Genomic DNA, 72,089 nt, shown 5'->3' on the forward strand with positions numbered 1-72,089 from the left:
CTCAAGCTATTTGTGAACAGACAGTATAGAGAGGAGAAGCTTTGGAGATATTTGCTTCCATTAAAAGTATTACTGCTTTAATTTTAGCAGATAGATTAGTAGGAAAAGATTTTGGGGAAAGATTTCCTTTCCATGTATTCTAAGAGAGCACCATTTGGTAAATCTCACTCTTGTTGCCTGGTGAACTAATACCTTTTAAAATTGGTAATAGCCTACATTTATTGAGAATTTACTATACTCCAAATATTTTATATTTTGGATTTTGTCATTTCATCCTCAAAATAACTCTATAAGGAAGACACCATTATCAGTCCCTTTTTACCATAAAGGGTCCTTATCCTTAGATTGTCACTAACTTAAATTACAATGCTATTAAATAGCAGAGTCAAGATTCAAACCCAGAATCTAGAGAGTCTAACCCAGAATCTAGAGAGTCTATTTTGAGAAGCGTTGCCTGTTCTTAAATACTACCACTATCCAGCCTCAAATTTTTGGAGAAATTTCCCAGTTTGTCCTATAACTTCTGTTTTATTTGCACCTGCAATTCTTCATTGCACATATCTGTTTACTAGTTGACTGTAAGCTCCTTGAGGGCAGGTTGGTGCCCCGTTCATTGTCATAAGTCTACCATTTAACACAGTGCCAGGCACTTCATAGGTACTCAGGAAACATTTATTGGATACGTAGTGTGAGTCAAAACGCTTAGAAGTGAGACACAACATGATAATTTGTGACGTTATTCTTTTTTTAAATTTTTAAAATTGAAGTATAGTCAATTTACAATGTTGTGTTAGTTTCAAGTGTATAGCAAAGTGATTCATTTATACATATATATATTCTTTTTCAGATTATTTTCCATTATACGTTATTACAAGATACTGAGTATAGTCCCCTGTGCTATACAGTAGGTCCTTGTTTTTTACCTATTTTATATATAGTAGTATGTATGTGTTAATCCCCAAATCCTAATTTATGTCTCCCCGACTTCCTGCTATCCCCTCTGGTAACCATAAGTTTGTTTTCTACTCTTTTAAACGTTTTCCAGAGTAGATGGTCTTGTTCATATGAGTGCAATTTAAAATAATCACCCAAAAGGAGGAACTGAATTGTTCAGTAATGTGAGAACTTTTAGCTACTAAAATGACATTTAGGGTACTCTGGGTTATATTTGGCCTGTAACACAGAGCAAAAATTTATCCAATACTCTTTCAAAGATTCCCTAACTGTTGTAAACTGAAAGCCTATTTTTTTTAAACAAGTCTAAATTGATGTGTAATAACTTAGTTAGAAGTCATGTGAAGTTTCACGGTTTCAATTGTTTTACTTTGATTTTCCTGCAAAGTGCAGCTCAGTGGGTGTGAACCCATACAAACCAAAACAGAAAGAAGGGGGTTTGCACAGAAACGGAGATGCATGGTACTCACAGCTTTATTCAGCAACTTAAGGGGGACAGCATGTCCAGCATTGCAATCTATCGCATTAACAAAAATGATGACTCCTCAGGGAGGTGGAATAAAATGTTTAATAACGAAATGGTGAGGAAACCATTTAACGACTCTTGTGTGTGTTTATGACTTCTGTGTTTACAACTTCTGTGTGGTTTTTTTTAACAAGGATGGATGTGTTCTTTGTAAAGAAAAGAAGTTGTGTAAAACCCCAAATGCTCAGGGTAAGACCCAAGGATGAGAAAGATGTCTTCCTCACAGAGCATTCTTACATTTAAAAAAATGATTTTGAGTACAATGACTGAGAAACAAGTTTCCACTTGTCTAGATAATGCAGTTTTGGATGGAATGATACATCTTTAGCAGAGTGTCTATTTCACTCTTGTTATTTGTTTAATATTTTTAAAAGGGCCACTTTGGAGGTTTTGTATACATTGTGTTTGATTTTATGTCTGTTTCAGGGACAATAAAATTTGCCCTATTATTTGCACTTAGTACGTTTCATTTACACATGCAACCTGGCTGCACCCAAGTAAAGAAACATTTATTGAATTAGGGGTATGGTTAGGGTTAGGAACTTTGTATGTATGTATTATAGAAGCACATTTTATATACATATATGTATATTCTTTATATATGTTTATGCATATATGTGTTATGTATGCCTGTATCTCTATCTCTATATCTTTAGTGTACTTAAAAGCATACTTATGAAAATTTTCTGAATCCTCTCCATGTAGAACTTCCCCCATCTTCTGTCATAACTCCACTGCATCCTATACCTCCTGTTTTCAGAAGTATACTGATACTATCTTCATAGTATACTTAGACAAAGAATACTTTTTTTTCTCATACCATTTTTCATGGACTGTTGATATGCTAGCAATAAGAGAAATCAGCTTTTGTAGAAATATGAAGTATTTTTCTAATCATTCATCATAGGAATGCTCCACAATGACATAATTTGAATGCTTGGGGTAGTTTAATGAGGTGTCTGTGCAGAGATGGGGAATGTATGGGGTCAGTCCTAGATAAAAGGTGAATGGCCAGCAGATACAATTTGTGCCTAAGTAGCAACATTCAGGAAAAAAAAGTGACAACTGATATCACAAGTTCACGAAATGGCACCAAGAAGATGTTCTAAAAATTGTAGTTCCATGACAAATTGAAACTGAAAGACAAAATCTTGGTTGAATATTAGGGAACTGGCTTCAGATACCCCATGAATTTTTTTCTTAAAGACTTTCTGTTGTTATTGCACTGTTTTTATCCAGATTTCACTACTTTGATTGGTTTGACTGTACACACATGTTACAATTGGGTCTCAGGGTAAAATCTCTCCAAATATACTGTGAATTTAAGGTCTAGCTTGGCACCGTGAGAAGTCTAGTTTAATTCACCTCAGGGTAGTGTGGGGTCAGGAGCCTGGTTTTTAATGGAGAGCAGGATCCCACCCTGATGCAGGGTGTGTGCTGTAGGTGAGGTGGGGATAGGACACTAGGAGAGCAAAATCCAAGATGGAAAACCATGGACAGTAACAACAGTGGAGCAAATGGTTTCTAGGTATCTTTGTTCTTCTGGGATAGACAGATGAACCAGAGATAATTCCATCATCAGACTTGGTATTCCCCCTGAGGAGGTATTGCTTATAGATAGTAAATATTTCACCAGAATTCATCTGCTGAAGTAGAGTCAGGAAGGTCAACTGGAGCTTCAAGCAATGCTAGACCAGACCTAACGTTTCTTGAAGTGCCCCCAGGGTATCTCTAGCAAGGGGTGCATTGGGGCAGGAGGATAAGAACCCAGAGGAAGTGCTCTGCATCCTGCATCCCTTCTTCAACTAGAGGAACTCCACATAATATTGCACTTGAATAAAAGGCTTTACCATTAAAAGTACTCTAAGGACTTCTGCTTTAGATACCTATTTATGTGGACATGGAAGCAGTGCCACATCCCTTACTGATAATAAAACCCGTCATTGCTGATTACTGCTTTGAGATTTCACAGGTCTGTTGTAGAAGAATTGTATGCTGGTTATTAAGAATGATCAGCATCTCCTCTGGTTGTCAGCAGAACTGTCCCTGTGCAACACAAATCTTGTTGGACCCTGATATCATCTTTGTGAGCAACTGTGACTCAGTCAAGGTTAAAATGAAATGACAGTGCAGGTTGTTAAAAGAGGCGGTAGTGGGCTTCCCTGGTGGCGCAGTGGTTGCGAGTCCGCCTGCCGGTGCGGGGGGCGCGGGTTCGTGCCCCGGTCCGGGAGGATCCTACGTGCCGCGGAGCGGCTGCGCCCATGAGCCGTGGCCGCTGAGCCTGCACGTCCGGAGTCTGTGCTCCGTAACCGGAGAGGCCACAGCGGTGAGAAGCCCGCGTACCGCAAAAAAAAAAAAAGAGGCGGTAGTCACTGAGGATTGCAGTTGTTAAGGGGGTACAGGTATTGAAAAGCATGCAGTGAAGCCGAACTATAATCCAAGCAAGTTGGGTGGTGCTGCACTTTCATATTCCAGGAAGCTTTAACCATTTTATAACATTGAACTAAGTAGAAGATATCTGGATTTCTACAGCACAGTGATGTGCTCTAGGATATTGATTTAGCCCAAACTCAAATTCCTCAAGCTGCTTACATTTGAAAGTTTTGGTACTGCTTCCCTGAATGAATTGGTAGTTTGAGGCTGGGTTAAAAAAATAGGCCCAGATATTATGTAGGAATATTTTCTCCAGTCAGAAATAAAGAAAACTCTATTCTAGTACTTCTGGAAGAGAATGGGATAGTGGCATCACAGGATACTAGTATTACGTCTGTTATATCAACTTATACTCACGTAGTAAGTTTGTGGGTCTTGAGTCATTCAGGGGATACCTAGTCCTTGAGTGCTGGATCATCAACTTAATGTGAAACTGTGCTTCTCAGAGGCTAATCAGACTAATTGGGTCAGAGTTTCTCGTTGCCATACCCCAGCAGCATAAGTTCGCCTTGAATAGGGTGATGGGTGCCGTGGTAGAGTGGTCAAAAAAAGCCCAAATCATTGGACCAAATCTTGGTTTAGATTTCAGAAGGCTGATCATTTTATACATTACTGCTAAGTATATAGTGAAAAGCATGGGAAAGTATTCTATATTGCTGATGGGTAATTTTAGTGTTCATAATTCTATTTTCCAAAATGTTTTGCAGTGACTTTGGATTACCTCTGTGATCAGAAGCATAATAAAATAAAAGTGTTAAGCTCTCCTCTTGGCTCAGGTTTTAAACAGAACCTGGGTCTCTTCTAAGTGATACAAGAATACAAGGACGCTCCATTGGCAACTTACTGAATGAGAAAACTGAATGAGAAGTTTTGGACAATTCTCGTAAAACTTCTCTGGTTACCCCAGGAAAACCAGCAAAGACGTGGATCAGCTGTTACGATGAACTTATCCTCCTGAGTCAGGAGCTGTATCTGTTTGCTCTAGTCCAGATTATTGGCCAAAAGGAGCAATTTTTTTGTAAGCAGATCAAAAGCATAGTGAACTAGCTGGGAAGGGGAAGGTTTGGGTAGTCAGAAATATGGTGGCATGCTTCGTCAGCACCACATAATTCAGCAATAATGTTAGGGACACTGTCAGTAATCTCTCACCAGCAGTAAACAGATACATTTTGTGATCTGAAAAAACAGAACTAGACAGAAAATGGGAAGTGAGTACTGAACCTACTGAAATCTAATGCAAAGAAAGCATTGAGGTCAATGAAAGGACTGTGTATTCATGGTCATCATCAAAAAATCTACAAACCGTAAATGCTGGAGAGGGTGTGGAGAAAAGGGAACCCTCTTGTCCTGTTGGTGGGAATGTAATTGATACAGCCACTATGGAGGTTCCTTAAAAAACTAAAAATAGAACTACCATATGACCCAGCAATCCCACTACTGGGCATATACCCTGAGAAAACCGTAATTCAAAAAGACACATGCACCCCAAAGTTCACTGCAGCACTATTTACAATAGCCAGGACATGGAAGCAACCTAAGTGTCCATTGACAGATGAATGGATAAAGAAGATGTGGGGGAAGGCGGAAGATGGCGGAAGAGTAAGACGCGGAGATCACCTTCCTCCCCACAGATACACCAGAAATACATCTACACGTGGAACAACTCCTACAGAACACCTACTGAACGCTGGCAGAAGACCTCAGACCTCCCAAAAGGCAAGAAACTCCCCACGTACCTGGGTAGGGCAAAAGAAAAAACAGAGACAAAAGAATAGGGACGGCACCTGCACCAGTGGGAGGGAGCTGTGAAGGAGGAAAAGTTTCCACACACTAGGAAGCCCCTTCGCGGGCGGAGACTGCGGGGGGCGGAGGGGGGAGCTTCGGAGCCGTGGAGGAGTGCACAGGAACGGGTGCGGAGGGCAAAGCGGGGAGATTCCCGCACAGAGGATCGGTGCCAACCGGCACTCACCAGCCCGAGTGGCTTGTCTGCTCACCCGCCGGGGCGGGCGGGGCTGCGAGCTGAGGCTTTGAGGCTCCGGTTTCGGTTTCCGACGGAGCGCAGGGAGAGGACTGGGGTTGGCGGCTTGAACATAGCCTGAAGGGGTTAGTGCACCACAGCTAGCCGGGAGGGAGTCCGGGGAAAAGTCTGCACCTACCGAAGAGGCAGGAGACTTTTCCTTCCCTCTTTGTTTCCTGGGGCGTGAGGAGAGGGGTTTAAGAACGCTGCTTAAAGGAACTCCAGAGACGGGTGCGAGCCGCGGCTGAAAGCGCGGACCCCAGAGACGGGCGCGAGCCGCGGCTGAAAGGGCGGACCCCAGAGACGGGCGCGAGCCGCGGCTGAAAGCGCGGAATCCAGAGACGGGCGCAAGCCGCGGCTAAAAGCGCGGACCCCAGAGGCGGGCGGGAGACGTTAAGGCTGCTGCTGCCGCTACCAAGGGGCCTGTGTGCGAGCACAGGTCACTCTCCACACCCCTCTTCCGCGGAGCCTGTGCAGCCTGCCACTGCCAGGTTCCCGGGATCCAGGGACAACTACCCCGGGAGAACGCACAGCGCGCCTCAGGCTGGTGCAAAGTCACGCCGGCCTTTGCCACCGCATGCCCGCCCCGCACTCCGTGCCCCTCCCTCCCCGCCGGCCTGAGTGCGCCAGAGCCCCCGAATCAGTGGCTCTTTTAATCCCATCCTGTCTGAGCAAAAAACAGACGCCCTCCAGCGACCTACACGCAGTGGCGGGGCCAAATCCAAAGCTGAGCCCTGGGAGCTGTGAGAACAAAGAGAAAGGGAAATCTCTCCCAGCAGCCTCAGGAGAAGCGGATTAAAGCTCCACAATCAACTTGATGTACCCTGCATCTGTGGAATACCTGAGTAGACAACCAATCATCCCAAATTAAGGAAGTGGACTTTAGGAGCAAGATCTATGATTTTTTCCCTTTTCATCTTTTTGTGAATGGGTATGTGTATGCTTCTGTGTGAGATCTTGTCTGTATAGTCTTGCTTCCACCATTTGTCCTAGGGTTCTATCCGTCCATGTTTTTTTTTTAAATTTTCTTTTCTTAATAATTAATTTTAATAACGTTATTATACTTTACCTTCGTTCTTTCTTTCTTTCTTTCCTTCCTTCCTTCCCTCCTTTAGACAACGAATCATCCCAAATTGAGGAGGTGGTCTCTGACAGCAAGATTTATGATTTTTCCCCCTTTACCTCTTTTAGTGAGGGTGTATGTGTATGCTTCTGTGTAAGATTTTGTCTGTATAGCTTTGCTTCCAACATTTGTCCTAAGGTTCTATCCGTCCCTTTTTTTTTTTTCTAAATAAGAATTTTTTAATTCAATAACTTTATTATACTTTATTTTATTTTTACTGTATCTTCTTTCTTTCTGTCTTTTTTCCTTCTTTCCCTCCTTCCTTCCTTCCTCCCTCCCTTTCTTTGCTTCTTGCCTTCTTTGCTTTCTTTCTTTCTTCCTTCCTTCCTACCCTCCTTTCCTTCTTTCTTTCCTCATACTTCTACTAATGCCCTCTACTTTTTCTCCCTTTCATCCTGAGCCATGTGGATGAAAAGCTCTTGGTGCTCCAGCCAGGAGGCAGGGCTCTGCCTCTGAGGTAGGAGAGCCAACTTCAGGACACTGGTCAACAAGAGACCTCCCAGCTCCACATAATATCAAACGGCAAAAATCTCCCAGAGACCTCCATCTTAACACCAGCACCCAGCTTCACTCAACGACCAGCAAGCCACAGTGCTGGAAAACCTATGCCAAAAAACTAGCACAACAGGAACACAACCCCACCCATTAGCAGAGAGGCTGCCTAAAATCATAATAAGGCCACAGACACCCCAGAACACACCACCAGACGTGAACCTGCCCACTAGAGAGACAAGATCCAGCCTCATCCACCACAACACAGGCACTAGTCCCCTCCACCAGGAAGCCTACACAACCCACTGAACCAACCTTAGCCACTGGAGACAGACATCAAAAACAGGAGGAACTACGAACCTGCAGCCTGCAAAAAGGAGACCCCAAACACAGTAAGATAAGCAAAATGAGAAGACAGAAAAACACACAGCAGATAAAGGAGCAAGATAAAAAAGCACCAGACCTAACAAATGAAAAGGAAATAGGCAGTCTACCTGAAAAAGAATTCAGAATAATGATAGTAAGGTTGATCCGAAATCTTGGAGATAGAATGGACAATAGAATGGACGAAATGCAAGAATCAGTTAACAAGGACCTATAAGAACTAAAGATGAAACAAGCAACAATGAACAACACAATAAATGAAATTAAAAGTACTCTAGATGGGATCAATAGCAGAATAACTGAGGCAGAAGAACGGATAAGTGACCTGGAAGATAAAATAGTGGAAATAACTACTGCAGAGCAGAATAAAGAAAAAAGAATGAAAAGAACTGAGGACAGTCTCAGAGACCTCTGGGACAACATTAAACGCACCAACATTCGAATTATAGGGGTTCCAGAAGAAGAAGAGAAAAAGAAAGGGACTGAGAAAATATTTGAAGAGATTATAGTTGAAAACTTCCCTAATATGGGAAAGGAAATAGTTACTCAAGTCCAGGAAGCACAGAGAGTCCCATACAGGATAAATCCAAGGAGCAATACGCCAAGACACATATTAATCAAACTGTCAAAAATTAAATACAAAGAAAGCATACTAAAAGCAGCAAGGGAAAAACAACAAATAACACATAAGGGAATCCCCATAAGGTTAACAGCTGATCTCTCAGCAGAAACCCTACAGGCCAGAAGGGAGTGGCAGGACATACTGAAAGTGATGAAGGAGAAAAACCTGCAGCCAAGACTACTCTACCCAGCAAGGGTCTCATTCAGATTTGATGGAGAAATTAAAACCTTTACAGACAAGCAAAAGCTGAGAGAGTTCAGCACCACCAAACCAGCTTTACAACAAATGCTAAAGGATCTTCTCTAGGCAAGAAACACAAGAGAAGGAAAAGACCTATAATAACGAACCCAAAACAATTTAGAAAATGGGAATAGGAACATACATATCGATAATTACCTTAAATGTAAATGGACTAAATGCTCCCACCAAAAGACACAGATTAGCTGAATGGATACAAAAACAAGACCCTTATATATGCTGTCTACAACAGACCCACTTCAGACCTAGAGACACATACAGACTGAAAGTAAGGGGATGGAAAAGATATTCCATGCAAATGGAAACCAAAAGAAAGCTGGAGTAGCAATTCTCATATCAGACAAAATAGACTTTAAAATAAGGACTATTAAAAGAGACAAAGAAGGACACTACATAATGATCAAGGGATCGATCCAAGAAGAAGATATAACAATTGTAAATATTTATGCACCCAACATAGGAGCACCTCAATACATAAGGCAAATACTAACAGCCATAAAAGGGGAAATCGACAGGAACACATTCATAGTAGGGGACTTAAACACCCCACTTTCACCCATGGACAGATCATCCAAGATGAAAATAAATAAGGAAACACAAGCTTTAAATGATACATTAAACAAGATGGACTTAATTGATATTTATAGGACACTCCATCCAAAAACAACAGAATACACATTTTTCTCAAGTGCTCATGGAACATTCTCCAGGATAGATCATATCTTGGGTCACAAATCAAGCCTTGGCAAATTTAAGAAAATTGAAATTGTATCAAGTATCTTTTCTGACCACAACGCCATGAGACTAGATATCAATTACAGGAAAAGATCTGTAAAAAATACAAACACATGGAGGCTAAACAATACACTACTTAATAATGAAGTGATCACTGAAGAAATCAAAGAGGATATCAAAAAATACCTAGAAACAAATGACAATGGAGACACAACGACCCAAAACCTGTGGGATGCAGCAAAAGCAGTTCTAAGGGGGAAGTTTATAGCAATACAAGCCCACCTTAAGAAGCAGGAAACATCTCGAATAAACAACCTAACCTTGCACCTCAAGCAATTAGAGAAAGAAGAACAAAAATACCCCAAAGCTAGCAGAAGGAAAGAAATCATAAAAATCAGATCAGAAATAAATGAAAAAGAAATGAAGGAAACAATAGCAAAGATCAATAAAACTAAAAGCTGGTTCTTTGAGAAGATAAACAAAATTGATAAACCACTAGCCAGACTCATCAAGAAAAAAAGGGAGAAGACTCAAATCCACAGAATTAGAAATGAAAAAGGAGACGTAACAACTGACACTGCAGAAATAAAAGAGATCATGAGAGATTACTACAAGCAACTCTATGCCAATAAAATGGACAATCTGGAAGAAATGGACAAATTCTTAGAAATGCACAACCTGCCAAGACTGAATCAGGAAGAAATAGAAAATATGAACAGACCAATCACAAGCACTGAAATTGAAACTGTGATTAAAAATCTTCCAACAAAGAAAAGCCCAGGACCGGATGGCTTCACAGGCGAATTCTATCAAACATTTAGAGAAGAGCTAACACCTATCCTTCTCAAACTCTTCCAAAATATAGCAGAGGGAGGAACACTCCCAAACTCCTTCTATGAGCCCACCATCACCTTGATACCAAAACCAGACAAGGATGTCACAAAGAAAGAAAACTACAGGCCAATATCACTGATGAACATAGATGCAAAAATCCTCAACAAAATACTAGCAAACAGAATCCAACAGCACATTAAAAGGATCATACACCATGATCAAGTGGGGTTTATTCCAGGAATGCAAGGATTCTTCAATATACGCAAATCTATCAATGTGATAAACCATATTAACAAATTGAAGGAGAAAAACCATATGATCATCTCAATAGATGCAGAGAAAGCTTTTGACAAAATTCAACACCCATTTATGATAAAAACCCTGCAGAAAGTAGGCATAGAGGGAACTTTCCTCAACATAATAAAGGCCATATATGACAAGCCCACAGCAAACATCATCCTCAATGGTGAAAAACTGAAAGCATTTCCACTAAGATCAGGAACAAGAGTTGCCCAGTCTCACCACTCTTATTCAACATAGTTTTGGAAGTTTTAGCCACAGCAATCAGAGAAGAAAAGGAAATAAAAGGAATCCAAATCGGAAAAGAAGAAGTCAAGCTGTCACTGTTTGCAGATGACATGATCCTATACATAGAGAACCCTAAAGATGCTACCAGAAAACTACTAGAGCTAATCAATGAATTTGGTAAAGTGGCAGGATACAAAATTAATGCACAGAAATCTCTGGCATTCCTATATACTAATGAGGAAAAATCTGAAAGTGAAATCAAGAAAACACTCCCATTTACCATTGCAACAAAAAGAATAAAATATCTAGGAATAAACCTACCTAAGGAGACAAAAGACCTGTATGCAGAAAATTATAAGACACTGATGAAAGAAATTAAAGATGATACAAATAGATGGAGAGATATACCATGTTCTTGGATTGGAAGAATCAACATTGTGAAAATGACTCTACTACCCAAAGCAATCTACAGATTCAATGCAATCCCTATCAAACTACCACTGGCATTTTTCACAGAACTAGAACAAAAAATTTTGCAATTTGTATGGAAACACAAAAGACCCCGAATAGCCAAAGCAATCTTGAGAACGAAAGAAGAAACTGGAGGAATCAGGCTCCCTGACTTCAGACTATACTACAAAGCTACAGTTATCAAGACGGTATGGTACTGGCACAAAAACAGAAAGATAGATCAATGGAACAGGATAGAAAGCCCAGAGATAAACCCAAGCACATATGGACACCTTATCTTTGATAAAGGTGGCAGTAATGTACAGTGGAGAAAGGACAGCCTCTTCAATAAGTGGTGCTGGGAAAACTGGACAGGTACATGTAAAAGTATGAGATTAGATCACTCCCTAACACCATACACAAAAATAAACTCAAAATGGATTAAAGACCTAAATGTAAGGCCAGAAACTATCAAACTCTTAGAGGAAAACATAGGCAGAACACTCTATGACATAAATCACAGCAAGATCCTTTCTGATCCACCTCCTAGAGTAATGGAAATAAAAACAAAAATAAACAAATGGGACCTAATGAAACTTCAAAGCTTTTGCACAGCAAAGGAAACCATAAACAAGACCAAAAGACAACCCTCAGAATGGGAGAAAATATTTGCAAATGAAGCAACCGACAAAGGATTAATCTCCAAAATTTACAAGCAGCTCATGCAGCTCAATAAAAAGAAAACAAACAACCCAGTCCAAAAATGGGCAGAAGACCTAAATAGACATTTCTCCAAAGAAGATATACAGACTGCCAACAAACACATGAAAGAATGCTCAACATTATTAATCATTAGAGAAATGCAAATCAAAACTACAATGAGATATCATCTCACACCAGTCAGAATGGCCATCATCAAAAAATCTAGAAACAATAAATGCTGGAGAGGGTGTGGAGAAAAGGGAACACTCTTGCACTGCTGGTGGGAATGTGAATTGGTTCAGCCACTATGGAGAACAGTATGGAGGTTCCTTAAAAAACTACAAATAGAACTACCATATGACCCAGCAATCCCACTACTGGGCATATACCCTGAGAAAACCAAAATTCAAAAAGAGTCACGTACCAAAATGTTCATTGCAGCTCTATTTACAATAGCCCGGAGATGGAAACAACCTAAGTGCCCATCATCGGATGAATGGATAAAGAAGATGTGGCACATATATACAATGGAATATTACTCAGCCATAAAAAGAAACGAAATTGAGCTATTTGTAATGAGGTGGATAGACCTAGAGTCTGTCATACAGAGTGAAGTAAGTCAGAAAGAAAAAGACAAATACCGTATGCTAACACATATATATGGAATTTAAGGAAAAAAATGTCATGAAGAACCTAGGGGTAAAGCAGGAATAAAGACGCAGACCTCCTAGAGAACGGACTTGAGGTTTGGGGAGGGGGAAGGGTGAGCGGTGACAGGGCGAGAGAGAGTCATGGGCATATACACACTAACAAACGTAGTAAGGTAGATAGCTAGTGGGAAGCAGCCGCATGGCACAGGGATATTGGCTCGGTGCTTTGTCACAGCCTGGAGGGGTGGGATAGGGAGGGTGGGAGGGAGGGAGACGCAAGAGGGAAGAGATATGGGAACATATGTATATGTATAACTGATTCACTTTGTTATAAAGCAGAAACTAACACACCATTGTAAAGCAATTACACCCCAATAAAGATGTTAAAAAAAAAAAACTGTAAAAAAAAACAAGAGGGAAGACATATGGGAACATATGTTTATGTATGACTGATTCACTTTGTTATAAAGCAGAAACTAACACACCATTGTAAAGCAATTATACCCCAATAAAGATGTTAAGAAAAAAAAAAAAAAAAAAAAAGATGTGGTACGTATATACAATGGAATATTACTGAGCCGTAAAACGGAACGAAATTGGGTCATTTGTAGAGATGTGGATGGACCTAGAGTCTGTCATACAGAGTGAAGTAAGTCAGAAAGAGAAAAACAAATATGTTTATTAACTCCTATATGTAGAATTTAGAAAAATGGTACAGATCAACCCATTTGCAGGGCAGAAATAGAGATGCAGGCATAGAGAATGGATGGGTGGACACAGAGGGGAAAGGGAAGGGTGGGATGAATTGGGAGATTAGGATTGACATAAATACACTATCATGTGTAAAATAGTTAGTTAGTGGGAACCTGCTGTATAGCACAGGGAGCTCAGCTCAGTGCTCTGTGATGACCTAGATGGGTGGGAGGGAGGTCAAAGACAGAGGGGATATATGTATACATATAGCTGATTCACTTTGTTGTACAGCAGAAACTAACATAACATTGTAAAGGAATTATATTCCAATTAAAAAAAAGGATGGAAGCATGAGTTCTTTACAGAAACATCTCAGCAAATTCTGCCACGTTACTTTCTGCTTCCATGGGATTATCATTATTCGATTTCTCTCATGCACAGAAAACTTTTGTCCCATGGCATTGCTTTTGTCCCCAAACACTCCTTAACCTCAGACACCTATAATCATACATGTCCCAGGATCACCAAATTAAGGGATTTTGATGCAGTCACAGTGAATACAGCCATGCTCAAATATGTCCTATCATGTATGTTTATAAATACTGTTGTATATTTCCTGTCACTCTCAGAGTCCCAAAGGCTTTTATATCTTTTTTTCCTTTATATCATATTACAAAAGAATTGCCTCTCAAATACTATCATAATTATTGACTTCCCTAATGGCCACTTTAATTGAAATCATTTGGGATTTCCCAGTGGTATTCATTCAAGTGCCATATAAAAAAATGACCTATTAGCAGGTTTAGAATGCTACCCATTATTAACAAGGGGAATTCCCCTTTCATCCATCTTCTATCCTAAGGATTATATCATTTCAACAAGAACAGATCTGTTTCCCATCAGGATTCCATCAATTAACACCTACTACACACTGTATTAATACACACCTCATGCCAGGGTTCTTATTAATTCAGAGAGTTTGTGAGCTTGGTTATTATTCACAATAAGAAGATTAATTATTCTTAGAATAGGAGATTGTTAATGAGCCCTAAAATTCTTATCTAAATCCCTTACTTCACACATAACCCGATGAATTGGCAAGCATTGTGATCCTAAGTGTGATGTTATAAAAACATTCTTTCTTCGGTAGGGAGGATTTAGAGCTAATTACCTTAAAATACCATTAGCTAGAAGTTTACTAACAAGGATAATAATTAACTGCTTTTGTATTCAATTTATATGGAGAAGCAATACTTAATAATGCATTCATTCTCTCAACATATTTATCAAAAAAGTTTTTTTTTATGTAAAGTACTGTTCTAGATCCTAAGATCAGGACAATTTTTATAAAGAAATAATTTCAATATATGTCCTAGTATTTGGTACACATCTATTTATATCCTCTCTCTCACTAAGTGAAGATATTAAGCTGATTTATATTTAGAAAGAATTTCAGTGACAATATTGAAACAGAAAGTGATTACTCTGAATTAAAAACAGCAACAACAAAAATAACCAGAATTCCTGATGACCAAAGTGTTCCATCTTGGATTGTGATTTTACTTTATTTGGTACCATAAGACCTAAAATTATCTGTGGACTAATTGCAAGACTTACAGTAGCTAAGTAAAATGAAAGAGATGACACTGGAGTTGGTAGATACTGAAGTAAGCTACTCAAACCTCCAGAGATATCGGAATTGTTATAATATAAAATACATTACTCATTATTCAATTCACGGATCTTCTACTCATCAAGTTCTTCAGTGCTAGAATGTCTTCATATGCACAATTCCTACTGCTCAATATATTGCTAAAATAAGCCTTTCTAGAGCTTAGGTGAGGTTTTAAACTGCATAACATGAATGAACAAAGTGTCTTTTAGACATTTACTGTGTGATATATTATTTAGGACCCTATTTAACAATTCAGGAATTTATTTTATTTTTGAGTATGTGTTCAGCTGAATTGGCCACTCAATCACAAGGGGCTTATACACAATGTATATTTGTCACCACCACTCTCTATACAATAAATAATTTGCGAAGTCGAACCAAGTTGACCAATGTCTTCAAAATAGTGCATACGTGCTCCTAAATATTTACGTCTACTAAATCGTCTATTACTCAAAGATCTTAAAGTTTCAGACATGTTTACCAGACAGAAAACCATAAAAAACTTGAACTCTAAATTTTCCAAGATTTATCAGCATAAACTCACTTTGTGACACTATTTCAATTTAATTTTCTGAATGTAATATGTATTAGTTTTACCCACTTGAGACTGGAACTATATTCCTTGATCCATTGTGAGTATATTTTTTAAAACAGTAACAGATAAAAACTCTCACCAAATAAGAAGGAGAAGCTTTAAACCTATATTAGTTTATTGTACTGTTATTTTGTGTTTACCTCTCATTAGCTCTTGCTATTCCTATGGTTGTTGATTATTCTTTTCAAGTAGCACAGACTTATGCTTAAGTTTCTGGCAGTGTTAACAATGAGGGAAGGAATTACCTCCAAATGATCATTTGTAGCGGGTTGCGCAAAACATTACATTCATGTTAACAATATATATGCCCAAGCTTTACACATTTCCTGTAGCTCTAATATTGATTCTGACTTTATGCAGGGGACGGGGAGAATGATAGAATAATTTTTTAAAATATAAAATATGAGTCTTCCTAAAGACCTTCTTAGAAGAAATAAGCAAACATTACACAAGCCCATATATAATCTTCCTTTGCAGACTGGGTCAGGAAATGTGTGTTTCATTTCAAAAAGGAACACTTAAATTTGGAGAGAAGGATGAATATGCAAAAATTAACACAAAGCTTCTTTCAAAATGTTTTGATTATGTGCCAGAAGAGAACAGTATTAGAAGTTTCAATTGAATAAAAGGGAGTAAAATGTACTTTTTACATCAAATGCCAAATTTAAAAGCACATTCTAGGCAAAGCATCCAATTCAAATCAAAAGAGTTTTCTTAGAAAAAACGGTGGCAGCCTGAATCTGTGGCTCTCTACACATCCTCCCTCCAAAATGAGTAAGATAAACAGGAGTACAAATCAGACAACACAGGACCCATACTTTCAGCATTATTACTAGGAAACTGAGAATATTATGAACTTTGCATAGAATAGAAAAAGTGTGTGACCCTTAGAAATATGGCAGTGAAGAGACAGAATAAAGTAGGAGGAAAATTAAAGACCCTGATGATAAGACAGAGAACCTTAAGATATGACAAACTTTCCCTTTCTCCCTAACCAACAAAAACATCCATTTAAAAATTGCATTTTTTCATACTGACAGAAGAGGGAGCTTTTGAATGAGGGCCCCTGTCCAACTACCTAGAAATAGGAACCAACTTTATACAAAGCTATGTTAAGATGAAAAACAAAAACTAAGAATTGGGATATTTCAGAAGATGAAAATTTCACCTTCTAAAATCATGAAGCAAGGGAGACCTACTGTAACACAATACTCCCAACTTAATTAAATATTCTCAAACATGCAGTTGGAGATATATATGTAAATAATACATGGGAAAGAAATTAAACAAAATAATCTTAGCATCATAAAAATGAAGAATGAATTACAAGGTAATCAAGGGAGAAGAGATTCAAATAAAAATCATGTAATAGACATTGAAGAATAGCAGAAAAGTTATGAAGAGAATGAAAATAACATGAAGTAAAAAAGGTCATCGAAAAAGTGCTTGAAATGGAGGACAAAAAGAAAAAATAACATCTGTATAATTGAATCCTGGAGAAAGAAAAACAAAACAATGGCACAAAAATAATTAAAGTATAATCTCCCCAATAAGAAAGCAGACGTGCATATTAAAAGGACCCACCATGCATGTGGGAAAACCCATCTGATGTGATCAACTCTAAGACATATCCTGGTAAAACTGCTAGAATTTAAAGACAGAAAAAAATATCCTCAGGGTCTTCAGGACAAAGAAAAAATTATTTAAAACTTTAAACAGTTAGGCTGATTTCAGATTTCTCAAGAGTAGCATACAAACATCACAGCAATGGAGCAGCATGTAAGACATTCAAATAAAGAAATTCATATCAAGGATTTTATATACTGCTAAGCTGTCTTTCAAGTACCAATATTATAGAAAAAAGAAGTTTTAAACATGTAAGAATGGGGTAATAATTTACCCATAAACTCTTCCTAAAGAATCTGCTGGAGTTAGATCTTTATCTGACCAAGAAAAGACTGGGCAAGCTTAGGTAAAAGGACAAATGGTGATTATTTAATATACACAATTATAGATGCAACCATAAAATAAGAGTGGGAACATCTCTGGAATAAGAGCATGTAAATGTTATATGCTCTAAAAATAGAAAGAATGCAAATTTAAAATGTGAAGAAAAGGGAGAAAGAAAGAGGAAAGTAGAATAAGGTCATTAATTATCCTTTATGGAAAATAAGTGGAGTCAGAGGAAACAATTTAAAACTGAGAAACTATTTAGAAAAGGGTTAAGATGGGGGGTTAAAGGCACTGTAAAAGGTACAAATACAAAAGTAACCAATAGAAGAAAATTAAATCCTTTCTTAATGACAAAAGAAATAAAAAGGAAAAGAAGAAGAGAAAAAATTAATACCACATAGAGAAAAAAACCCACAATAAATATAATAATATGCACAGTAATTATGACACAAAATAGTATGACAAAGTTTAAATAAAACATAAAAGTCATATAAAGAAAGAGAATGGGTTGTATTAGCCCACTAAAAGGAAAAGACATACAAGTTGGTTCATAAGGCAAAACCTAACTCTATGCTGACACAAACCTAAATAGAATGATTCAAAAAGGAGGGGAAAAAAAGCAAAAAAGTGTAACTGGCAAAGGAAACAAGAAGAAAGCAGGGGTTGTAATCCTGACATCAGATAAAGAGAAATCATATAAAGAGAATCAGGCCAAAAAACATGAAACATGACATCTTTGTAGTCCAAAAGCTGTAATTCATAATGTAGATTTGACACTTATGAGTATCTCTGAATCAAACAAAAATAGAAACATTGATAATAGAATATCCTGACACACCATCCTTATTGTAAAACAGGTCAACTGGATTAAAAAATAAGTAAGAATATAACATAAGTAAGCAAAGTAATCAATAAGAAGATCTTAACGGATTTGTATCAAACACTACACTCTGATAATGGAAAATGTACCCTGTTGTCAACTGCACACAAAAATCGATCATAAAGCATAGGGAAGTGTCTTTATATAATTTAGGTTTAGGGGAAAGCTTCAGAACTATGATTCAAAAATCCAGCAATAAAAGATTAAAAATAATTAAAACATTTGTATGCATCTGTCTAAAGACAAGTGACACATTCAGAAACAATACTGCAAGACATATTTTAGCTAAAGGGCTAATGTTTTACTATACAAAGAACGTTTTAATTTTCTTTTTGCCTGCACCTTGTGGCTTGTGGGATCTTACACCCCCAACCAGGGATTGAACCTGCGGCCACGACAGTGAAAGCACCGAGTCCTAACCACTGGACCACCAGGGAATTCCCCAAAGAATATTTTAAGAATGAAACGTCCATTGACGGATGGATAAAGAAGATGTGGTACATATATACAATGAAATAATACTCATAAAAAAAGAAATAATGTCATTTGCAGCAACATGGATGGACCTAGAGTTTATCATTCTAAGTGCAGTAAGTCGGAAAGAGAAAGACAAATATCATATGATATCACTTATATGTGGAATCTAAAATATGATACAAACAAACTTATTTACAAAACAGAAACAGATTCACAGACATAGAAAATAAACTTATGGTTACCAAAGGGCAAAGGGGGGGAGGATAAATTAGGAGTTTGGGATTAACAGATACACACTACTATATATAAAATAGATAACCAACAAGGACCTACTGTACAACACAGGGAACAATACTTAATATTTTGTAATAACTTATAGGGAAAAGAATCTCAAGAAGAATAAATATATATTCAGTTATGCATATGACTGAATCACTTTGCAGTATACCTGAAACTAACAAAACATTGTAAATCAACTACATTTCAATAAAAAGAAAGAATGAGGGAAAAAATTCAAGATGAGCAAAGCGCCTAAGCAATTTTTTTTTAAAAAAAGACATTAAAATGGCCCTCAAATCTATTAAAAGATGCTTAACTTCTTTCATAAAAGGAAAATACAAATTTAAAACTACACAGAGTACTATTTTTACCTGGTTAGATAGGCACCAATTTAAAAGGTTGACAATATACTGTTGGAAAACAGCCTTTCTCATTCACCACTGGTGGCAATGCAAAATGGGACAACCCTTTGAAAGGGGGATCTGACAGTATCTAACAAATTTACAAATGTCTTAGACCCTCAAATCCCAGTTTTAGGAATTTAGCCTGAAGATACACTTCTAACAAGCACCAATCGTAATTATAAACTACTGACAATTCTAAATTGCCTAAGAAGACTGATTGAATAAACTATGGTACATCCACACAGCAGAGTACAATACAACTCTAAAAAAGGATGAAGACAATCTCTATGAACTGATAGAGACTTATTTGAATATATATTAAGGGGAGAAAAGCAAAGTGCAAAGAAGTTTCTATAGCATGCTACTCTTATGTAGGAAAGGAGAAATAAGAAAACATACTTATTTTTGTTAAAAGAAACATAGGAAAGGATAAAACAGAAATTTATGGGACTGATTTCTTATGGGAGAAAGTAATTTTCTCTGAGTAGATTTTTTTGTATAATTTTGACGTTTGGAATCAAGTAAATATTCTGCATATTCAAAAGAAATAAAATAACATGAAACTAAGAGTAGGGGATAAATCCCTAAAACTGAATGCAAGGAGAAATTTTAAAATTCAACTTCTGTTTTTAAAAACAGCTACACCTGGGGGCTTACCTGGTGGCGCAGTGGTTGAGAGTCTGCCTGCCGATGCAGGGGACGTGGGTTCATGCCTCGGTCTGGGAGGATCCCACATGCCGCGGAGCGGCTGGGCCCGTGGGTCATGGCCGCTGAGCCTGCACGTCCGGAGCTTGTGCTCTGCAACGGGAGAGGCCACAACAGTGAGAGGCCCGCGTACCGCAAAAAAACAAAAACAAAAACAAAACAGCTACACTTAAGGGGGAAAGAACTAATGTAGGTAACTTTTGAATGTAGTACTTTGACTATACACCCTTAGTCTCAATAAAAAAGAAAAAAAATTAAAAAAAACAACCCTGCAGACAAATCTTGAACTCTTGTAATACGAAAGTTTGCTGCAGAGGTACCTTAGCCAAGGAATCAAATTAACATCATTGATAAAGGGCACCCAGCCATCATATCCCTCCTGATAGAATAATCTGGATGGAAACATTGCTTATGTAGTATTCCAGCTAAAACTCACAAGAAGGACACATCAGGAAAACCCAAATAATGAGATTTTCTGTAAAACATTCTGTATTTTTAAAGTATTTTTAATGTCAAAGGCATAAAAGACAGAAAAAGTCTGATGGACTATTCTAGATTAAAAGATACTAAAGAGAGGGCTTCCCTGGTGGCGCAGTGGTTGAGAGTCCGCCTGCCGATGCAGGGGACGCGGGTTCGTGCCCCGGTCCGGGAGGATCCCACATGCCGCGGAGCGGCTGGGCCTGTGAGCCATGGCCGCTGAGCCTGCGCGTCCAGAGCCTGTTGCTCCGCAACGGGAGAGGCCGCAGCAGTAAGAGGCCCGCGTACCGCAAAAAAAAAAAAAAAAAAAAAAAAAAAAAAGATACTAAAGAGATCCTGGATTGCATCCTGTACTGGGAAAGATTGATATAAAGGACATTACTGGGACAATTCAAGAAATTGAAATATAGACTGTATATTAGATAACAGCATTATATCAGTATGAAAATTTCTGGATTCAAAACTTGTTTTGAGGAAACAAACACTAACAGATTAGGGGTTAAAGGGCATGATGTATGCAGCTACTCCCATATAGTTCAGAAAAAATTAGGATATATTACAGAGAGAATGATAAAGCAATGTGGCAAAGTGTTAAACCTTGGAAAATCTGGATGAGAACATTCAGAAGTTCTTTAAACTATTCTTAGAATTTTTCTGTGAGTTTGAAATTAATTTGAAGAAAAAGTTTAAAAAAACAGCAGAGAAAATAAACTGTGTGTGCATCCTTCACTCAGGCAATATTTTCTGTAGTATTGTTACTGATAGTAAAGATTAATATTTGGATGGAGAGAACTATAAAGTTTTCAAAGTCATCCTAAAAATTGTTGCTTCTACTGTGATTTGGGTGTTTCAAAACAGTTGACCTAAACATGATCCTTTACTGTCCTCCCACCTTAATGTGAATAGTCCACTCATGACTAATATTGAGGATTTCTTTTATAAATTTCCACATGCATAGCATTAAATTGTGAAACAATTTGAAAGGTATTTTAAAAGATTATACATGTAGGTATCCCTCCAATTTTAGAAGTAAAATATACTTTCTTAGAAAACTTGGAAACACAGGGTTGTGGCTCAGTGGTTAAGGTAATGGACTAAAAAACCTGAAAAATGTAGAAAAGTATATACAATAGAAAGGAAAAATCACTGAGTAATGATTTCATGAGGAAGAGAGTTTAAAAATGTTTTGCATATTGTTTAAAAAAGGGTCACAGGCCTTTGCAAAAAAAGACATATAGGAAAGATCAGAGTAGATGAAACATTGGTTTCTTAATGAAAATAAATCCACTGCATTCCAAAAATAGGAAATTTGCACTTGAATTCACTAAATTTTCCTTCCAGAAAGTGATCTCCCTTATAAAAAATGAAAAAGAAATTGCTGATATTCAGTTTCATTAGGTAGAGAAATCAATAACTGCATAAAGCCTGAGTAGCTTGTTGGCACAAACTTGCGTGACCTTATTTTCACTTAAATGTATCAAGATTTGTTCTGGCATTTAAAAAGAAACACTTTTAAGTTGTCAACAACAAAAAATCTATACAAACAAGTGAATAATTGAATTATTCACTTTCTTATGCATATAATGATAAAAGAGGGGGCATAAAAGAGAGAAAGAAATCGATGAGAATTTTCCAGGGAGCTGGTCAAAGCTGAAGACGACGGCAACTGGGAAACAACACAGCACTGTGTCAAGATCTAAAAACGTGCCTCATCTTAAATCAGGCCTACGGCCAACTGCGGATTTAAGTGTAGAGGACAACCAGGTCACTTTCCCTTGAGCTCCTTTCCTGTCAGACCCTTTCCCTGGTGTTCACGCTTTTACTGCCATGGGGTGAATTGGAAAAGGGGCCAGGACTTCCCTGCCCAGGGCCTCCTAAGAAGTACATCTGTCATGGATCATGTTATAGAACAGAAATGTTTGGTTTTGATCCTATTCATTTCAACTGGCAGGCGGTTATTATTAGAATGAAAAATTAAGCCATTATGCTGTCGAAGCCTTGCTGGCTCTAAAAAATTTATGGAGTTAATACAACAAAATTATCTTTTATAGCTGATAAAACAGCTGTATGTAGACGGCTGGGCTTTTCTTAAATAGGAAGAAACACAAAATGGCAGTCTTGTTGGGATGGACCACACCAAGACGGAGGTGTCAGTGATATTTGCTGGTCTGGCAACACATGAAAAGGTACACCATGAATGATGGCAGTCTATCCCAAGAGAGGGTTTTATTTTTATTAGTCTTCCTGTAGGAAGGAACCAAAAACCATACCTTCATGTTTTCTAAAAATAAGCCCCTGCAGTCCTTAAAGTAGCATTGTTATTTATAGGCCTGCTATTTTTCTGTTATTTAGTGAATGTTTCAATTAATATTTCTGCTACGCAGATATTCATGTAGCAATTACAATTTTTCCGAAACCAATGAATTGCAAGTATAGCTACTTCCTATTTATAAAGCACTCTTCTAATATCTTTAGAAGCTGCTCATCTCTGGTAAAAGATTTGAGTCATAAAAAATGCAAAGCACAGTAAGCACTGATGGGGTGCTTTTCATTCCAAGAGCTTTATAGTGATGACTTATTCAGGCCACCTCTGTAAAGGTCACATTGATGATGGTACACACTAGACCAGAACAGTATTGCATCCTTTGGGGGAGCGGGGGCAGGTCTCTGGGGCACGCTTGACTGAACCAGCACATTAACACCTGGGTATTTTTCAAACCAAATTCTTGAATCTTTTCTTACCACATGTAATAATACCCAAATGCCAACAAGAGCAATATTTTAACCTTATCCTAAAGACTTAGGTTAAATGTGTCATAGAGTCTCTTAATATCTGTGTGTGTGTATTATATATGAATGTCTATTGTTTTATTATTTGTTGAATTTTTTGAGTTGTTTCTTTTCCAGGTTCCATTAAAATGATTTTATTGAAACACAGCTTTCCTTGGTTGTCAGAAACTTGCTTAGCTTTTTGGAGAGAGGACCTAAGTTCTGTTTTGTCCAGATTGTGTATATGAATGGCCATTTTTGGCCTTTCCACTGAGGTTAGAATTAAAAGGTAAGTACATTGACGCAATTACTAAGTCCTGATGCAAATCTAACTGGCCTACCCTTTCTTTCTTCTTAAAGATGTAATAGATTTGGCTAATTGAGAATAACAGTCTTAAAGTACAGGGCCATGAAGTAGGAGGGAGGATCTTTTGCATGTATGCTTTTTTTTTCCTTCAAAGATGAACTTACCACCAGAAAAGGAGCAAAGGTGCTAGTCCTAGAGGCAGTGGAAAGGCTTTTTTAATAACAAAAATAGGTAGTGGTTTTAGAATTGTCTTCTGTGCTATACTTCATTCTTCATATTCCATACACATCACTTCATTTCAGTGTTTCATGCCCATGCACAGGTAAGGAAACTGAGGCACTCATTAAAAGTACTTGCAAATGTCATGCAGATAATAAGTGATGGATTGAAATTCAGATCCAAGCAGCCTGGCTCCAGACACCTTATCCGTAAACACTATGAAACTGCGTTCCCAGGACCAGGGAACCTGTTGAAAGGAGCCCTCACTTCGAGGTGGCCAGTTGGCAGGCCAAGGTCTTAGCCAGGGCAATGTGCTGGTCTCTCATAAGAGGACCGGCTCCATAAGCTCCACCTTTATTCCTTCCCTTGCCCCTCTGCTTCTTCCATCAATCTTGGGCCTGTGTTGCCCTGTGGCACTATGGGAACATTTCTGCAGTGGCTCTTGTTCCAGTTGGAGCATGTCACTGTAGCAGCTTCTCTGCCTGGAGGTCCCCCCTGATCCAACACTTTATTGATTAATTTCACCGATGCATCATTTCACTCCCCATGGGCTTACAAACCTAGTAAATGTAGAAGTGCTAAGGTCAGTAAATGAATAAAGAAGTGATCATATCAAAAGCATTCTTCTGATCAGAAATTGTTTATGATTACTCTTGATATGGTAAAGAGATCTGTGGAAGCCATTTTATATGTATGGTGTTTAAAAGATTTTAAGGCTGATTGATTTTTTAATCTTAATTAGAGATTTGAATTCTGGTTATGCCACTTTCTAGTTGCATGACTTTAGGAAACTTATTTTAACTTTTCTAAGCCTCAATTGTATCATCTGTGAAAAGGGGATGATAAGAATTGCATGGAGTTGTTAAATCTGTTCTGATGTTAGGTAAAGATTAATTCTCTCCCCTCAGATAATCCTCAAATGAATACAGATGTTTAGGTAGAACATAGACAAGAGAAGGAAAATATTAAAAAATACTAAATTAAATTAAAAATATTAAATCTAGACTTAAATTCTTGGGGATCGTGTATTTTTTAAAAATTTTGTTGACATATAGTTGATTTATGATGCTGTGTTAGTTTCAGGTATACAGTAAAGTGATTCAATTATATATATACATATATATATTGTGTATTATTTTTACATACAGGGTAAACATTAGGATTGCTGACAAGAGTAATGTTTAAAATTTGAGCTGAGCGTTCCATCCAACAATTGATTTGTCTTATGAATTAAAAAGGATTTCCCCATTCAGTCTTGGAAGACATTACGGAAGAAGCAGGAATTGGGGAGTCATTTAAATGACTCTCTGGAACTTTTATTCAGGCTAGAAAATTCCAATTGAGTCTCAATCCTGGTTTTAAAAATATGAGTTTTAAAAAGCTGATATATATCGTCAGGTAGGATAATCCTTACCTGTTTCTCCTTTTGGAGAACAGAATGGAATATGATGATTGGAGCACGGATGATTTTGTGATTAACGGCTGTGCGTAATCAGGCTTTGCAACATCCTGATTGCTCCTCTCTGATTCTTAAAAAAAAAAAAAAAAAAAAAGCTGATATAGCATCACCTATTAAAGGTAATTATTTTTACTTCCAATGAGGCACGGTATGATTAAACTTAACATTTTTTTCCCAATGAGTGTTGACTGGGTATAAATGAGAACATGATGTCCCAGCAAATGATAACTTTACATTTAAAATGGGTACAGCATCTTCACACTGTATATAATGGATAATGGTAACAAACAGTGGTGAGCAATTACTCTATTTTTAAATAAAATATAGAAGCAGTTGAAATGAAAAGTGGCATTACTATACTTAACTAACATTCTCTGTGTTCCTAAAAGATACACTAAATCTATGGAAATAATATATAATCTAGAAAAAACATGGTTTCTGTTTTCAGGCAATTAATACATACACACACAGACACAGAGACTGCATATCTCCATGAACTGGAAATTAGGTCAGTCCCCACAGCAACAACAAAATTCAAGAACTTAGGTGTATATAAAAATAGGTTGGAAAAACTCAGAACTTAAACACTAAAGGACATTGTACAAAATGGTTCTGTTTTCAAAGACAAAATCAACTCTCTGCATTCAATATGAGAATCAATTTCATTTAAAAAGCCACACTTTGATTATTTATATCCTGCCAAGAGCTGGTATGAACAAACTTTGTACTTGTCAACCTTATTTTGTATTTGTTAGGTACAAATATGTGTATATTCATAATATATATGTCCATGTATGTGTGTGTATATATATATATATCTGACTATACACATACACACATGGGCACGTGTAAGCAGAGCCACTGTTTTAGTCTATACATCCATACCATCCAGGGTAAACGATAATCCTTGCTAATACCAAGTGTCAACAGAAAGTGATTTAAGAAGGGGGCTAACATGAGAAAAGCTTGCTTTTACAGTAAAATTTTAACAACACAACTCTTTGGTCGCACCGTGGAAATATGTGGCTTTGTTTCCATGCACACTGTACTGAGAGATTCCATCTGGTCAGCAACGCTCATGTGTATACTTTGGAAGTTTTGTTCAAGTTTCATAAATCTTGTCATATATCAGGTTATCCTCAGTACCAGCCAAAGTAAATAATCTACAGCCAGAAGAGTGAAAGATCATTTATGCCCTAATTACGGATCAACGTTCTTCCTCAGCCAATGCCACGGCTCTCCTTTCATTAATCAGGCTTTTGGTGACTAACATCAATTGATGTTAGAAGGAGTATTCTGCGAACAAGTTTCAGAACATAAACTCTTCTGGAATTACAATATTTAATTGTTTGAGTGACAGTCAAAATAACCCTTGTGTGGCTATTTCTTTTTAATAATTGCAATATTGAGAAATGAGGGAAACCTAAGAAACTTCTGAAAGAAATGTCAATCTCGGGATCTTGGGAATGCTTGTAAATCCTCTTGCCCCCGTTACCCCTGGCTAAACACGATCCAGCTTCATGCTCGAGTTTGATGGGCCCCCCCACCTGCCATTTTCAACTATTAATCTCATTGTGCTTCTCTGTCTTGACACTAAACCACTCAAAACTTAACATTACTCAGACTCTAGAAACACAGATTCTTTGTGTTTTTGTGTGAAAGCTGCTTTAATCTAGACATTTCCTTTACAAGCCTGTAAAACTGAGATGGAATTATGACCTCCTATAGGATGGCTTTAGGGCTCTGATGTGTTCAGTGACTCCCGTAGGGTCCATCTACACACTGGTTTGGCATTTCAACTGCATCTACTTCTTGTACCTGGGATGTGTTTAGTGGTACTCACATCCCAGGTTTTGCTTCTATGGCCGTTTCTTTCTCATTACCCTCATCCAGGAAATGTGTCCGAGGCCAGCACGTGTGTCCCTCTTTGGCTAGTTCCTGTTTCTTGAATTCCCGGGGAGAAGAGCTTGCTTGTTCCTCATGGCCTGTATCACCTTGTTTGAACAAAATTCACTTTTTTTTTTCTTGCGGTACGTGAGCCTCTCTCTGTTGTGGCCTCTCCCGTTGCGGAGCACAGGCTCCGGACGCGCAGGCTCAGTGGCCATGGCTCACGGGCCCAGCCGCTCTGCGGCATGTGGGATCCTCCCGGACCGGGGCACGAACCCGTGTCCCCTGCATCGGCAGGCGGACTCCCAACCACTGCGCCACCAGGGAAGCCCCAGAACAAAATTCACTTTAAGCGATATGATAATGAGAGTAAACAAGCCTGATGTAAACAGACTTGAGGTTTTATACAAATTCATTCATTCATTCAGTAAATATATATTGGGTCCCTACCACCTGCCAGCCTTAATGCAGTGGTGACTGAGACAGTGTGCTTGTTCTCCTGGAAATTATATTCCAGTGGGGAATGATAGGTAATAGACACATCTATACATAACATAGTTTCTGATATTGGTGAGTACCATGGAGAGAATAAAACAGAGTGTGTTTATTGAGAGAAAGGGTTTGGAGAGCGACAGTTTAATACGAGGTAGAATGATTGGGGAAGACCACTCTGGGAATATGACATTTGAATTGAGTGATAAGAAAGATCTAGGTGTGTGAGGGTGTGGGGACATTGTAACCACAGGGAACAGCAAGTACAAAGGCCTGGCATCAGGAAATTGGGGTATTAAAGAAAACTCTATAAAAGCCAGTGTGGATTTTGCACTGTAAACATAAACTCGCTGGATAGCAGCTTTGGCATTTCCACTAGTGGAGACCTTTGATGCGGAGCGTGTGGGCACACCAGTGTTTTGAAGGCAACATCTAGACCCTGTGACATCCAATTCTGACTCTCAGAGTAGCCAGGGTCCAGCTAGCCAGGTACTTAGCTATTGGCTTTCTCTGATTACTTCCCCTGCATCTCACCCAGGACCCAATCATCAAGAAAGCTAAAATCAAAACTGAGCTTCTCCCAGATACAATCTATGAGTCAGAAGTCAATGGCTCATTTATCTCCTATAGCAAAAGACCAATATATGGTGGAAAGAAAGGAGCTGGTTTCCTGGTAGCAGTTTTTCTTCCAATCCTTTCCATCCCAACCCTTCCCCCAGCTCCCTGCCTTCTAATAATTTGTCTTTTTGTCATAATTTGGTACTTTCTTTCCCTGTCAATGCTGTTCTTTGTGCTTTTAAAAAATATTGTCTACTGGTATAAAATGATTGAATTAATACAATAATAGAGTTATTTTCCATTGACGTCTCTAACACTCCTAGTTTGTGTCTCTAATTTGGGAACACAAGGACTACTCCTGTTGATCCAATCTTTGACTAAAATTGACAGAGAATTGTGCCTTTAAAAAAAATTAACATTGCATTACTCATCCTTTCATTGGGGCTGCCAAAGTTTCAGTTCCTGGGCTACATGAAGAGGGATGAACCCACTGTGGTCCTTACCATCATGGCTCTCATGACATACAGGGGACAGACACACAGAAAGTGACTGCATGGTAGTGTAAAGAGGTATGTGTGAAATCTTAGGACAGCTAAAAGTCAAGTCATCAACCCTGGAGAAATGGGAAGGCAAGCTAGAGAGTAGAATTAGAGAGCAGCTAGAGTAGCTGACTAGCTTCCAGCCCCTCAGACACTTCTGGTTCTGGCTCACTACCAGGAGTTCATTATTAGATCCAACCTAACCTTGCAAGCTTATGGGAAGATGCCACATTCTTTGGTATTTACATTAATTCCGTATCAGTCACATAATTGATGCCCTTGCTTTCTTGAACCACTGAATGATCTATGGCTGCAGTTACTCAATTATTATTTTCAACACAACTGATAACACTACTTTATAATTTCGTAGTCCTTCAACATGAAGCCTGGCTCCGGGTTATGACACAAATTGATGTCACAAGTTTTATTATCTTTGCTTTCTGACTAAGCCGTCAAGGACAGGTGAAGAAAGACTCCTAAAGATTTAGTTGATGTTTATGATGGGCAGCTGAAACATGAATGCTGGAAAACGAAAAGGCAATTACAGACAAGGTTTCTAGGGGTCCGATGTGGAAAAGAAGCCAGAAATTTGTTTAAATCCTTCTCACTCAATACCTGTTTTCACCTAAGGGGTTCATTTGAAGAATGAGAGGAGGTTTCATCTGGTTAGTACAGACTTTGTTCGTAGTCTCTAAATATCACAGTGTTAATTTTGAACCAAGAAAATAAAAAGATGATATCAATACATTTAGGGCCTGTAATTTTGCCAACCCACGACAACAACAGAAAAAGCAGCTAAAAAAAGCCATTTGTAAAGCTTTTTTCAAAACATTTAATTGCATTCAGCATGTTAGTAGCTAGTATAAGTAGTGAATAACAAAATCCACTTCTGTGTGTAGATGCAACCATGGGAAGTAAACAACATCACAGAACATTTGTAGAAAAATAGTAAGCTAAAAGGTATGTATTTGTAGTGCATATCCTTTAATCTAAGCATTCCACTTATGAAAACATATCCCTCAGCAGGGGAAGGTGGAAGTGTGTGGGACAGATTTAGCTATAAGAAGGTTTAGGGAAGCAATATTAGTAACGGGAAAAAAATGAAAATCTAAATGTCCAATAAGAAAGGATCAGTTAATAAATTCCACATAATGGAAAATTATGCAGATATTATAGCAATTTATTATGGAAATATATGCATGATATATTTTTAAAAGGAAAAGAAACAGACTGAAATATAGGATGTATGGATTGTACCCTATGAAATTCTTGTTTTTGTAGTTTAAGGTGGTTGAATATAAGTAATCTGTTATCAAACTAAAATATGATCCCATTTTCGTAAATAATAAAAATAAAACTATTGAATATATGTGTATGCATGCACGTAATTCTGAAAATATATTTGCCAAGGTTTACAATAGTTATCTTCAGGATAATAGGCTTAATAGGTTTATTATAATTATTAATTTTTATTATAATTATTATAATCTTTACTCTTTCATTTTTTTCAGACCTTTCTTTAAAAGGAATAGTCTTTTATAATAAGAAAAAAACAACGAAATACACTCCAATTTGAAAAAATTGACAAAGGAAGAATTTGCTGCCACAAATTTGTATCCTTTTCATTCAGTGATAACTCCTTCTGCTATTATCTTTCATTCAGCCTTGATTGCTCTTCATTTTACGATAGTAAAAGGACACATCCTTCATCCTAGTGAAGGTATTCTAAAAAATAGCCAGCCAGCAAAATGTGAACAAAGAAGAAAGAATGCATGGTCTGAAGCCAGTTAGCTGACTTGTACCTTCAGTGAACCAAAATATTCTCTTCCCAAGCAATATCAAGAATTTGGTTAACACACACACACACACAGCACCCACACATTGGTCAAGTGCATGTTCTGAGTTATTTTTAGATAATTGCTAGTTGGTATAGTGTATAGAAGTGCTGGGTGTCTTCTAGGAACAAGGACAAAAAATAATCTATTTATATTCCAAATTAGTGGGAAACTGGGTTCAGCTCCCAAGTGCCATGGCATCCTTGCTCTCACCTTTTCTTCCACCTCGTTCTATGACTTGACAGCTTTGGGGCTTGCATATCTTGGCAGAAGCTCCGTGTAGCCCCATCCACATACTCTATGGTTGTGGAAATTCAGACTGCAGCTCAAATCAACTCTTTTGATACCTACTATTACCTCCCTGAAGCCATTTGCTCTCTAAGAATACTACAGACTTCAATTTACATTTAGCCCAATTCCTAGTGTACTTACACCTACTGTTATGACCACTGACAAATGTAAAATGATGATCACAATTATGGCCTCAAGAAAGTGCAAGATCTTCAATCAGCGAGGAAGAATTAGATTATCTTCACTTGACTGTTCGTCCTACCAAAATAGTAGGTTCATATTAGAGAAAATTTGTTTAAAACATGAACCAAAATATTTTTTGTAATTCTGATGACAATTTCCTTTTGACCACATGGGCTGATTGTCTGGGTACCATAAAAATTAGTCAGCAGAACTCAATTATTTCACTGATTTCCACAAGAAACCCTTGCCCATCTAGCATTTCATAATTTGAGTCAACTTTATTGAAGATATTGATATAGTCACATTGTTCCAGTGTACCTATTTCTTTTCTCAAATTCCCACCTGACATCTCTGTTTTTCTGATTCTAGTAGTTATCAAACGTTTTTTTAAAGTATAGTAATCACCTGTGAAGTTTGTCGAAAATGAAAATTGGAAGATTCATGTCTTGAGATGTTGGTCCAATAGGTCTGGGGTAAGTTGAATAACTTGCATTTTGATCAGGCACCCCAGAGATTTTGATGCCTTGTCAAACTGGGAAAAGAATGCTTACAGTCCTTCCTCTACCAAATGGCCCAATGACATTTTCTGCCCTCTCTCACCCTGCCTCCAAGTTACCAACCCTTCTGGACCCTTTAGGACACTAGATATCCCTCCATATCCCCCAATATTAATTCTTATTCCTTTCATTATGAAGGGCAAGTTCACAATCACCTTGGTTTTCTGAGAGTTTTCTTAGCCACTGTCCCAAGAACTTTAAGGGGCAAACCCTTTCCAAGGGAGTGTTTCGGTTCCTTACATGAAGTTACAAGCTCCCTTAATCAGATAATTAACAGATATTCTAATTCAATAAGTAATGGATGTACTGGGATTTTTAACCTCAAAGGCTAATTTCAGTGATGTTCACTAATATCTGTGACTATATCCTTAGAAACCAAGAATTAGTTTCATCAGTTTTGTATTCAGTGTATTTTTTGTCAGTATTTACTCCAAGACATAAACAGGTAATATCAGGAATCTAAACTCTCTGCTTAAGATTTTTTATGCACTTAGAAAATAATAGCTGTGGCAATTCCCTCCACCCCCTACTGCTTAATGAAGAATTTGGCTCTATGAGTAAAAAAATGCAGAACATGGAGTCCACCTGCTTCCACCTCTCAGCCAGAGAACTTTCCCTCTATTAAAGTTGAACTACAGAGTTCTCTGTTTCCCAGGATTCAGAGATCACTGGCCCAGCTGTGATATGCAGTCTCAAAACACAAAACATCTGGAGAGAAGATATGAATAGTTCATCTTTACTTATTTATGTTTGAAAGCTGAGGCAATGTTTATGGAATAAAGAATTTGTTTAAATGAATGTCCGAACATTATGAATTCCTTGTCACACTTTATCTGGCTTCACAACTGATGTAGTGAGCCAGAACCTCTCTATACATACACTCATAGATATATGCATATACATAGGCATATAGCCATAGAGCTATATAGCCATGTATGCATGTATATATCAAGAGAGAGACTGATTTTCCTCTGTTATATACTTAGGGAAATCTCTGAACACATTAAGGTCACTGTATTCATTTTTCTCAAATCTAAGGGTAGACTGGAAGAATGGAATATGAGTACAACATGAAAGTAATACTTTTACAACATCATGGCTATTAAGAACCTCACATTCTTTGAGTGGAATGTACAATTTGAAATTAAAGTCTTAGAACTGAATAATCTTCTTACAAGAAAAAATGTTCTCATAACTTTGTTACCCAAAATGCTTTTGACATTCTGTGTAAATAAATTTGGTGCCTTTAATTTTAAAAATTCTTTGGAGGAAAATTATTGTTCTCTAAACAAATTTCAAGCTTAACTTTTAAACTTATTCTGTATTCACATCTTAAGTATCTAGAATAATTTTAATTATGGTTGAGTAAATACATAAATTTTAGACCAATAATTAGAATGTAACTATAAATAACTAGGCCTATCTGTTTAGACTTATATTAATTTATTGTCTAATTAGCTTAAGTAACAACCAATAACCTTTCAATAAATATTTATTAGACACAAAAAATGCTTTTGAAAGACAATTCACCATTTTTTGTTCAACTTAAAATCATAATTGCGAGGGAAGCTCTGTGCAGAGCAGTTTGGGATACATATTGATGAAAATATAGAGAACTGTGTTATGTTCCTGGAAAATTGTGGGCAAACAGCTTTGACCAAATTATTGTCTTGACCTCTCTCAATCTGGTTTATCAAAATAACTGAACATTCTTTGTAAACTGTATTCCTAGCCTCGGAATTAATCATGACTTGTTCAGAGAAATAATCTGCAATCCTGACTGTGTCCTGACTGAAATTTGGACCATCAGAAGCCTCAGAGCTTCAGTGCATTTGGTTCCTGGTAGTCTTTGATGTACCTTCCCTCCACGCAACGTTTGGGTGGTGGGGAGGTTCACTTATTGACCAGCCATTGACTGACTTTGGGCCAGTGAAGTACACAGATGCAAGGGTGGTCTGCAGAGGACCAAATCCTCAGCTCTCAAAGCCATTCATCAGTGTCAATAGATTATTTCTTGAGAGTCGTATCAAATTTATTTGTATTTCTTTTCATCCAATTAAAAAAATAATTGAAATAGTCTTGAGATATGTGTCTTAAAACTTTGATTTTAAAAATGCTAAACTCTCTATTCCTAAGTTTCACAGATATTTACTTCAGTATCTCATGTGACATCAAGAGATCCAGTAACCAGTTCCTTCTGTGACTCCTATTTGTGTATCTTTGTTCTCCTGTTTAACTCTAAGTTAACATATTTATGAGTATCTGTGTATATGCATGTGTGCACACGTTTGTGTGAGTTCACAGTGATTACTTTGATGAATGTTAATTTATATCAATTGAGGTGAAATAAAATGAGAAAAATCACATTTTGTTTTCCCATTTAAAGTTTTATTTTTGGTACTAACTACTGCATATGTTTGTGCATTAATTTATTCCAGGTTTCTGAGTTTTATTTGAGTGATCTTCGCTACCTTAGGGTTTAGAACAACATTGCAGGCATTAAACATGTTATATAAAGAAATTTTATATAAAGAAATTAATTAGTCAAAAAATGAAAGCTATACCTTATAAGATTATTTGCATCTTACAAGTCTAATGTTATATAAAGAAATTAATTAGTCAAAAAATGAAAGCTATACCTTATAAGATTATTTGCATCTTACAAGTCTAATTTTGCTCAAGGACATTCAAGTTAGGGCAACAATTTGATTTGATTGGATTTATTAATGGCTCTATATCTACAAATAACAAAAGTTTGCCTTGACAACTAAAGTGCAAGGAATATTTTAACCTTATATATTCTTTGGCATTTAAGTGCCTTTAACATTATTAAGATACACAGTGTTTTTATATACATATCTCTACCCCAATTAATTATAACTTTTTAGAATTAGCCCTTAAAAATCTACATGAATAGGAACAAAGTCTTCTATCATTTTATAACTCTCACATTGCTTTAGATAATGCCTTACACACAGTTTTTATTAAACGAGTGTGTGTCGAACTTCTCCAGCCATGGTTGGAAAGATCAGTCAATGATTTAGAGATTATAGCAAGAGTTCGGTAGATGGTAAAATGCATAATGAAGATAAAAAATTCATTGCACAATAACAATTTCTGCTTCCAGCAATGGTGGACTAGTTCATCTTAGTCCAAAACTGCTTATGGCAATAAAAATGCTGGAAAAAAAATACTAAAAAAATCTAGCTGAAGACATCAGAGAGATACCAAGGCAGGATAGACTTGCTAACATGCAGGAAAGAGTGAATCTCTGAGTTTTTTATGGCTGGGAAGGAACCCTGATTTAAGACTCAAATTTCTGACTATGATAGAGTAACAGAGACTAGATTTATCTATCCACCTAAAGCAATCAAAAACTATGAAAATATATAGTACAGTGATTTTCAAGACACTGGATACAGGCAAAAATATCAGTAATCCCTGAGTGATGAGAAACAGACAAGGTGAACTCTACAAGTGCCCAACTTTCTGCCTTGAGAAAATTTCCAGTCTGTGGGACAGGAAGGAGAAACAGGCAAATCCTGGTGGACTCCCTGAGTTGGGGAAATAGAGCTGAGAGTGTAGGGAGACCAAGGCAGCTAGATTTCAGAGAATAATGGAGAGAAGAAACATGCATAAAGACAGAGCCATAAATAAATAAAAATGCATCCCATGTTCTTGAATTGGAAGATTTAATATTGTTAAGATGTCAGTAGTACCCCAAATGATCTACAGACTCAGTGCAATCTCTATCAAAATCCCAACGATGCTTTATGGAGAAATAGCAAATCCATCCTACAATTCATATGGAGTCTCAAGGAATAGCCAAAATAATCTTGAAAAAGAACATAAAACTGGAACTCACACTTTCTCATTTCAAAACTTACTACAAAGCTACAGCAATCAAAACAATGTGGTACTGACATAAAGATAGACATATAGACACACAGAATAGAATAGACAGCCCAGAATTAAGTCCTCACAAATAAAAAACCACAGTGAGATAACACTACACACCTAGTATAACTGCAAAAAAGAAAAGAAAAACATGCAATACCAAGTGCTGATGAAGTTGTAAAGCCAGGGGGAATTTCACACGTAGCTGGTGGAAATATAATATGTATAGGAAAAATGTTCACTATGTACAAAAGTACAGTATAAAGTGTACTATGGACAAATGTGGCAACTTTTGAAATGAAGTTAGACATGCATTTATAATTTTACCCAGAATTTTCACTCATAGTTCATTACCTTGGAGAAAAAAATAACTTAGGTTCACAAAAGTACCTGAATGTGAATGCTTAGCTGTAATTGCCAAGAAACTACTCAGATGTCTTTCAACTGGCGAACGGAAAAAAGCACTGTGGTGCATCCAAACAACTGAATCCTAACTACTTAGCAATAAAATGGAACAAAATGTTGATTCACACAACAGTGGATGAACCTCAAATTCACTTTGTTTAGTGAAAGAATTGAGGGCCAAAAGGTTACATATTATGTAATTTGATTTGTTTGGCATTCTGGAAAAGGCAAAACTATAGTGAAATTACAAAGCAGTGGTTGCTAGGAGTTAGATGTTGCATAAAAGTTGATTACAAAGGAGTAGTTGGAAAAAAGTTAGGGAATAATAAAACTGTTCTATATCATTATGGTGGTGGATAAAACTTTATGCAATTATCAAACCCACAGAACTATCACACTGTTTTCCAAATGACTGCACCATTTTATGTTCCTACGAGCAGTCTATGAAGTTTCTGATTTCTCCATATCCTGATCAACACTGGTTATTATCTGATTTCTTTATTATAGCCATCCTAAGGAATATAAAGTTGTACCTCACTGTGGCTTTGATTTGTATTTTCTTGATAACTAACGATGTTGGAAATTTTTTATGTGCTTATTGCCAATTGTACATACATACGAGAGATATGTGTATTTGAGCGACTAATAATAAAACTTATTCTCTTTCCCATAAATATACTGTACCAACTTCCTATCATGATATTAAAGATCTAGTAAGAAAGAACTAAATATTTATTCTGATCATCACACTCTTCCAAGGCATTGTTGGAAGACATTTCAAGATTAAAGGATATATAGGGGGAAAACTATACATAAAAGCTTCTAATCACACTAAAGTCTTTACGTGAAAGCATAGGGAATGGAGAAAACAATATTGTCAATACTCAGAACTTGTTACATTAAGACACAAACTGGAAGATACAAACAAATTCAACAATATGGAAAGTATTTCTATTACTGAAGACACTTTATTCAAATGTTGATCAGTCCCCCTTGAAATAGTATTTATTTACTTAGTTTATCAGCGTATGTGAAGTGGTTGGGATCTCGATTTTTGTTGAAGTTTGAATAGAATTATTATGCAGACAAAGGTTCACAGAAGTGTGCTTTATGTTGGCTAAAAGCTTATTTGCATATTATGCATTTTCTAACAATGTCTCCTATTGAAAATAGATTCTTGTTTTCTCAAGGCAATATTTAGAAGTCATATCTTCAGCTTTTAATACAAAATCATTAAGCCACTCAAATAATTTAATATTTTCAGTCCTCCCATTTCAGACCAAAGGATGGGAGGAGAAACAAATAACACTGAGAAGGGTTATGATCAAATTCTTTTTTCCCCTCAATGTAAATAAAAAGTCCAAGTCACACAGAGGGAAGTTCTGGTAGAGACATTCTAATATGTCACTCTTTTGACTGCCAAAAGGAACAACTAATTCTTCTGATAAATGAAGGTCGGCTTTAAAAAGATTATTTATAACTAAATAAAGACTTAAAACATATACTAAGTGTCTCATGGGATCAATTTTTTTTTTTTTTTTTTTTTTTGCAGTACGCGGGCCTCTCACTGTTGTGGCCTCTCCCATTGCGGAGCACAGGCTCCGGATGCGCAGCCTCAGCGGCCATGGCTCACGGGGCCCAGCCGCTCCGCGGCATGTGGGGTCTTCCCGGACCGGGGCACGAACCCGTGTCCCCTGCATCGGCAGGGCTACTCTCAACCACTGCGCAACCAAGGAAGCCCCGGGATCAATTTTTTTTTAAAGGAAAAACAGGTAGAAGATCTTTTTGAAGGTTACAAGTAAAGCAGTAGGATGTTTCCAGGAACCGCCATAACAAACGCTTAAAATCACTATTTGGAGTTAGAAGAAACATACCCTAAAAAGTTACACAATGCCTTATGGCTATCTTTGGGTTGGAAACTTTTATGTTTCTGAGTGTATATTGCAGGCAAAGAATTAAGTCCAAGGTCCCTTTCAGCTTCCTCCAAAGTTCAAGCAGGCTTACCTTGTGCTAGTATTAGCCTTCCATTATTCACAAATATCTCAATGGAAATTAATAGACAGAGACTTCCTGGTGGTCCAGGGGTTCGGACTCCATGCTTTCACTGACAAGGGCTCGGGTTCAATCCCTGGCCAGGGAACTGAGATCCCACAAGCTGCGTGGCACAGCCAAAAAAAAAAATCGATAGACGTCCAACAAAATGAGGATAATGGTGAGATGTTTACTGCCGAATGATCTTTGGATAGCAAATAGCCAAGATTTCTCTAATTTGTTTTAAAACCTATCTGTTCTATATAACTTTTGGTAAATGATCTAATGTACATCTAAAGTATAAACCAGCTGAAATAGTTCTCTTAAGGACAAATATAGAATTTCTTTCAAGAAGGAAAACAAACAAAACCTCATTCAGTAAATAAATAAAAACATTTCTCTCAAAGTAATAAATACTTTTTGTAGAAATATAGTAATTGAGACAGCATGGTACTGGCATAAAGACAGACAAATAGATCAGTGGAACAGAACAGAGAGCCTAGAAATAAATGCACCTATGGTCAATTAATTTACAACAAAGGAGGCAAGAATACACAGTAAAGAAAAGACAGTCCCTTCAATAAGTGGCGCTGGGAAATCTGGATGGCTACATGTAAAAACAAATGAGATTAGAACATTTCCTCACGCCATATACAAAAATAAACTCAATATGGTTTAAAGGCCTAAATGTAAGACCTGAAACCATAAAACTCCTAGATGAGAACAAAGGCAGAAATCTCCCTGACATCAATCATAACTATAATTTTTTGGGACCTGTCTCTTAAGGCAACAGAAGTAAAAGCAAAAATAAACAATGGGACCTAATTAAACTTAAAATGTTTTGCACAGCAAAGGAAACGATTGACAAAAGGAAAAGACGACCTACTGAATGGGAGTAACTATTTGCAAATGATAAGTGGTCAATATCCAAAATATATAACTAGCTCATACAACTCAATATCAAAAAACCAAACAACCCAATTAAAAAAGTGGGCAGAAGACCTGAATAAACATTTGTCCAAAGAAGACATACAGATGGCCAACAGGCAAATGAAAAGATGCTCAACATCACTAATCATTAGAGAAATGCAAATCAAAACTACAATCAGGTATCACTTCACACCTGCTAGAATGGCTAACATCAAAAAGGCCACAAATAACAAATGTTGACAAGGATGTGGAGAAAAGGGAACCTTAGTATACCAATGTAAATTGGTATAGGCACTATGGGAAACAACATGGAGGTTCCTCAAAAAACTAAAAATAGAAATACCATATGATGCAGCAATTTCACTCCTGAGTATAGATCAGGAAAAAATAAAAACACTAATTTGAAAAGATACATGCACCTCAATGTTCATAGCAGCATTATTTCCAAAAACTAAGATAGGGAAGCAATCTAAGTGTCCATCAACAGATGAATGGATAAATAAGATGTGGTCATATATATACAATAGAATATTACTCACTCATAAAAAAAGAATGAAATTCTGGCATTTGCAGCAATGTAGATGGACCTAGAAAGTATCATGCTTAGTGAAATAAGTCAGAGAAAGACAAATACTGTATGCTGTCATTTATATGTGGAATCTAAAAAGTAAAACAAATGAAAGTATATAACAAAACAGAAACAGACTCAGATATAGAGAACAAACTCATGGTTACCAGTGGGGAGAGGGAACAAGGGAGGGGCATGATGTGGGTACAGAATTAAGATGTATAAATTACTGTGTATAAAATAGATAAGCGAAAGGATATATTGTACAGCATAGGGAAAATAGCCATTGTTTTGCAACAACTTTAAATGGAGTATAATCTATAAAATTGTCAAATTCCTATGTTGCAAACTTGAAATTAATACAATCTTGTAAATCAACTATACTTCAATAAAGAAATAATAATTCTGAAGTTTTTGGTAGAGATCAACATGATTTCTAAGTATATCTTGGAAGGGAGAGTGAAAGAAAATAAAGGAGAGTGAAAGAAAATAGATTGAACAGTGAAAGAGGGTGATTTGAATTAGTATGATAGTCTCTCAATGTAAATGTAATATGTTCTTTTCCAGAGACCAACTCAAAAGTCCTCTTATGGCTCCACAGTTCAAAGGTTCTATTCTGGTTTTCCTTCAGCAATTTCTGCTTTTGATACTCACACTTCTAGTAAGGCTGAGGCTAAAAGTGTTGGCCCTGGGTAGCTTCTTCAATTTCACTTTATGTCTCTCTTTTTTTCTCTGTGTCTGTCTCTTTATCTCTCTCTTTTATATTATTGCTCACTTTTTTTCTTTACTTCATTGAGAGGTAAAGTCTTGCCCATTTTATACTAATAAGAACTAAACCATTACTATCTACCGTTCCTCCCAGCTCAGATGTTTGTGATGGCATACAGAATCCTATTTAGAAATATTTCCTTTCTTCTTTCTTCCTACTCTTTCTTCCCTCCCACCATCACTTCCTTCCTTCCTTTCTTCCTTCCTTTTTAATCAAAAACTTATAGACCCAAGAGAGATGGGAAGGTAGCATTATGGCACTCAAGCAAGGAAGCACTCAACAGATTCAGATGTTTGCTACATGCAGGGACTTGTACATATAAATAATTATGTTGAGGATACCAGGAGTCAGTGTTCTCACTGTCAGAGATAAGAGATACAAATACAGAAAGGGGGAAGTTAAAATAAACCCTGTGGTTTTGTATTGGTAATGAAGAGATTAGTATAAACTGTATATACTATGTATAATTTCCTAGTGCTGTCCACTAAGGGAGACTAAGGTAGTGGCAACCCAGTAGCAATAGCAACACTTATCACCCAACTATTGTTTTCTATTTACCATTCTCCACTAGAGGAACTAGGACTCCTTGGAAAAATGGCTGTCTCCAGGGAAAAACAAGATGGACTGAAATAACTTTGGGGGCCAGAATGTAAGGAAGGGCCTAAAAAAATGATAGAATCATGTCAAAAGAATACAGATATTTTCTTGAAGGAATTCTCATTGCCTAAATCTGGGACAATTTTAGCATTACAATAAATTCTGATAGTAGTGGACAATAATAATTGTAACAAAATAGGATTCTGCCGGTTTACACTGATATAAATGATAAATAGCTTCACCTTACAATAAAATGTCAACTAATAAATGAGATCAATATTATTATTTCAATTTTACAGCTAAGGAAGCTGAAGCAACCTGTGCCTTGGAGAGGTTAATCAACTTTCTCTTTGTCATACAACTAGTAAGTGTTATAGTCAGGCCTAAACTCAAATCTGTCTGACTCTAGACTCCAAGTTCTTAACCAGTACATTTAGTTTTCTATTTCTAATCTTATGACTTTCAAAGCAAGTCTAGACCTCTTGGCATGATTGCTGGCTTTCTCTGAAGGTTTGGCAACAAGCTCAGTAGTTGTAAGCATGTAATGAAGCTGTGGGTCCAGTAGCCATCATTATAAACTAAACCCACCTTTCATGTTTCCCCAAACACTCCTTTGTGTCCTACTCTTTACACAACCTTCCCCAACTTGTGACCCAAATGCTGTGACTGAACATTCATACCCATAACATTTTCCAGGTTTGGATTTTGCTTTTAGGAGTTGGAATTACTGTTGATATAATTTCTTTTTTAAGAGCTCAACAAAACCTTTTTTTGAGAGAACTCAGTTAGCAGAGACCAAATTCATTCCCTACTCTCCCTCGGCTCCAAAAGAGTAGAACCAGCCAGCAACTCAGACGAGAGAACATATTTTGTAACAGACCCTCAGCAAGCTTTGTATAAGACACCAGATGCCAGCCAAAGACAACCTCTCCTCATGTCTCCCATGCTAGAACTTTCCTTTCTAATTACAGTAAAAGGTTTGCAGGCATACAGATGTTAAAAATAAAATTAGACTTGTTCGAAACAGGTTCACTCTTGAAATAGGGCAAATTAGATGTAGTCTGGGTTTTTGATACCATTTAACTGGCTGGCTAGCTAAGACTTGGTGCCTACACAGCACAATAGCGCTGACATTTAAGAAAAGGTCTTTTCGTTTGATCACATGATCCTTAAACCCACTAACTGACACGCAGCCATATGCCATTCTCCATAACACAACTTGTCAATAGCCTGCATTTCCTGCTCTGAAATATTGAGATTCTAAGCCAAATACGTGAGAGAATTAGTCATGGACTTTGTTCCTCTTTGACTTCATAAGTTAAAGGTAAGTCTATGAATGTTAATAATCACAATTACAGGTCTTGGTGCACAACATGAATGATACAGTATCGTATAGCCTAGCTTTATAACATTACAAGGTAGAGTTCTCAGCCAAAACCCACCACCACTGAACCTGTGGGGTGCTGAGCACTTAGGAATTTGCCAGTTTCCCCTTCCTCTATTCCTCTTTTCAACTACATAATAGATTCATTTTTTGTTTCTTAATTTTTATTGGGGTGTAGTTGATTTACAATGTTGTGTTAGTTTCAGGTGTACAGCAAAGTGAATCTATTACACATATACATAATATCCACTCTTTTTTAGATTCTTTTCCCATATAGGTCATTACGAAGTACTGAGTAAGGTTCCCTGTACAATACAGTAGGTCCTTATTAGTTATTTTATATATAGTAGTGTGTCTGTGTCAATCCTAATCTTCAAATTTATCCCTCCCCCGCCCTTATCCCCAGTAACCATAAGCTTATTTTCTACCTCTGTAACTCTATTTGTTTTGTAGATAAGTTCATTTGTAGTCACTTTTTAGATTCTACATATATGATATCATATGCTATTTGTCTTTCTCTGTCTGACTTACTTCACTCCCATAATAGATAATTCTTAAAAGAAAAAAAAATATTTACCATTCACAGTGTAAAACCAAAATAAATACAATGCAAGTAAAGTGTAAATCACAAATCAGAGTGAAGTAGGTCAGAAAGAGAAAAACAAATACCGTATGCTAGCACATATATATGGAATCTAAAAAAAAAAAAGGTCATGAAGAACCTAGGGGCAGGATGGGAATAAAGACGCAGACCTACTACAGAATGGACTTGAGGACACGGGGAGGGGGAAGGGTAAGCTGGGACAAAGTGAGAGAGTGTCATGGACATATATACGCTACCAAATGTAAAATAGATAGCTAGTGGGAAGCAGCCACATTGCACAGGGAGATCAGCTCGGTGCTTTGTGGCCACCTAGAGGGGTGGGATAGGGAGGGTGGGAGGGAGAGAGACGCAAAAGGGAAGAGATATGAGGATACATGTATATGTAGAGCTGATTCACTTTGTTATAAAGCAGAAACTAACACACCATTGTAAAGCAATTATACTCCAATAAAGATGTTAAAAATAAATAAATAAATAAAGCCCTATTCAGCTTTAAAAAAAGAAAAAGAAAGACGTATTTCATTTTAAGCTCTACTGATTCTTATCTTTAAGGTTTTTCAAAAATGCATTTCAAAAGGCATTTCTTAAACTGTAATAAAAAAAATCAAATATAATTCTTCCACAGAAGATCTAAAATGAACATAAGTGATGCATACCTTAGAATGTAAAGTTTGTTTATGGGTTAAATAGAAAACTTTGGTTTTTCACTTGAACCGGAATACTATAAATACCTATCTCAAATAAGTGTGACTTGTAAGTTAAGGTGATATTCTTTTTTCACACCTGATGGGAAGGTGACCTAGATGATGATTTCTATCTCTTTTGTGTATTGTGACACACGGGACCTAGAGCACGTGAGCTTCGGTAGTTGCGGAGTGAGGGCTCAATAGTTGTGGCTCACGGGCTTAGTTGCTCCATGGCATGTGGGGTCTTCCTGGACCAGGGATATAACCCATGTCCCCTGCATTGGCAGGCAGATTCTTAACCACTGTGCCACCAGGGAAGTCCATGTCTCTTAGATTTAACATTTATAAAATGAGAAGGCATCAAGATTTCAACTGCCGTATCATTTATTTGTTATATTAGTAAATACACTAGGAATTACTCTTTTAGGAACTGATCCTTAAATATACTTGCACACATGGTTTATGTATAAAGTTATTTATTGCAGTGTTATTTTTTAAGACATAAAGATGGGAGAAAACATGAGAGCCCATTAAAAAGGGACAGTCGAATAATGTACATTTATACACTGGAATTGTGTGCAGGCATCATAAAACAACTCAGGAAAAAATTGAGGAAAAAATTGATGTTGAAATGATAAGATTTCCAAGGTATTCTATTAAGTGAGAAACCAAGGCACAGAAGAGTTTACATAGTCTGTCATCATTTGTAAAATATATATATAAATTTTTGCTTTCATGTACACAAAATAGCTCTCTGGAAGAGTAAGCAAGAAATTAATAACAATGGTTTAGAGATGAAAGTTTGTTGGACCTTTATGGGGTGGATCAGATCCATATATATTAAATTTTATGCCCTAAAAACAGAGAAAACACATTTTAGTTTCCTCTAATACCTATGAAAAAAGTGACTATGGGATAGCATTTAAGAATAGTAAAAATTAATGCATATAAACTATTTTTATGAAGCAAATATATCACATCGAAGCCTTAAAATGCATAAAAAGAGCAGATCAATATGCCTATGAATATAAAAGTAAACCCTAAGTAATACATTATTAGAGGGAATCTAAGAGTACGTGAAAAGAATACATATACCTGACCAAGTGGGGTTGATTGCAGGGGTGAAACAATACTGCTCTGTATTAGTACATTAAAAGGGAAAAATGATAAGCATGTCTACAGGTGCTGACAAGGCATTTGAAAAAGTTTTATATGACCTTTTGACTGAAAAAATGAACCTGGAATAAGAAAAGAAATACACAAATATTTTAAATAAAATAGGGAAAAGTAATACTTCCTAACAAAATGAGAATTGACACATATAAAATTTCAACTCTAAAGTCAATATATGCCTAATGGAAAAATACTAGATTCATTACCAGTAATATCCAGAACACCACCAAGTGGTCAATACCACCATTATTATCTGTCACTGTTTTTGAGGCACTAGCCATTGTAATGAGGAAGGAAAACAGAGGTAAAATTGTTCAAGTTGGAAAATAGAAGGTAAAATTATTATTTTTGATGTTGTGATTGTACACATGGAAAATCCCAAAGACTTAACGATATATTGCAAACAGTAAGATAATGTACAAATGTGGATGAGTACAAAACTAATATCCCGGGACTTCCCTAATGGTCCAGTGGTAAAGAATCCACTTTCCAATGCAGGGCCTGTGGGTTCGATCCCTGGTCAGGGAACTAAGATCCCACATGCCACGGGGCAACTAAGCCCGTGCACCACAACTACTGAGCCCAGGCGCCTCAACTAGAGAAAGAAAACCTGCACGCCACAACTAGAGAGAAGCTAACGTGCCGCAACTAAGATCCCGCATGCCTCAACTAAGACCTGACGCAGCCAAAAATAAAAATAAATAAATAAAATAAATATTTAAAAAATCTGATATCCCAAATCCAGGACCATAAGACAATTAAAACTCGTAGAAATTGCTGAATCTTTTGAAATAGAACCTAGGATTTCCCAAGGTGGAGAGTTTGATGTGACTGATATAAATTTCACAAGGACCATCACTTAAGTACTCAACAACAGTCTGCCAAAAGCTTCTGACTGATATTCAAGAAAAGCTATTTAACTTTTGCATAAACCAGAGTAGTTTTCAATGTACGTTGAAATCACACTGCCTGAAAGGTGCTAAGGAGGTCAAGACTTCCAGCACGAGGTATGAGGAGCAGACTGCCACCCAGACATAACAAACACTGGTGATAGAAAGTGATAGTGAAGATTAGGAGGAAGGTTTATACACCAACTTAATCCGTGCTACTGAAGAATTAGTATGTAAATTTTGGGGGAAAAAAGTGCATGTTTTGTGAGCTTTTTTGGCCAGCTGGCTACAGATCTTTGGACTCCTGCACACTGTCTGGTCTCCTGCACCTTTGGGGAAGAACCGTGGTCTCTAATTCTCTCTTTAAGCATTTGCCTTGTGCACTTATTACATCATCTCTTGAATTCTTCTCTTCCTTCTTACATTTTCTTATCAGTCCCTTGACCCAACCCATCCTCTGACCCATACCCACTGCTCCCATATCACCTCAGAGGTAGAGAATAGGCTTCCAAACCTTATTAAGTCAAGTTTCTAGAAAACCAGAGCACCTTATTCAACACTATGAATAAAATGAAAATGTTTATCAGTGATCACTGTGTTACAGATACAGTCAGACCAATACTGGGACAACAAAGAGCAAAAATAGACTTGGAGAGGAAAAAACTGTGAAATACATACACACACACACACACACACACACACACACACACACGAACACTCGGGGAAGGACTTCCTCTCAATCATGCCTCCTTAAACGATAATTATTCACCACCAAAAATAATTTACTATTGGTTATTATTTTTTGTTTTAACTCTTTCAGAGGTCCTTAAACCCATTCTCACTTCCTAGCAAAACCCCCTAGGAAAAAGATGTGAACTCAAATCAGATTTCCTTTATCCAATCACTGTCTGAATTTCTTCATTGTTTTATTACATCAAATAAGTCCAAGTGTCTCCAACAAGGTTGTTTCTGCACCCTTTGACCGCACAGGCTTCAAATTCCCTATAAAGATGGCTTCCTATTTAATTCTGCTTTAGTTTCCTAGCATGGCATACCCTCATTTAGGTAAATAGCTTAATATAGAGGTGTCTCCTGTTACTATAAACTAAGAATCCTTCTCAATATTATATAACATTTATCTCCACTGAGACCTAATGAGCATTTATTTCCTATTTGCAATGTCATACATTTGAGAAAAAAACTTTTAAAAAATATTCCTAAGCCTGGGAATTTCCTAATATCTCAATATTTGATATGATACTTAAAAACCTAAAACATTTGTCTGCCGCTGCTTTTATTTGAATTTGGGATCCCATCTTTTTATGGAGATGCTTCAAATGGTCCTTTGAAGGTAAACAGATGATATGATTAACTATTTCCATTATGGAGTGGTTAAAGGCAGGGGAAGTGAGAACTAGAATCTCTCTCCAGAACTCCAGACCTGAATGTACACCGTCTACAAGGTATTTTCACCTGGTTGCCCCCAAGGGTTCTGACTTCACAGGAATTCCTCACAAACCAGTTCCTTCTCCTGACAGATTCCATTCAAGGACTGGCATCCATCTTGTAACTCCTCTGGTCTTTTTTAGCTCTTTCCTCTCTTGCCTAATAAATCCAGTAAATCATCAGTCTTGTTTGAAAAATGGTACAATGCACACATCCACCCCTCACACACTTCCACCCTACCACATACACATCCCTCTGTCTCTTTCCAATGAGATATTCATAGTCAGCCCAACAGCTCTCAGCTTAATTAATGATTTAATTTCCCTCTCAGACTCGAGGTTGCCCCCTCCAAGTTATTCTCTACATTACAACAGTCATCTTTCTTTCTGAATACATGCTTGTAATAAAAATAAAGCAGTACATTCTCTACGTTTGAAATCTGATCACGTAACTCCCCCACTTAAAATCTCTAATACAATGCATTGTCTTCAAGAGCTGAGTGAAAATTCCAGCAGCTTTAAGGCTGTTCCTGAACAAGGCCCTGCTTACATCTCCAGCCTCATGTTTTATCCCTCTGAGTCCCAGACACATCCAGCTACATTAAGTCCCTCTCAATAGTCCAGACACTCTCTCCTGCCTCTAACCCTTTGCACATGCAGATACTCCTGTTTAACTGTCTGTTACTCAACATTCAGGTCTCAACTTGGATTTCATGTCTTCCAATGGCTTTTTCCAGACCCTCCCAGCCTGACATCTCTTTCAAGACTGGGTCAATAGGTCAAGGTCCCACCTATATGCTTCTGTAATAACCTATGTTTACCTGCGTCATATGAGATATTACCTGTATTACAAATTTCTTCTTTCTTACTCTGATTCACTCAGTAAATAACGAACAACTTGAACATAAAAAATAGCCACAAACCCAGCGGAATTCTTAGCTTATAGTAGAACAACAGTCTCCTCCTCACTGATGACCACAGTCTTGACAGGCACCTTACAAAGGAAAATATCTCTTCACTGATGCCAAAGGGGTTGGTAGGCAGTAAAATTCAATGACTCCTAAGCCTTGTACTAGGATCTTCACTCAGTATCTCTGGAAATGCAATGCCACAGGTCTGCGTGTAATGAACAGAAGGCAATCAGTGGGTGTCCCTGTCAAAAGGACTATTTCCAGCAAAGACAAGAAATGACGAAGGGGCATCCGCTTGCATATTTGCAGCCTCTGGTCACAGAGGAGTGAGGCAAGTACCCAAACAGGCCATGTTTCACGATATCTAAGGTGGGCTCTCAGTTGCATTAAATATTTATCAGCCAGCGTCTGCCCACTGAGTACTTAGGTATGTTTAATTTTTTTAGTGTTATTTTCTGTCTGGAATTCAAATAGTGGCTTTAGCCAAAGATAACAAAAGGACTTATACCATAAATGTATATAGCAGAGCATCCTGGAATCACCTATTCTCAACTCACCCCGTTGACGCAAGGTTAGGAAAGTGCTCCAAGGCTCAGAAACGTTCTGAGCATCTGTCTGTTTCATTCTGCATCAGGAAAACGAAAAAGATAAGAAAGGAAGAGTTGGTAACTGTGGTATGAATCATTTGGTCTTAAAGGCTGATTCACCCCTAAAAAGAAAAGGAATTCAGCCTCAGGCCCATCTGACGGGGTGGTGGGGGGAGGACATCAAGTTTATTGACACTGTTCATTGGCGGAAGGACTGGGATGGACTTAAGAGGGTGTCTAGCTCCTCATTTTCCTAGGGCAGCTGAAGCCCCCAAAATGGCACCAGTAATAAGATGATGTACTTTCAGTCAATGATGTGGGTGGTTTCCCTCTCCTCCTCCCAGCTATTAAAGCTGTATTCAGTGGGAGACACATGGTAATTTGCTGAAAATCACGATTTGCTAAGAAACTCTCACAAAACCCCAGGAGCCCATTATATTAACAGAAGTGACAAGAAAATAAATATTTTTGACAAGGGAGTGCTCCTATCCGGGGAAGATGGCTGCAATGTCGGTGATTATTCAGCAAATCAAACTTACTTAAACACACTGTCTCTAATACTTAATAAATGTTATAGTGTGGCTTTCTGTGGCTAATAAAACTTGGTTTACATTCCACTCCGTGCCTTCTATGATTCGCCTCCCTGGGCTCACTTAAAGTGCATTAAGAGGCAGCAAGCAAGATGAGGGCGATTTGCTGCAAAACTTAAATAATTCATTTATGCACCACTGCTTTCAGACTGTGTTTTTACAAATGCTGTAATGAGACAAGCTGTGAAATGTTCTACATGGGGTAAAAGGCAGGAAAGTCCCTGGAAGAAAACCCCCTTTCCATGCCTTATTCCTTTGAGGTGCAGGACAGAAACAAGGGAATCATCCTTACAGAAACGTCTGTGCTATTTACCTACTTCTCATAAATAGGGCATCAACTAGCTATCACTTATACTTTTCCATTAACTAGAATTAAAGCCATACCATATTGGAGAGTCTTAATTCCTGAGTTAATTTGTAAAATTGATATGTCTAATTAAACTCCCAAAAGGATATTTGGGGAGAAAGTCTTGACAAAAATTTTTTAAGTTTCTCTGAATAAATAACTGGGCAAAAATATCCAATAAACATTGTAACAAAAAAAATGATATACACTTGAACTGTTAGATAATAAAGCATATGATAAAGCAATGATATTTAAAAGAGTACGGCCCTAATCACAGAATAAGTAGGCAACCAATGAAACAGTCTAAAAAGAAACAGGTGAAAGAGATAAAATAGTCTAGAAGCAAGTGAAGAATCACAATTCAATTTACAATAAATGTAGCACTGCACATCAGTGAGAAAAGAATATATATATATATATATATATATATATATATATATATAATTCAACATTTCCTAGTTTCTTACTTGAAAAAGAAATTGTATTCAAAGAATTTACCAACTGACATTCCAAATAGAGCGATGACATTCATTACAAGTGCTATTGAAAAGATCTATAAAGTACTTATAAAGGATCTAGAAAAAATATAAATGAACATTTATATAATTTTGGAGGAGGAAAGATCATTCTAAGGTAAAACAAAGAGATAAACTGCAAATAAAGAGGCTACTATATTTTGTTACTGAGAAATATAAAAATGGACAACTGTACATAAGAACACTATTAACAAAATTAAAAGACAAATAACAAATTTCTAAAATATCTGAAATGTATTGGAAAAGGGTTAATATCACTATTACATAGGTTTCTTACATATCAAAAAGAACTAATATTTTTGAAAATGAGCAAAGAATATGGTTAGAGAAGACAGAATATGAGATATATTAAATAACAAAACACCCCTCGTTTGCTTTTGCTTGTCACAATAGCAGAGATAAAACGTTCTGCTAATGGTGAGGGAATGGGAAAAATGTCATTCTCCTAAACCGCTGATGAAAGTGTTAGTTGGTTCAATTTTTTTCTACTGGGAATATTCTCCAGTGACTACGTATCGCAAAATGTTTTTAAAATACATCTTTTGAACCACAAATTTTTCTTCTAGGAATTTATACCAGAAATCAACCAAAGAAACTTACAAAGATGTATGTATAAAGAAGCTCATCACAAGGTTCTTTCATAATGGTAAAACTTTGAGGAAAACAAAACTCTTTTCAAAGCAGGATGCTTACGTGTTTTGGGATACTATGTAGCTAGTAATAATATTCATGTCAGGCAAACTAGTCTCTAAGGGAAAAGCATCACTAGAGATTAAAAAACAAAATAAAGAAACAGACTCACTACATCTAGATAATGTTGAAGTCACCATGAAGTGTCAACAATGGAGATGGGCAGAAATAATAAGAAGGTAGGGAATGAACCAGGGAAATAAGAGTCTAAGACCTGGGAGTAGAGACTTTAATGAAAAGGGTAGTTGACAGCATCATATGCTAAAGAGGGGTCAAGATAATGAGGATGGGAAAGAATCCATTAGATTTTATATATGAGGCATAATTGACAACTTTGATAAAATAATCTTAGGCGAGGGCTCAGGATAGAAGCCTGTGGGGACTTGAGATGTAAGTCTGAAGCAGCGAAACACTAGCTCTAGTTGCATCGGGGCTGGGAGACGAACCAGGAGACTGTGGGAAAATACAGGCAATAAACTAAGAAAATCTGCACTAAGGCTGCAGCAGTGACAGTGGGAGAGCATGGATTGTCAAGTACTGAGGGGCATATCTGAGGGGGGAACAAAGGGATTCATTAAGTGACTAGATTGTAGGGCTTAAGGCTGAGGGAGCCAAGGAGAGAGACAAGCTGAACGTGTCTTTGAGGTGTCTATCTAGTTGAGAAATGGGGATAGATGATGCATTAAACAGAGTCTTGAATACATGAGGGAGAATGGTTTGGGGGGAAATACAGTGAATTCCATTTTGGATATGGGATGTATGAGATGACTGATGTGTAATATTCTATTAGAAATATCTAGAAGGCACTTGGATTTACGGATCTTGAACTTATGAAAAAGATAGAGATGAAAATATAGATTTGTGATTTATCTACACACAGAAAGATAAATTCATATGACTAAAATAGTGTAGTAGCAGTATATAAGAAAATCCTTAGAGCTACAACAGAGGAGAATACAGCAGAAAGGCTGAAAAACCCACGCATGAAACATAACGGTAAAGGAGCCAGGGAAGAAGATACAATGCAGAAAATAAAGAATCCAATTCCTTATGAAAGGGATGCTTCTGTTCTTATAAACATAGAAGCCTGAAAATCTTCTGTCTTCTTTCAAACCAGGATGGAAATAGTTGCAAGGAAAGTGGAAAAATTCTGGCTGGAAAGTCCTCCTGCAGATCCAAAGTCCATAGCTAGAAATGAACCACAAGATAGGGCCAGACGTGCATTTTGTAAACAAGAAGAAACAGTTCTCAGACCAAAAAAAAAAAAAAAACACTTGCATTTGGCTCTAAAATTAACATTCATGAGTTTGATAAATTAACTTTTTTTTCTAGTCCAGTCTATCTGGCTTTCTCTGCTTTTGTATGTTGCCTCTGAGTACAGCATTCCATTAAGTGTCTTCTATATCCCACTTCACCTATGCTACCTCTCTTGAGCCCTCAGGCCATCTCTCCTCTGCTCTTCATAAAAGCAGACTGGAACGTGATTTTTTGGTTCTGCTCCTCTAATGCAAGAAACTGGCTTGGCTGAACTAGATACCAGATACATTTTGATAGGCTTATATTCTTTTGCTTGGGCTGCCATAACAAAATACCATAGACTGGATGGCTTAATATCAGAAATTTATTTTCTCACTGTTCTGGGGGCTAGAAGTCGTGATCAAGGTCCAGCCAAGTTGGTTTCTGATGAGAACTCTCTTCCTGGCTTAAAGACAGCTGACTTCTAGCTGTGTCCTCACGTGGCTTTTCCTCCGTGGCACATGAAAGGAAGAGTGGGGGTGGGGGGAAGAGCTCTTTGGTGTCTCTTCATAGAAGGACACTAATCCCATTAGATCAGGGCTCCACCCTTATGACCTCATCTAATTTACTTACCTCCTAAAAATCCTATCTCCAAATATTACACTGGGGGTTAGGGCTTCAATATATAAATTGGATGGGGTGGGGTGGGGGTGGGCACAATTCCATCCATACCAAGGCTTATTTTGCTGAGATAATTCAAAAGGCAGAATATTCCAGAGCCAAATGGCTGTGGGTTTTGAGTACCTGTTTAAGCTGTTAAAAGAGTTCTAGAGACTCTCATGAGAACCGAAGATTGCTGGTTGAGTTTTCTTTTCTTGATATTCAAGAGAGTTGGTCTCTGTAAACACTCTAAAATTGTAATACCTAATTTTTTTTTAGTTACTGTAAGTGAATATTTATGATTTACTGATATAAGTAATTAACTTGTAAATTTATGTAAGGCTGACCATCTCTCCATCATGGTGAGCTCTGAGTAAGAATATGGAACCATGATAAGGAATATTTACATGGAATGGATGCCAGAGTAACAGCTTAAGCTATAAAATCATTTGAAATTGGGCATATCAGAGTGTGGAGGATTATTTCGGCAGGCTCTTGGAGTTTGTGGCTCATCTCCAGAGAAGATCCCAGAGAATCATATGATAACTCTCTGGACACCCTGTCATTGGGAAGGTGGAGGCCATTGGATTGTGGTGGGAGGTTCAATAGGAGAGTTGATATTGGCCACAGCCATAGCCCTGGCCTTGCTGCTTGAATTTTGTCCCAATCGCACCATCTGGCATTAGTGATTAACCCCAAGAAGAAGGGAAAGGACACAGAAAGCTGAAAGAAGGAAACAATAAAAGGTACTTGCCTCTAAGAGTACTAAAGAGGCTGAAAGCACACAGCTTCCCTGTTTGCACTTCAACAGTAAAGATGAAACACCAGTGGGAAGAGGGTTTTTCTCTTGCCTCCATGCAGCAGCTATAGGAGAACGTCCAGTGAGATTATACCAGTGTTGCTGAAGTCATGAGAAAAATAGGGATGTACCCATAGCCAGCAATGTCAGGCAGTGGCAGAGGCTAGGAACAATGAGGGGCGGCAACTAAGGGAGGCCCACAGAGTCCCCGGGAAGACTCAAGTGAGATCTCAGGGGTGCTTGCAGCCAAACAGAAGAATTAATATAGCTGAGCTCTTCATTGTTTCCCCAGTGGGCTGTATGCCTGCAACTACTGCTAACATGGCCTAGAGTGTTCAATTTCCTTAAGGTGGCAAGGGCAAGGATGTAAGGAATGCAGCTGCCTTGTGTCTGCGTAGCTGACTGCAATGTTGGTGCTATGGAGGGGCATAAGTCTCGAGAAGGCAGGCTACATCAGTTTAACTGTCCATCCACAGTGCCTAAAAAGTACACCACCCAGCACAGCAGGAAGATTAGGGAGCAACTCTTTGATGGCCTGAGCTAATCGATAGTGGCAAGGCTGTGACTCTTGAAGGCCGTAGAAAGAGAGAAGGCTGTGATCAGCCCCTGAGGCAATGAAAAGGTCTTGCTATTCATATGAATGCAATCATCTAATAACACAAGTCACTCCCCCTACACACACACACACACACACACACACGCAAAGTCGTGCCCTTCTTTTAACTGCATCTTTCACCTACCCACTCACCCCCCGCCAATACGTACACAAACTGTGGTTGTAAACCATCTCTGTTCTTTTAAGGTTGATTTTCACTTCAGCCTTACTTCACTTGGAAGTTGATATTAGGGTGAGGAGAAATCCTCACACATATGGAGAAGGGTCAAGGAAGGAGGAAGTTGGGTCACACGATAATGCACCCCAGTCCTAACACCTCATCCCCACCCTCTCTCACCACCAACAGAAGAATATACTTTTTGCAGATGAAACCTCGATGAAAACCCCCAAGTCAGGATTCAATTTGGTTTCCAGTGTGGGAAAATGAGTGAACTCCTGTGGGTTCTTCCTGAGCATGAGGGGAAAAATACAATAGAAAATAAACATGTAGACGCTCTCAGGGCACCCGTCTAAAAATGTCATGATTGGAGCCCAGCCTGAAAGCTGCATCAGCTGCTTTACCTCAACTTTTTGCCCTTTTCCCAACATGCACATATTTATAACCTGGGTTTCCCAAACAGATTACTCTGTATTTCCGCCATCTGGTTTATGGATTTTTTTCTAAACATGCTACAGGCTGCCAAACGGTAAAGCTAGTAAGATTCTTGTTGGAGAGAAAGCAGCTCTGGCAGAGTGTTGTAAAATAACATCACATTAGCTACTTGGAAGCAGTAGCAGAGCTCCAGAGATTCGAGAACTCTGGAAGACTTTGTGAGGCTTTAATGAGGATGCTACCAGACCACTTATGTTTTTTGGCAGAATATTAAAATATTCTCTTCTACACGGATACGGAGAATCTTACCAAAGAGTAAAAGGTGAAATGTTGTTTTAATTTTGCCATCATTTTATGACTGTGTCTCCACTGTAGAAAAATGGTGTAGTGGATGGACCTAGAGATGATCATACTAAGTGAAGTAAGTCAGATAGAGCAAAGACAAATATCATATGATATCACTTATATGTGAATCTAAAAAAAGGTACAAATGAACTTATTTACAAAACAGAAACAGACTCATAGACATAGAAAACAAACTTATGGCTACCAAAGGGGAAAGGTGGTAGGGGCAGGGATAAATTAGGAATATGGAATTAACAGATACACACCACTATATATAAAATAAATAATCAACAAGGGCCTACTGTAGAGCACAGGGAACTCTACTTGGTATTCTGTAATAAATATGGGAAAAGAATCTGAAAAAGAACATATATGTATATATTTATGTTTATATATACATCTGAATCACTTTGCTGTACACTTGAAATTAACACAACATGGTAAATCAACTATACTTCAATTAAAAAAATAAATTATTTTAAAAAAGAGAAGAAAAATGGTGTGGCTTCATTTATGCAGAGACCCAGCTATTGCGTTTTTTGCTTCCATTTCTGCCATGAAATAGCAACCAGACAATGTTAAAACAGGCCTCCCTTGTTCAATGGAAGGTCCCATAAAGTTCATGTCACAGCAGCATTTTTGTTAAGTGAATCCTATTACACTGTTCAATTCCATTATAAACGTCAGAGATTCAGTCTACGGGAAAGCAGCTGGCCCTGAGTACAATGAAATCACAGGTCAGAATGTGAAAAATACCCTCAAAACACTTAGTTAAAGGAACAAATCGTAACGGTTGGAAGATATTATCATTCAAGATATGTTTAAAAGTATTCCGCACTCAAATAGTAACATAACAGGGGCTTCCCGGGTGGCACAGTGATTGAGAGTCCGCCTGCTGATTCAGGGCACCCGGGTTCGTGCCCCGGTCCGGGAAGATCCCACATGCCGCGGAGCGGCTGGGCCCATGAACCATGGCCGCTGAGCCTGCGCATCCGGAGCCTGTTGCTCCGCAACGGGAGAGGCCACAACAGTAAGAGGCCCGCGTACCGCAAAATAATAATAATAATAATAACAATAATAACATAAGAAATAAAAATACAAGGGTGAGAAATTCTGGCAGCTTTCTCATCTTCTTCAATCTGACTTCTACATTTCAACTAGTGTTAAGAAAGCAACTCCTAATGATCAGAACATTTGGCTAAGGATGTTTTATTTTGTTTTAATCCACTTTAATTACCTGAAAATTTCTGAATTGATATTCTAGGTCTTTGTTGTTGTTGTTGTTGTTGCGGTACGCGGGCCTCTCACTGTTGTGGCCTCTCCCGTTGCGGAGCACAGGCTCCGGACGTGCAGGCTCAGCAGCCATGGCTCACGGGCCCAGCTGCTCCGCGGCATGTGGGATCTTCCCGGACCAGGGCACGAACCCGTGTCCCCTGCATCAGCAGGCGGACTCTCAACCACTGCGCTACCAGGGAAGCCCTCTAGGTCTTTTTTTTTTTTTTACAGGGGGTGGTGATGAGGTGGAGTACACTTTTTCCAGACTTTTATGTTAATCTCTCTGAATATCTTTATCCTTATACTAGGGCAACAAAGAGGACAGTGTAAAATACAATACCCAAAGTGTGCATTTCTTGTTTCCCTGGGGAGTTCTGCTCTAGTGTGTGCAAGAACAGGTGTTATTTAGCAAATGGCTTTGTGGCTTTGACAAGGCAATGGTTGTTTGCAGATTTTGTGATTGTCTGGGACTTAACGTCAAAGCTGTTTCATTTAGTGGATAAAGTTTTTCTCATTTGGTGCTGTTAGCATATCAAGTGCTATTTTTTGAGTTTAGAAAAATTTTGAACACTGACTAGATAGATGTATTCATTCACTCATCCATTCATTCACTTATTTTTTTAATATATATTTATTGGAGTATAATTGCTTATACTGTGTTAGTTTCTGTTGTACAACAAAGAGAATCAGCCATATGCATACATACATCCCCATATCCCCTCCCTCTTGAGCCTCCCTCCCACCCTCCCTACCCCACGTCTCTAGGTCATCGCAAAGCACCGAGCTGATCTCCCTGTGCTATGCTGCTGCTTCCCACTAGCTAACTATTTTACATTCAGTAGTGTATATATGTCGATGCTACTCTCACTTCACCCCAGCTTCCCCTTCCCACCTCGTGTCCTCAAGTCCATTCTCTATGTCTACAATCCCACTACTGGGCATATACCCTGAGAAAACCATAATTCAAAAAGAGACATGTACCACAATGTTCACTGCAGCACTATTTACAATAGCCAGGACATGGAACCAGCCTAAATGCCCATCAACAGATGAATGGGTAAAGAAGATGTGACACATATATACAATGGAATATCACTTATTTCTTAATACAAGATCAGATACAAGGTGACTTCCCTAAAGACGCCCATAGTGCCAGAAAAGATTGAATGTCTCTAAAATGTTGAGCACAGTATGTGCAACCTGTCATTTAATCACCACTCTTAAAAATATAGGAATTATTCTCCTCATTGTAAAAACGTGTAAACTGAGATTCAGAAGGGGCATGTAATTTGCCCAAGGTTATACTAGTATTAAGTGACAGAGTCCAGATTTCAACCTGGGGTTCTTTGATGTAAAACCCCAATGCAACTTCCACTACAACACCCTGCTGTTTAAGAATGTTTAGCAGTTTAAGAATGAGATCATCAAATTATAATGATGAAACGGGACTCCTAAGTTTTGCAACCATAACCGTATGCTGTTCCCAGAATGAAGATATTTTCATTCAAGAATTCCTCCAGTTTAGAGGTCTAGGAGGCAACTGTTCTATAAAGGAGAGGAATACCAGTACTATTTAAAATAAATTTCCAGCCCTTCGCAGCCTTTTGATAACATATTTACTGACAGTTGGAGATCCTCCTGACATTAGTTTTATGGGATAAAATCTACCATCCCCCCAGCTGCAGGAGCTGCAGGTCAAGCTCACCGAGAGAGAGCGCGTGCTCACGGAGCTAGCCGACGAGGTCTCCAAGCTGCAGGTCGAGCTGGACAATGTGACGGGTCTTCTCACGCAGTCAGACAGCAAGTCCAGCAAGCTCACCAAGGACTTCTCCGCTCGAGTCACAGCTGCATGACACGCAGGAGCTCCTGCAGGAGGAGAACCGGCAGAAGCTTAGTCTGAGCCCCAAGCTGAAGCAGGTGGAGGATGAGAAAACTCCTTAAAAGAGCAGCTGGTGGAGGAGAAAGAGGCCAAGCGGAACCTCGAGAGGCAGATCGCCACCCTGCACGTCCAGGTCACCGACACGAGGAAGAAGATGGAGGACGGCGTGGGTGCCTGGAGACAGCCAAGGAGGCCAAGAGGAAGCTCCAGAAGTACCTGGAGGGGCTGAGGCAGCGCTATGCGGAGAAGGTGGCCGCCTACGGCCAGCTGGAGAAGACCAAGACGCGGCTGCAGCAGGAGCTGGACGACCTGCTTGTGGACCTGGACCACCAGTGGCAGAGCGTCTCCAACCTGGAGAAGAAGCAGAAGAAGTTCGACCAGCTCCTGGCCGAGGAGAAGACCATCTCCGACAAGGACGCGGAGGAGCGCGAGCGGGCGGAGGTGGAGGCCCGGGAGAAGGAGACCAAGGCGCCATCTCTGGCCCGGGCTCTGGAGGAGGCCATGGGGCAGAAGGCGGAGCCGGAGAGGCTCAAGCGGATCTGCACGGAGATGGAGGACCTCATGAGCTCCCAGGACGACGTCGGCAAGAGCGTCCAAGAGCTGGAGAAGTCCAGGCAGGCCCTGGAGCGGCAGGGGGAGGAGATGAAGACCCAGCTCAAGGAGCTGGGGGACGAGCTGCAGGCCGCCGAGGATGCCAAACTGCGGCTGGAGGTGAACCTGTAGGCCATGAAGGCCCAGTTGGAGCGGGACCTGCAGGGCCACGACGAGAAGAGCGAGGAGCTGGTCAGACAGGTGCGGGAGATGGAAGCCTAGCTGGACGATGAGAGGAAGCAGCGCTCTATGGCCGTGGCCACTCGGAAGAAGCTGGAGATGCACCTGAAGGACCTGGAGGCCCATATCGACTCGGCCAACAAGAACCGGGACAAAGCCATCCAACGGACCGGGACGAAGCTGCAGGCCCAGATGAAGGACTAGCCTGCGGGAGCTGGAGGACACTGGCGCCTCCCGCGAGGAGATCCTGGCGCAGGCCAAGGAGAATGAGAAGAAACGGCAGAGCATGGAGACCGAGATGATCCAGCTGCAGGGGAAGCTGGCAGCTGCCGAGCGTGCCAAGCGCCAGGCCCAGCAGGAGCGGGGCCAGCTAGCTGACCAGGGGGCCAACAGCAGCGGCGAAGGTGCCCTGGCGTTGGAGAGGAAGCGGCGCCCGGAGGCCTGCATCGCGCAGCTGGCGGAGGAGCAGAGCAGCGCGGAGCTGGTGAGCGACAGGCTGAAGAAGGCGAACCTGCACAGCGACCAGATCAGCCCCCGTCTGAACGAGAACGCGCGGCGGCGGCTGCAGCGCCAGAACACGGAGCTCAAGGTCAAGCTGCAGGACATGGAGGGCACTGGCAAGTCCAAGGCCTCCATCGCCGCCCTCGAGGCCAAGATCGCACAGCTGGAGCAGCAGCTGGACAACGAGACCAAGGAGCGCCAGGCGGCCTGCTTGCCCCCCCCCCGCCTGAAGCGGCTCAAGCGGCAGCTGGAGGAGGCCCAGCGGGCTAATGCCTCGCGCCGGAAACTGCAGCGCGAGCTGGAGGATGCCACGGAGACCTTGGACGCCATGAACCGCGAGGTCAGCTCGCTCAAGAACGAGCTCAGGCGTGGGGACCTGCCCTTTGTCGTGCCCCGCCGAATGGCCCGGAAAGGGGCCGGCGACCGCTCGGACGAGGCAGCGCACGGCAGAGCCGATGGGGCTGAGGCCAAAGCTGCCGAATAAACCCCTCTTCTCCTGCTGCCCGAGCCGGACGACAACGACGACTCCACCTCCCCTTCCCAGCCTCCGCAGCGTCCCTTCCTCCCTGCCGGGCGGCGCCACTATCACCTTCCTGATTCTGAAATGTCTCAAGTGCAGTGATGACCCCTTTCCGTCCTTTGCCGAGGGCAGCCCGCCCCTGCCGCAACGGGACCGTCTTCTCAGCCTGTTGGACTGAGAAGACAGGGCCCAGGGGCCAAGCTGGAAAGGCCAACACCTCCCCCAACACCCTCGGGGACCAAATATATTTAATGGTTACGGGACTTGTCTCGAGTCTGACAGCCAGAGCAGTGGAAAGGGCCAGGTGATCTCGAACCTACTCCAGGACTGGGGCCCGAGGGTTGCTGATCCGCACTGTTGACAGATCAGTGTAATTCAAGACTGCCATCTGCACAGATATTTTTAAAAGAAAAAAAAAGTTGTCTTTTCTCCCTCTAACTGTAATAAATGGTAAAATTCCAAGTCTTTATCACTGCCTTTCCTTTGTAACCATGTCTAGAAGAGAGTAGCTTGTCCTACACTGGTCTACACTGGTGCCTCAATTTCCCTGTATTCCTAACTGTTTTGTATATGCTGCATTTAGACTTACTTATGGCAAAGAAGGTTTATTCTTAAGGAAACAAACTCTCAAGAAATCATGAAGATATATAAAAGCTACATATGCCTAAAAAGCTCTGAATTCAGGTCCCAGTTGCTGTCACAAAGGAGTGAACAGAACTCCCACCACGCCCGTTTTTTATATAATGAACGTGCCTTAGCATGGTTGCAGCTGTCAACACTACAGTGAGCTGGTTTACAGATGTTTTCCACTGAGCATCACAATAAAGAGAACCTTGTGCTATGAAAAAAAAAGAAAAAATCTACCATTCTGGGATCTAACATGTTGCTGTCATCTGCACAAATCTGGAGAGGAAGGGGAAGATGGGAGGGAGGTGACCAGGCTAAAATCTCCTTGGGGACAGTCTCAGAATGCAGGAGAGGTAGGGGGTGGGAATGAAACATTTCAAGGAGTCCTCTTGCTTCTCCTTTTTTCTTGCTTGGGACCAATTTTAGCCTGCAGGTTTTAGAGGAGAGAGAGGAGAGAAATTAAGCAGGGAGAGGGAAAGAGAAGGAAGGAGTATAGGTGAAAAACAGGGTAGAGAAACTCACAAGAAAGGTTATGTATGCACTCAGAAATACCAAAATGAAATAAAGCCCTCAAAAACGTCAGGAATATGATTTCATATTTTTTCAATGAATTTCGAAGTCCTGGATGGGGGAAATTTCCTCCTTAATATGAGTACATAAAGAACGGAGGCTCTCCAGTGGGTCAGCATGCTACACTTGAAGTGGCCTCTGTGGTCATTGAAATCAGCACAGCATTCAAATACAGTTTTATGGTGTACTGACATCAACACTTTAAAAATATATATTTTAAAAAACCTTGTATTGAAATATCAATATATTTGACATATAACATTGAATAAATTTAAGATGTACAATATGTTAATTTGATACATTTATATATTATAATATGATTGTCATTGTAGGGATAACTAGCTTCTCCATCACATTAGGTAATTATCCTTCATTTTTAGTGGTTGGAATAATGAAGTTCTAGTCTCTTAGCAAGTTTGATGTTTGTAATACAATATTGTTGTCTACGTTCACAATACTGTGCATTAGATCTCTAGGGCTTATTTACCACTGGTTGTAAGTTTCTACCCTTAAACAACATCTTTATTATTCCCCACCCTCCATCCCCTGGTAGCCACCATTTTATCCTCTGTTTTCACAAGTTTGGCCTTTTTAAGTTCTACATATACGTGATATCATGCAGTTCTTGTCTATCTCTGTCTGACTGACATCAACTCTTCTAGCTTAGAAAACTCTGGTTGAATCCTCAGGGGGTTCCCTTAGAGGGTACCTCAGGTCTCTGATTCGGTCTGTGGTCTCTAACATACTTAAACGGACCCAGGTAAGTTGATTTATTTTGGAAATCCATCTCACCTTCTCACTCATTCTCAGACATGGAACCTAATTTGAACTCTGTTCTACTGCAGAAAGGCGAAGTGAGCTAAGCAGAGGATTTGTGAGATCTTTCATAAGCAGACTTAGTAAACATTCAGCAAACCATGAGAGAGTGGATTTCCAGAAATATTGCACTTGCATCTCTTACAATGATGAGCATTGCTGAAGGAGAATGAATTGATTAGTTCATTTTAGGATGGGGGTGAGGGAGCATTCAGAGGTAAACTGTGGAGACAGTTACTGGTTTGCACATGAGGCTTATGAGAGAAGGACGCTGACGGCTAGTGAGGAGATGAGAAGACCGAAGGTCAATTTATTCTTTCCTGTAAATGATGGGTGATCATCATGAAGATACTGTTTTTCTGTTTCAGTTCAATTAAAGCAGTCTTCAGTATTGTGTCAATAAATGTTGGAGGACAGTTCTAGTTATCAACAGAGAGAAAAGTGTGTCAATCACTTTCTTCTCTGTCCTTTCCTCTCTTCTTAATCTTTTTTTTTCCAGTTTTATTGAGATACAGTTGACATACTGCACTGTACAAGTTCAAGGTGTACAGCATAATGATTCGACTTACATGTATTGTGACATGATTGCCGCAATAACCTTAGTTAACATGCATCCTCTTGCATAGGTACAAAAACAAAAAGTAGAAAAAAAATTCCCGTGCTGAGTGACAAGTACTCTTAGGATTTATTCTCTTAACGACTGTTGTATATATCATACTGCAGTGTTAACTATCGTCATCAGGTTCTACATTACATCCCAGTACCTAATTATCTTATAATTGGAATTTTGTACCATTTGACTACCTTCTTATGAGTCTTAAGTTTGTGCCAAAATGAATACTGAATTCAGAGAAGCCCTAGGAGGGAACCGGTAGGCACTGAGAAGCAAGATGTAGGATAACTCTGGGAAAAGTTTCTGTAGCGCTATGAGACAGGGAGAGCCACCACTGAGCCACCATTCACCAAAATGCACATTCTTCTCTTCTTTCTAAGCACATAGCCACAGCCATGTTCTCCATCCTCCCTTGCAGCTAGGTTCACCATGGGACAGAGTCCTAGGCAATGCCATGCAAGGGGAAGTGATAGAAACCACTTTCAGGCAGAGTTTGTTGAAATCTTCTGCACATGCTTCTCCAAGCTCTTCTGGATGACTAGGATGAAATAGATCACAGACACTTCAGAGAACTTGTGTTGACAATGACCTCATTCAGCCTTGGTTGTTGAACCACCAAGTGGTTCCACGGTTGGAGGAACATCACCGTCATGAACAAAGAACATCTGCCTTGTCTGTTATGTGAGCAAGAAAGAATCTTCTAGTGTATCTCAGTTGTTCTACACTTCAGGTTCTGTTTGTTTCAGCAGCTGTTTCCCTGATAGTCACTAAACACAATTTCATAGGAGAATATATGTGTAATTTAATTTTATAATTTAAAAAACAACAAACTGTTAAAAACCACTCTGCAGGTGTCTAACATTTTTTTTCCTGTGTCTGGACTTGTTGACAGGAGGCCTTGCAAAGGGGAGCGGGATGGGTGCTTACAGTTTTCCGGGTTCCCATAACACCACAATTCCAAGATCCCATGACAGTTGGGGGCCAGAGCACGAATTGTTTACATTTCTAAAATGGATCTGGAAATTTTATGTTTTTCCTGTTGGGGAAATTCTCTTGATTTATGATCACCATGTTTATATGTACTAAATCATACTGAAGTGTATTAACTATTTTGTTTTTTAATTTTGGTTGAGCAGGGTACTGGTCATCCAAATGAATGAGTGTTCACGAGTGGCATAAATTCCGAGAGGCATTTACAGTGGGTGTGCGTTATTTGAATGGCAGAGGCAGACTGACGGTCTCTGGATCCCACGTGAGCATCAGGCCATGCAGCAACAGCTCAGCAGGACCGCCCTCCAACCATAAACCTGAGTTGTTATGATTGTTGGTAACAGTTGTACTTTAAAGCATGAAGAAGGGTTGTTTTAAAATTATGATCCATATTGTTCCCTGATCACTATTTTGAAAGGCCTTGATGTTTCTATGATGTCATGGTTAGAGCCAATGCATGCCCATGTAACTGATGGAAACGCTTCAGTGCCACATTAACATCTATCTGCATGACCATCAGAGCAAATTCATTTATTATTTGAATATCTTAGCTGTCACCTGGTTAAAAATAACCGTTTACTATTCTTTTTGAAAAATGTTATTCCAAGGTTGCTGTTATATTGTTTTCACACAAACGAGAAGCCCTCTACCCTCAATCATTTATCGATTTTACTCTACTCTCAGGACAGTGTTATGTACCAGAAATGTGGGGAAGAAAGAAGAGATGTGTAACATGGGTTCTACAGTCTTAGGGTGGACACACTTAACATAAGAAACATTTCTGAACAGATGTAGAATTCCATATTAGATTTGCTCAAGAGGACCTTGAGTGTGGATTTGAATCATGTCCCTGGTATCTTCTAGCTGTATAACACTGAACAGATTATTTAATCCGTAGGAGCTCAGTTTTTCCATCTGCAAGACAGTTATGCTACTATCTTCAAACACTGTAGGTCAGATGAAGGAGTAGAGCATCTCATATGGTCCTAACACCAGTCCTGGGAGAATAAGAAAATGCTCACAGTTATCAGCCAATTCATCCAGCAGTAGATGAGGGGTCTTCACAGCAAACGGAAGGCTTAAAAAGCAGAAAATTATGAAGGAAGACTCAAAAGAGGCAAGAAATAAGGACTCTAAACCTACAAGTGTAGGTGAGGGCCAACCAGGTCTAAGTAAGTAGGATTAAGAAAACAGAAGTGTGGCGGTTTGAACATGATTCTGTACTATGTTCTGCATCTGCTGGAGCATCTTATATATGTGTTATGTCTCACCTCTGGCTTAGGAGGACACTCATAAATCGGCCACTGATTGCCAGTTCTTGTGAATTGAGTTACACTTTTAAGATCACTAGATTTCACAAAACACTTCCTGTCACTCAACTGACTTATTTGTTTGTTGTATACCATCTCCCCCTCCCCGGAACTGTAAGCTCCAAGAGAACAGGAACATATTGTTTTACCACTGATAATTTTTTTCCCTTATAAATCCTTAGTCCTGAGATCTGGAAAAGAATAGGCACTTGATATACATTTTAAGTAAATGACTGAATTAAATAAATAACTGGGTATCCATTATGGACAAATCACAGTGTTTTGGTCTGAGGCACCTACAAAAGATGCTTAAGGCAGGTCCCTGCCATCAAGAGATGGGTTCTGTTGGGTCAAAGCCAATTATGCAGTGTTTTTGCTTGCAACTGACTTAGGGATGGGCTGAATTAAGGCAATACTGGCCAGTAAAACAAATGAATTTGGCTTCCAGAAGTTCTGAGGGAAAAAATTCTGGACTCTTGAGAGAAATCCAAGTCCCTCTCTCTCTCTCTCTCTCTCTCATCTGTCTCTCTCTGTCTCTCCCTCTCTTCCCCCCTCCACTCCTTTCCCCACCTTAGCCCTTGATGACCACAGTCATCTTGAGACCACAAGACAAGACGAGCAGCATAGGAAGCAGAGTAGAGCTGAAAGAGTGGAGAGAAATGAAGGTGGGAGGCCCATCACTTGATACTCCACCCAATTTTGGACTCTCAGTTCTGTGAGTCCTTGAGCATCCTTATTGCATAAGCCACCGGGAGCTGGCTTTTGTTACTTCAGCCAAAGCATCACAACTGATACTACCTGTTACAATTTCTCCCAGAGAATTGAGTAAAAAATATGTGGTCAACAAGAACCTGCCCAGTAGTCTCGCAAATAATCTTTCAAAATACTCCATGCCAAGAAGCATCATCTAAGGCTTCCTCAGATACAGGAAGACAGTAAGAAAGCCCAGTTTGATGGAATTAAGACTAGAACCTAAATCTTGCTGCTTTCGCTAAGAGAAAAAAAAAAAAGAACTATTGTACAGAAAAGGGAGTAGGAGTGCCTTGTATCCTTTGAGACTCTTAGTAACTGACGTGCACATGGTAGTACAATATTTTCATCTATACGCACTTATCAGTTTTGTTTTTAAGAGGTGCTGGGTAATGGGTAGTGAAATAGGCTGACCTGGTCACTCAACATCATCTTGGTTATCCTGGACTGTTGGCCATTCTGCAGCTCTGTCCACTCTCAGGTAGAAAAGAGCGCAGCAAAGAGATGAGATACAAATGGATCACTTCCAGTTCTAGTTGTTATCATGGCTAAAAGGTGTGAGAGAGAAATTTAAAACTATTGACCACTGGGAAATATTTCAAATTTAAATAATTCATAAACTCCTCCCACCCCCCATACTCAGTCCAGCACTCTCTAGACCCTTCCCTGCTTATTTCCTCCATAGCATTTATTGTCTCGGCAGACTACATATTGTAGTTACTTAGTTGTTATTGTTCATATCCTCCTACTAAACTGTAGGCTCCACGAAGGAAGGGATTGCTGTTATCTAGTTCACTGCTAATTGCCAGCATCTATGAGAGTACCTGCTACATAATAACTAATCAATTTTCGTTGAAAGAATGAATGGATTTTTCATTTGCACAAGTATAAAGCAACTGACATATTTTATAAATATGACGTATTTTATAAATAAATTACAAATGCAAGCTTAAAACGACCTTCTCTGGTGTCTTCTTTTAGCTAACAAACAATTTTTAAACATGAAGTGACTTCTTTTAAAACTCAGATCCACTCAAAACATATTTAACTCAGGGAAGAGTATGTTAAGGAAAATGCAGATTCACTCCATCAGGGAGCAAGGAGAGAATGTGAAGACTTTTGGAGTACTGACTTGCTTTACATATCTGAAAATTACAAAGATATATTGTTTTCCTATGCACTTTTAACTAGAGATGACCCATCCTCTATTGAGACTAGGATTACATATATATTAATTTTGAAAGTGCTGCAGTAAAAAAAGTCAGTGTTTTCAAACTTTTCCCTGGAAGAAATATGAGACAGAAATATACCACCTCTTAGGGTAATGCATGGTAATTTTTGCTTCTCTTCACCAGGTGGTTCTTTCTTTGCCTGGCAAGGTTGCGCTGCCTTCCCTGGGCTGCAGCAACTTCCTTGGTTTCTCACCTCTCTGTTCCCCTTGCTTCTGCCTCCTCCCTCCCCTATTCTTTGAGAAGCCATTGTGGTCCAGTGATCTGCAAAACGTTAACAAGTGCTGAACAAGTGTGGAATCCGTATGATCCCTTGGGTCCATTTGTTCCCCTAGAGTTAAATATACAGTTTCTTTCAACAAGTACCATCCACTTGTTGTTCTAGGAGGAGATGCTTGTGAGTAAAACTCACTTCTGCATGGCTCACCATCAAAGATGGGCTTGTTAAATAGGTCATCAGAGGGCTTCCAGCTCTTGGTTGCTGGGGTACCATATTTCCTAAACAGAAGCAGGTAGTCAACCAGGGCATTTATTCACTGAAGGTCAGGCTTTTGTATTATAAAGCTTCTAGCAAATGTGATAAGCAGTAAATTGCAGATCTATCACTTTTTTTTTCACCCCAGAAAGTGCGGGTGTATGAAATCAGCAGAATCCTGCCTCTCTGTGATTTATAACCCACCTTTGACCACATCTTATCAGGTTCCCACAAGCCCCTTTCTGAGGCAGCTTGTGTCTGAACGACAATAGACAAACCAGCACCATTATGCACCCAAATCTCTCTCTGCATTCTAGACACCAAGATTACATCTGGAGTATTGATTTATTGCTGCTTTCCCCCCACCCCACCCCAGGGACCAGTTTGTTCAGCCTGAATGAGATCTACTATTATTAAACAGAGTCAACAACTCTATGTGAACTTGGGAAAGAAATTATCATTGGCTCTCACCTTTCTAGCAACCCGGGCATATAAGGAAAAGCTTGCATTTATTTATTTATTTTTTCTTATAAATGTATTTATTTTGTTTATTTTTATTTTTGGCTGCGTTGGGTTTTCTTTGCTGCGTGCGGACTTTCTCTAGTTATGGTGATCAGGGGCTACTCTTCGTTGTGGTGCGCAGGCTTCTCGTTGCGGTAGCTTCTCTTGTTGCAGAGCACTGGCTCTAGATGCTCAGGCTTCATTAGTTGTGGCTCACGGGCTCTAGAGCACAGGCTCAGTAGTTGTGGCGCACGGGCTTAGTTGCTCCACGGCATGTGGGATCCTCCTAGACCAGGGCTCGAACCCATGTCCCCTGCATTGGCAGACGGATTCTTAACCACTGTGTCACCAGGGAAGCCCAAAAGCTTTCATTTAAATATTTAGACTGTTTGCTTGCCTCTTCTTTTCTCTTTTTTAAGTATGTAAAATGAGATAAAACAGGCCTTGGGAAGAAGGGAATATTTGTCCTTTCTCAGATGTTGAAACACAATGTGCTTTCTTTTACGAACCACCCTGAAATGATTACAAATCCCTGCTTTGGTGTGTACTTCCGAAGCACCTACTGTATCTGTAGCAATGAGGTTTTATGACAGCTTTAACATTTTCTGAAAAATATATATGTTCTACCAGTAGATCATTTGGGGGAGCGATATAAATTTAACAGCACATCACAGTTTTATATCACTTACAAACGCCTGGTGTAGGATTCACATTAAGCGAGCCCCACATCCACGCACAGCTTTCTATTCTTCAGGGTATTTATGTTTGCCAGGCAAAAGGGCCTTTCAATGCTTTTCTCTTTACAAATGATCATTCCTACTCCCTGGTCACCTCTCAGTCTAACATCATTGGATCTGACTATTTGTCTATGGGAGATTCACCCCCATTCTCTGCATTACCTCTGCTCTCTAACTCCCACAGATGGGGGTGGGTGGCCCCTCTGGGCTTGCTAGAATCTCTGAAGACCTGAGTAAGCTACATGAAAACCAAAGAAGAAAATCTTTTCTATAGGGCTCTTACTTTCTGAACCCCCAGTTGGTTCCTGTGGTCTGACATATGCTAGAGAACTTAAAAGTGGCCGCGGGACAGGGTATTTTCAACCATAACTGCCTCAAGAGGTCTGGGCCCATTATTGCTAAATCTGTGGGAAAATTCTAAATTCCCAAGGATTTAGACACATTGAAATTAGGAAAGAAGAGAATCAAATTCAGGTTCAAAGTGGTAGCCAGTCCTTTTGTTGCGGTTCTTACCAGAATGCCATTTTTGGAGAATTCTCTGCCACCTTTGTTCATTGGGTCAGGAACTGGCTGTCTTTAATATTTCTCATTTATATGAGGCCCATTCTTGGTGCTTGAATACCTGGAAGTTTCTCATGGAGGTATTTATCACAATGGATGAAGAAAAGTATTTGTGTTTAGAGGCATAGTGGGCATATAGAGTTTGTCTGTCTCACTGGGAAATTATATTCCCCCCTCCCAACTTCCACACTCACACCAAAAAGAAAAAAAAAATTCCTGCTCAGTCCACTTGGTTTGAGTAGAAATGGACTTAGAACTTCAACTCAAGGTGGTAGATTTGCAACTCAGGCCCAGCCAATTAGAAAGATTCTCTTTGTGTCTATGGGATCATGAGCTACATAAATGATGCAGGCTCAGGGCTACCAGAGGTCATCATGGAGCCACACGGAGAAAACCTGTCTGAGACTGAAACGAAGCAGATGCAAACAGAGCCCAGAGTTGGAGACAAAGTTCTAAGACCTCAACTGCTCTGCCTACGGTCTCCTTCACCTCTTGGACTATTCATTTAGGTCAGTCAGTAAATCCCCCCTTTCAACTTAAGCCAATGCAAAGGGAAGGGTAAACAACAACACAGAAGGAGTCCGTTCAGATAAACCACATTATACATTGGGTACTTCATGGTCTATGTTTTTCACACAACAAACAGGGTCATTTGTCTTCTTATGTCCTGTACTATGGTCATTCATAATTTATGACATTGTTTGGAACAAGAAGTTGAAAAGTATAGGGTTCTATTAAAGCAAAGTGTTGCTCCATCCTGGTGCCAATTTCTATTATAATTGGTCCAAGGACCAGTCCGGACAAGGAGGACAGACCAGAGGTAACTGGACTTAATCCCCAAGCAATAGGGAGCCAAAATAAGTGTTTGAACAAAGGAGTGACAATTACAGATTTGCTTTCCAAGAAGCTAAAACTGGCAGCTGTGTAAAAAGGGAAGACAGTGGGGAGAGATTTGTAGAAGGTATAGCTTTTAGGCCAAGCAGAGAGTAGCTGAGGCAGTGCCAGCAAAAGGGGAAAAGAGAGAGTGAGTTTGGGGAAAGTTTCTGAGGCTGATGGGCAGGACTCAGTGATTGAATACATGGGTGTAGGAATGGAGGTGTCATAATTCTAGTAAAGATACAGGTAGATAGTGATGATGTTACTGATCTTGAGGAGGAAAAGAAGCATTATTAACAGGTAGAAGGAAGAAGAGGTGTTAGTTTTCCATGGTAATTTCAGCTTTGGTTGTAGTTTTACTGCCTTTGGGATAATCAGATGAGTTTGGAAGTGTAGAGTGATATTAAGGCTGAAAACATTAGTGGTAGGAGATTTCTACATCTGATGGCAGTAGAGTCATGAAAACGAATGCATTTATTCATAGAAAACAAGCACATGGAGCTAAGGGAGAGAGAAAACCAGGCCCACAGGGGCCACCACCATTCAGGGGCAGATTCAGTCTAAGGAGCCAGGGAAGGAGACTGAGAAGAAGCCATCAGACGTGAGGCAGGAGAGACAGGTCCTCAGGGCTTAATGTGGAGGATGTTTTCACAGAGGAGAGTAGTCTACATTCACTTAATTTACAAAAGTCATGGACATCCCTGGACTTCTCAATTTACTTACAAATGAGGTGAAAACATCATTTACTGGAGAGCTCAGATGGGAAATGGTGTTGCCATAGCACTGGCTTTTGTTGAGAGGAAATGTCCCTTCCCAGTGATAGCGGTAAAGGTGAGAGCTTATTCAACATCAGCTGAAGAAACCTTATGTCTTTCCAGTTTTAGAACGTTCTTTTCCCTTCCCATGCAAATGTGATTCACCCTCTGGATCATGCTGCATTTCTGATCACCCAATACCTCTTTTTTTCCCCTCGTATACATATACATGTCCTTTCTGAACAACTAATACTACTGTATATTAATGCTGACACTCTTTACATGCCGGGCACTGTTCCAAGCACATTATACAATTATTATACATATTAATTATTATATTATTGATTATTATATGTTAATTATAGAATATATAATAATTATATGTTTATTAATTGACTTAATCAACCCCAAAAGTCTGTGACATAGATACTATTATAGTATTTGAGAGCGCTGAGATACTGAGATGTTAAATAACTTTTCCAAGCTCATACCACTAGAAAGTGCGAGAGCCGGGATTTGAACGTGGGCTCTATGGCTTTATGGGTCACATATCTGTGACACATATCTGTGTTCTGTTTTGTGGATGTGCATGTGTGTATGTCTTTGTGTTTTGTTGTTGTTTGGTTGTGTTATTTAGTGACTTTCCAAATAGCTTGCAAACCTTTTGATGGCAGTGCCAAGACCTTATGCTTATTTGAATTTTTCTTGGAATTTAGTAATAATAGCTCATGCTTACTAAGCACTGACTAGGTTCCCAGCTCTTGCTAAGCACGTGTACTGTTGGTCCTTGAACAACGAGGGGGTTGGGGGGGCCGAAACTTTGCATTGTTGAAAATACTCGTATAACTTATACTGGGCCCTCTGTGTATACCTGGTTCCTTGGCACCCAAGTTTCTGCCACATCCGTGGAATCAACCAACCACAGGTCATTTAGGACTGTAGTATTTACTATTGAAAAAAGAAATCCACAAATAACTGGACACTTGCAGTTAACCTGTGTTGTTCAAGCATCCATTGTATTTCATTTATTCAGTCAACTCAATGACATGGATGAGGTTATTATTATTTTTTAATTTACAGACGGGGAATTTGAAGCTTGAGGAG

At 38.9% G+C, this 72,089-nt stretch overlaps 1 non-coding gene and 1 pseudogene across 1 annotated transcript; both read left to right on the plus strand.

Annotated features, from left to right (window-relative positions):
- Window positions 1-1,409: 1,409 nt before the first annotated feature.
- On the plus strand, window positions 1,410-60,139 carry LOC132435360 (myosin-9 pseudogene; annotated as a pseudogene).
- LOC132435697 (U8 small nucleolar RNA) lies at window positions 25,533-25,669 on the plus strand. The gene has a single exon (XR_009521639.1). It is a non-coding gene; the product is annotated as a U8 small nucleolar RNA (small nucleolar RNA).
- Window positions 60,140-72,089: the final 11,950 nt, after the last annotated feature.

This window comes from Delphinus delphis, chromosome 12 (assembly GCF_949987515.2).
Source record: "Delphinus delphis chromosome 12, mDelDel1.2, whole genome shotgun sequence".
NCBI lineage: Eukaryota > Metazoa > Chordata > Mammalia > Artiodactyla > Delphinidae > Delphinus > Delphinus delphis.